Source organism: Pongo pygmaeus, chromosome 13 (assembly GCF_028885625.2).
Source record: "Pongo pygmaeus isolate AG05252 chromosome 13, NHGRI_mPonPyg2-v2.0_pri, whole genome shotgun sequence".
NCBI classification, from domain to species: domain Eukaryota; kingdom Metazoa; phylum Chordata; class Mammalia; order Primates; family Hominidae; genus Pongo; species Pongo pygmaeus.
The window spans coordinates 126,678,183-126,744,048 of NC_072386.2; the positions used below are offsets into that span (position 1 = coordinate 126,678,183).

Here is a 65,866-nt window from a genome sequence, read left to right on the forward strand (position 1 = left end):
GCGAAGGGCACAGGGGCAAACCCCACAGCTGGGCTGAGGCTGACCCAGGCAGGCCCCACCTGCCCCCTGGATGCACTGAGGCGCCCGATGGTGCTGTCCCCACACCCCCAGCAGGAATGTCCTCTGGGATTCGGGCTCCTGCGGTCTATGGCTCCCATGCTCCCCGTCCCGGCCCCACCTCCCACCTGCCTGTTCCAGCGAGTGTTTCCAAGTGCCTCCACAACCAGCCAGCCCTGAAACGGGACAGAGCAGGGCCCTGACCTCGAGAAGGATGTGGGCTGGTGGACCCCCAGCCTCTCCCACATCCAGTACTTCCTGGAGCCCCCCAGTCTCCACCAGCTGACAGTGAGCCCCACCCCACTCTTCAGACTCCTCACCCGAGGTCCCACCGCCATGCCATCTTGCTGTAGTGGCCCAAGAGGCTGGGCCACCTGTCTCTGTGCCTGGGGGGAGGAATCCCCTGCTTGTGTGGACGGTGCCTACAGTCGGCGCAGCAATGTCCTGAGCACATGATCTCAGGGGAAGTCACCCCTCCAGCGGCTGACCCACACTGTCCTGGAATCTCAGCGTGATCCCACTCCACAAGGAAACACGTGTGTCATCGCCAAGCTCGGACACCAGAGCAGGAGGGAATGCTGGCCAAGTGAGCGATCTAACTCCCTCCACCTTCCCTGGCACACACGTGACCTGCCTCAGCGTCACACCCTGGTCTAGAGCCCTGAGCATGGCCACGGGGGCCTGCCCAGGGGTCCTGCTCCACAGGACCCCAAAAGAAGAAAAACGGCTTAGCAGAAGCTCAAAATGACACAGATGGCCCTTATCTCAACAGAATGATGTGCATCGGCACATCTGTGTGGGAGCCAGGGTCCCCGACCCAGCACCCACGCCCCCCAGAGCCGGGCAGCCTGGCCCAATGGGCTGAGAAGCCACTTGGCCCTCAGCAGCTGGAACACAACTGCGCTCAGAGCCAGGCTTGGGCAGCTGCCTGCCCCTAGTTCATGTACCACTGTGGCAAAGGCACACATGGACAGCAGTGTTACTGGTCATGGAACTGAAGTCTACGTAAAGGAAGAATTTCTAGAGTTTGCCGGCCATTTCATTTCACCTTGTAAGATACAACCTCAGCCCTAAAATACGCGTGCCAGACACAGGCTGTGTTCACAGGGATGGTGCCTCACCTATGTGTGCGCTGATGCCCTGGCCCAGAGAAGCGGCAGGACCGCAACCAGGCCCAGAGCACTCCCCACCCCCCAGCAGCCGCTGCAGGAGCAGAAACCACATTCCCCAGGGCAGCTGCGACCTGCTCCAGAACCCATCTACGCACGGCCCGCAGCCCCTGGGAAGGCCTCGGCAGCACGTGGTGTTTACTCACCCAGAACTCCACAACTGCATGCAAACCGCGACCAGGTTAAAATGTGGATCCACGCTCACCAGAGGACAGGGCTGAGTGAGAACGTGCATCCCCGACCCCAGGGCCTCTGGGGGCTGGAAGACGGGCGCGGCAGAACACGGGGCTAGCGGAGGAGGCGCACCTGGAGAAGCTGCATGTGCAGGAGCAGCCAACGGGAGCGAACTCAGCATCTCCGAGGAAAGGCACCGGCACACGCTTCCCTCCTCGGCCACATCAGGCAGGTGTCGGTGTGGCCCCTCGCCCACCTCGTGGACGCTGAGGCCACAGCAAGATGAGCCGGGCAGCCAGCGAACCCGTGGAAAGCACGGCAGCCCGCAGTACCGGGAGCCGTCCTGAGGACCCACCTGTCCAGAGGTTCCTCGGAAGGAATTTCCCAACCTTGACTCTTAAACCCGCTGAGGAGAACATTCTCTTCCGACTCGCAAGTTTGCCAAAAGAGGATGGCAGGTAAGGGGGGCGCTGTGGCTGGCTAGACCCTGCTGGCATGGGGCGGGCCAAGGGCCTGTGGCCTGGAGGCAGGGTAGGGGACAGGCATCTTTTTCTTTCGAGACTCCATCTCAAAAATAAGTGAGATTCGCTCCTTTTTTTTTCTGAGACGGAGTCTGTCTCTGTCGCCCAGGCTGGAGTGCAGTGGCACGATCTCGGCTCACTGCCAGCTCCACCTCCCGGGTTCACGCTATTCTCCTGCCTCAGCCTCCCGAGCAGCCGGGACTACAGGCGCCTGCCACCGCACCCGGCTAATTTTTTTGTATTTTTAGTAGAGACGGGGTTTCACTAAACCCCTGTTAGCCAGGATGGTCTCGATCTCCTGACCTCGTGATCCGCCCGCCTCAGCCTCCCAAAGTGCTGGGATTACAGGTGTGAGCCACCGCGCCCAGCTGAGATTCACTGCTTTTAAAAAGCATTTTTAATATTTCTGCCCAAAGAGTTTAAATTAACTTTAGTTTTAAATCTAAACCTCAGAAGCAATGAAAAGACCTAGATTTGTGGAGAGAAACACTTTCCTAAAACATTCTTACTCAGCTAAAATGCAACCAGAGTTCAGCTAAGGTTCCCACACCAGTGGGCAGGGAAGGCAAGGGGAGGGGGCTGGTTCAGCAGAGAAGTTCAAAACAAACGGCTCGGAACTGACTGCTCCCAACAACAATAATGAGCAGAGTTCACAAAAAACAAAACTCATTTTCTCATTTTAAGACACAGGTCATGTTTTTTAAAACGAAAAAAAAGGAGGAAGAGGCCAGAGGTAGGAGGGGGCTGCCGTGCTTGGGCTCGGGACCTGTGTCCCGGGAATACGGGCTCAGCTCCAGTCCCTTAAACCCAATACAACACGAGGCTTTGCCAAACAAACATGGCCACAAGGCCTCCCACGTGCTGCAGTGGCCCCGGCGCCCGCCCCAGGTCAGAGCAGCCAGCACGGAGCTGCAGGGATGCAGCCTCTCAGGGACGCACGGGTTTCTTGTGCGGCACCAAGAAAAGACCAAGACAGGAAATAGGAAAAGGGACTTTATTAAAGAAAAGTCATCTGTGAGTGACTAGTTAAATTAGCATGCTTGACATTAACACTCTGGGTTGAAACCTACCTCCGTCAAATAACAAGTGGACTCTCCAAGCAAATGTCTACGGGGCAATTCAAGCAGCAACTCAAGAGCCCAGAGGAGCACTGGAGAGGAGGCCATCACTCCACTTTCCAGTGCGACAACCACTTTTTTGTAAACACCTGTCAGATGCTAAAAATATAGCCTTACACACTACCGTCACCGAAGTTTATAAGCAATAAGATCAGAGAGCGGGAGCAGCTGTGGCACCTCTAACAGTCCAGGGCTGAGGCGCTGAAGGTGAGTTTCCAGGTGAGGTCCACTCTGCCTGGTCTCGGGCTGCACCAGGGGGCTGCTGTGGCCTGACAGCTGAGTGGAACGGCGCCACCTACGTGCGATTTAGTGTCTGGAAGATTCTAGAGATCTGCAGCATGACAGGCCCTGTTTCTGGATCATTCATCCACTGGGTGCTGTTCAGCGGGTTCTCCAGCATGTCTTCAAATGCTGCAGGGAAAACAGAGCCAGCCTGAGTGCCCACGCCCCCACTGAGCCCACAGGCACAGGCGTGACTTTCCTCTTCGGCAGCTTCCTAATGAAGAGGGTGCGTCTCCAATACAAAGGCCACACAGAGCTCACTGCTAAGTGTGCACTCTCAGGCTGAAACCCACCCAACTCCATCGGATGCGCCCATCAAATCAGATCTGATCACAGAGAATCATGCACTCAATTCTGGCAGGTGGGCAGTGTGCCTGTGCGTGCTCATGGCACCCCCACTCTGGGCAGCTGTCTAGCAGCCGCCAGGGCTCAAAAATCATCTTCCCCAACAACTCCACTTCCAATCCCACCCTGAGAAGGTCAGCAGATGCAGAAAGGACACACACAGACGCTGTTGCAAAGTTAACAACAAACTGGAAAAACGTAATGCTCAGCCTTCAGAAAATTACTTCTTTAAAAAACCAGCACATTAAAAATGCAACACAGCACTTCTTCAAAATGAAAACTTGGGTTTTAACAGCTTTACAAAACTGTTTCCCCTAAACAGGTGGCTTTTAGCAAAAAGCTCTCCATTCCACCCACTGTGAAGGAGCACACGTTCTGCCAGCTGCCGGCCCCTCTGCCAGGATCGATGGCTCCATGCTGACCTGACACACATGGATGCACTTCAGCATAAGTGGCCCCTGGTCTACAGGCTCCAGGGACAGTGCCCACTACAGAGTTCATAGCCATTCACGGCCCAGTAGCCCAAGGCTGAGCACAGAGCTCAGAGTGAACCCAGCTTGGCTCTGTTCATGATTGGACAATCCCCAGGCCCTAAAACAATCCTCTGGTGTTCTGATTCAAAGTCTCCAAAAACCACTTTAAAATCTCAGAAAAAGCCGGGCGCGGTGGCTCATGCCTGTAATCCCAGCACTTTGGGAGGCCGAGGCAGGCGGATCATGAGGTCAGGAGATCGAGACCATCCTGGCTAATACGGTGAAACCCTGTCTCTACTAAAAATATAAAAAATTAGCTGGGCGTGGTGGCAGGCGCCTATAGTCCCAGCTACTCGGGAGGCTGAGGCAGGAGAATAGCGTGAACCTGGGAGGCGGAGCTGGCAGTGAGCCGAGATCGCACCACTGCACTCCAGCCTGGGCGACAGAGCGAGACTCCGTCTCAAAAAATAAAAATAAAAATAAAAATCCCAGAAAAAGACTCAGAAAGAACAAACTATAAGGTACGAAACAGCTGTTTCACACACAGGGCGGGGAACTTAATTTCCCATTTCCTCTCAATAAACAGCAAAATAAATTCTGGAAGGATGAAAGAGTTGAACAAAAAGATAAAAAGAGTTAAATATGAAAAACCACACAGATGATTATTTATCTGAGGAAGGACTTTCCTTTTTGAATTTAATTTTTTTTTGAGACAGCGACTTGCTTTGTTGCCCAGGCTGGAGTGCCGTGGAGTGATCACGGCTCACTGCAGCCTTGAACTCCCGGACTCAATGATCCTCCCACCTCAGTCCCCTGAGTAGCAGGGACTACAGGTACGTGTGCCACACTCCTAGCTGATTTTTGTTTGTTTGTTTGCTTTTTTTAGTAGAGAGGAGGTCCTGCTATGTTACCCAGGCTGGTCTTCAACTCCTGGGCTCAAGTGATCCCCTTGCCTCAACCTCCCAAAGTGCTGCAATTACAGGCACGAGCCACCATGCCCAACCTGAGGAAGGACTGTCTTCTGTATATCATAACTTCTGTATGTCAGAAAATGCCACACAAAATTAGAGAGCAAAAACCATTTACAACATGCAACAAAGGCAGATGTGCCTAATATCCAAGAAGCTATTAAGAAAGCTCTAGGATTAATATTGCAATTGAAAAACAGATGTGCTGGGCACAATGGCTCTCGCCTGTAATCCTAGCACTCTAGAAGGCAGAGGTGGGAGGCTCGCTTGAAGCCAAGAGTTCAAGACTAGCCTGAGCAAAAAAAACGAGACCCCATCTCAACAACAAAAAAATTAGCTGGGCATGGTCATGTGTGCCTGTAGTCATAACTACCCATGAGGATGACTTGAGCCCAAGAGGTCAAGGCTGCAGTGAGCTGTGATTGCACCACTGCACTCCAGCCTGGGTGACACAGCAAGACCCTGTCTCCATAAAAAGAAAGAAAACAAATAGATGACATGCATAGACAATATGTAAAAGAAGAAATGCAATGGCCAACAGAAAAGTATTCAACATTGCTAATAACCAAAAGGAATACAAGTTAAAACAATGGAGGTCTTGTCTATGATATGGAGGTGGGCAAGTGTGTGTGCTGGGGGCAGATCTTGCATGGACAGTGGCACCATCACTGCACTCTAGCCTGGGTGACAGAGAAAAAGCCTATTTCTATTAGGAAAAAAAAGAAGAAAAAGTTACTGGACAGACTCCAAGGCAGCACAAACTAATATACCAAGGTATACAAACAGCTGGAGAGCTAGGAGGAATATGCTTTCAGTGTGAAAGGAATCACTAAGAATAAAAATAAACTCACAAAAGACCATTCTCAAGTTTTAGAATTTGGGTACAAAGAAGATCCCTACCTCATACCACACACATACTTCTAGGTAGATTACGGACTTAAATAAGAGAAACTTTTAACATTTTTGGAAAAAAAATAAAAAAAGGAAAACGTGTTTCTGACTTTGGGATAGGAGTGTTTTCTTTTACTTTTTTTTTTTTTTTTTTTTGAGGTGGAGTCTTGCTCTGCTGCCCAGGCTGGAGTGCAGTGGCACGATCTCAGCTCACTGCAACCTCCGCCCCCTAGGTTTAAGCAATTCTCTGCCTCAGCTCTGGAGTAGCTGGGATTACAGGTGCATACCACCACACCCAACTAATTTTTTGTATTTTTAGTAGAAACAGGGTTTCACCATCTTGGCCAGGCTGGTCTTGAACTCCTGACCTCATGATCCACCTGCCTCGGCCTCCCAAAGTGCTGGGATTACAGGCGTGAGCCACCACGCCCAGCCATGGAGGGTTTTCTTTAAAGGTTCACATCCTAAAAGAAAACAGACACACTGAAGGACATCAAAACATGGGATTCTGCCCATCAGTGTGAGGAAATAAGCCAGAAACTGAACAACAGCATCTGCAACACAAATAACGGGAAAAGGGTCAGCATCCAGGAGGTGAGGACCTTTCTCAATGAATAAGAAAACAATCCAAGAGAAAAGCAGGCCAAACGCTGAGCGGAAGGTCTCTCACAGCCAAGGTTCTACAGGCGGCCAATACGCTTCTGAAAGAAGGCCAGCCTTCAAGATCAGGGCACGGCCATCACAGCTCCAGAGACACTTCCAGCCTGCTCGGGTGGCAAAGGCCCTCCCAATATCCAGGAACTCAGCTCCTGGGACCAACAGGTCTGTAATCCCAGCACTTTGGGAGGCTGAGGCGGGTGAATCACGAGGTCAGGAGTTCAAGACCAGCCTGGCCAACATGGTGAAAGCCGTCTCTACTAAAATACGAAAAATTAGCCAGGCGTGGTAGTGCATGCCTGTAATCCCAGGTACTCAGGAGGCTGAGGCAGGAGAATTGCTTGAACCTGGGAAGCGGAGGTTGCAGTGAGCCAAGATCGTGCCATTGCACTCCAGCCTGGGTGACAAGGTGAGACTCTGTCCCAAAAAAAAAGAAAAGAAAAAAAAAAAAAAAGAACATCAGGAGTGGCACCACATGCAGACAACCCAACGAGCCCTGGGTTCCCAGTGCCTTCCGTCAACAAAATACTCCACAACCCCCACAAAGAATGCAGTCAGTCACAGAGGCCTGCTTAAAACGTGATTCTACTTACACAAAGGCAGCAACAAATGAGATTGTTTGAGGAGACACAAATACGGCAAAACTCTACAGGGAAGCAGAGAGGTAAGCCACGGCCAGGGCGACAGCCACACTGGAGGGAGGGATGAGGTGCATAGGGGAGGGGCACCCCAGGCCCAGAGCTGAATGGTAGATACATGACTATTAGTTTTATTCTTCTTTAAAGTTACATCATCATATACACTTTTGTATGTAGGTATCTCACAATAAAAATAAACAATTGCCATCGAAGACCCTGATGAGTAGTAAGAGCAAAAGCCCAAACCACACCTTGTCCTCCCGTGAGTTCCTAAGCTGCTGGCGCAGCCTCCACCCCGCTGGCCCTTGGAAAGCCACTGGCACTGGTTTTCTGAAGCCTGTGTCAGTCACTGCGCAGGAGACAGTCACACCACGATCAGAACCTGACCTGCAGGCCCCACGGTGACGTAGCGGGGCTACACCCACAGGATGCCAACCTGCATGGCAGGACGTGCTGCCAGCGCACGGCGATCCTCAGCGCTGGATCCTCCGTGTCGCCTCCACAGCACCTACATGTCCTGCAAGGGAACCAGCCAGCCTCCCCGATCTGCAACTTAGCATAAAGAAGGCGCACATACCTAGCAATGTTTTCGGGTTGGTCAGGCCCAGTTGCACCACCGGGTTATCCAGGATGGCCTGAAAGAGAGGACTGTCGGGGTCGATGCCCTTGTCCAGCTCCTCCGGAGAGGGCTTCCGGTCCCCCAGCAGCCACTCACACTGCAAAGCCAAGAGCACCAATGCCATTGTTAGCGCCTTCAGTGCCTCTGCAAGACGCCACCAGCAACAGGCACGACGGCTCCTGCACCTTTTTTTTTTTTTTTTTTTTTTTGAGGTGGAGTCTCGCTCTGTCGCCCAGGCTGGAGTGCAGTGGCGCAATCTCGGCTCACTGCAAACTCCGCCTCCCGGGTTCGTGCCATTCTCCTGCCTCAGCCTCCCGAGTAGCTGGGACCACAGGCGCCCGCCACCACGCCCAGCTAATTTTTTGTGTTTTTACTAGAGACGGGGTTTCACCGTGTTAGCCAGGATAGTCTCAATCTCCTGACCCCGTGATCCGCCCGCCTCAGCCTCCCAAAGTGCTGGGATTACAGGCGTGAGCCACCGTGCCCAGCCAGCTCCTGCACTTTTCTGTGAGTTCCTGTTGAGTCCCCAAGGCTGATCTCACTGGAAGGGACCCTACCATGAAGACAAACCCAGTCTGGATTCACTGCTGTGCATGTCAGACCAGGCCAGAGAAGGAAGAGCTAGTCTGCTTTTCTCTGCAGACCCTGGCGTTGCAGAGATCACTGACTGCTGCCACTTCCCCGGTTACCTGGGCTAGCATGGCCCACCCAGGAGTGTTGCGAAGGTGATTAACAAATGTACCAAGCGCCCAGCTTGCCTGTGGTCCTGTTATGGGCAGTCAGTAGTGCTGCAGCCATGAGGACACAGGCTCCTCATCTCTGTCTTGGAGGTGTGAGCCACGAACTCCACTGGCATGGGGGATGGTGGGGGGGTGTGTCGGCCACCACAGGGCCCTCCCCAGGCACAGCTCCATCAGCCCAGCTGGCACACAGGCATAGGACGGGAATCATTCTTAGAGTCAGTTTAATCAGATAAATGGGCTGGGTGTGGTGGCTCATGCATGTAATCCCAGCACTTTGGAAGCCAAAGCAGGAGGACTGATTGAAGCCAGAAGTTCAAGATCGGCCTGGGCAACAAAGGGAGATCTCGTCTCTAAAAAACTAAAATCACTAGCCGGGCATGGGGGTGCATGCCTGTAGTCCCAGCTACTCAGGAGGCTGAGGCGGGAGGATCGCTTGGACCCAGGAGGTTGAGGCTGCAGTGAGTGTGATCACACCGCCGCACTCCAGTCTGGCAGACAGAGTGAGACCCTGACTCCAAAAAAATTTAAAAAAAAAAGATAAATGAACGAATTACCCATCCATAAAACAGGTACATATAAGGCACCCTTTTAAAAAGACAAAGCCTAGAACTCTGTATTTTTAAATTGTTATACTGTTTGAGCCATCTATCCTACCGTCTCACTTTAAGAGCCACACAGCCAGCTGCATGTGAAAGCAGACAGACACACGGCCTCCACCATGCCCGGGCACTCGTGAGTGAGGCTCCCTGCACTCGCTCAGCCTCACACTCACTCACCATAGGCGACACTCACCCACTGCAGCCGACACTCACTCACTCACCTCAGCCCACACTCACTCACCTCAGCCCACACTCACCACAGCCCACACTCACCACAGCCCACACTCACCTCAGCCCACACTCACCACAGCCCACACTCACTCACCACAGCCCACACTCACCTCAGCCCACACTCACTCACCACAGCCCACACTCACCACAGCCCACACTCACTCACCACAGCCCACACTCACCTCAGCCCACACTCACCTCAGCCCACACTCACCACAGCCCACACTCACTCACCTCAGCCCACACTCACTCACCTCAGCCCACACTCACTCACCACAGCCCACACTCACTCACCTCAGCCCACACTCACCTCAGCCCACACTCACCTCAGCCCACACTCACCTCAGCCCACACTCACCACAGCCCACACTCACCTCAGCCCACACTCACCACAGCCCACACTCACTCACCACAGCCCACACTCACTCACCTCAGCCCACACTCACCTCAGCCCACACTCACCTCAGCCCACACTCACCTCAGCCCACACTCACCACAGCCCACACTCACCTCAGCCCACACTCACCACAGCCCACACTCACCTCAGCCCACACTCACCACAGCCCACACTCACCTCAGCCCACACTCACCACAGCCCACACTCACCTCAGCCCACACTCACTCACCTCAGCCCACACTCACCTCAGCCCACACTCACCACAGCCCACACTCACTCACCTCAGCCCACACTCACTCACCTCAGCCCACACTCACTCACCACAGCCCACACTCACCACAGCCCACACTCACCACAGCCCACACTCACCACAGCCCACACTCACTCACCACAGCCCACACTCACTCACCACAGCCCACACTAACTCACCTCAGCCCACACTCACCTCAGCCCACACTCACCACAGCCCACACTCACCTCAGCCCACACTCACCACAGCCCACACTCACTCACCACAGCCCACACTCACTCACCTCAGCCCACACTCACCTCAGCCCACACTCACTCCCCACAGCCCACACTCACTCACCTCAGCCCACACTCACCACAGCCCACACTCACTCACCACAGCCCACACTCACTCACCTCAGCCCACACTCACTCACCACAGCCCACACTCACTCACCACAGCCCACACTCACCTCAGCCCACACTCACTCACCTCAGCCCACACTCACCACAGCCCACACTCACCACAGCCCACACTCACTCACCTCAGCCCACACTCACCACAGCCCACACTCACTCACCACAGCCCACACTCACCTCAGCCCACACTCACCACAGCCCACACTCACTCACCACAGCCCACACTCACTCACCTCAGCCCACACTCACTCACCTCAGCCCACACTCACCACAGCCCACACTCACCACAGCCCACACTCACTCACCTCAGCCCACACTCACTCACCACAGCCCACACTCACTCACCTCAGCCCACACTCACCTCAGCCCACACTCACCTCAGCCCACACTCACTCACCACAGCCCACACTCACTCACCACAGCCCACACTAACTCACCTCAGCCCACACTCACCTCAGCCCACACTCACCACAGCCCACACTCACCTCAGCCCACACTCACCACAGCCCACACTCACTCACCACAGCCCACACTCACTCACCTCAGCCCACACTCACCTCAGCCCACACTCACTCCCCACAGCCCACACTCACTCACCTCAGCCCACACTCACCACAGCCCACACTCACTCACCACAGCCCACACTCACTCACCTCAGCCCACACTCACTCACCACAGCCCACACTCACTCACCTCAGCCCACACTCACCTCAGCCCACACCACAGCCCACACTCACCTCAGCCCACACTCACTCACCTCAGCCCACACTCACCTCAGCCCACACTCACCACAGCCCACACTCACTCACCTCAGCCCACACTCACTCACCACAGCCCACACTCACCTCAGCCCACACTCACTCACCTCAGCCCACACTCACTCACCACAGCCCACACTCACCACAGCCCACACTCACTCACCACAGCCCACACTCACTCACCACAGCCCACACTAACTCACCTCAGCCCACACTCACCTCAGCCCACACTCACCACAGCCCACACTCACCTCAGCCCACACTCACCACAGCCCACACTCACTCACCACAGCCCACACTCACTCACCTCAGCCCACACTCACCTCAGCCCACACTCACTCCCCACAGCCCACACTCACTCACCTCAGCCCACACTCACCACAGCCCACACTCACTCACCACAGCCCACACTCACTCACCTCAGCCCACACTCACTCACCACAGCCCACACTCACTCACCTCAGCCCACACTCACCTCAGCCCACACCACAGCCCACACTCACCTCAGCCCACACTCACTCACCTCAGCCCACACTCACCTCAGCCCACACTCACCACAGCCCACACTCACTCACCTCAGCCCACACTCACTCACCACAGCCCACACTCACCTCAGCCCACACTCACTCACCTCAGCCCACACTCACTCACCACAGCCCACACTCACCTCAGCCCACACTCACCTCAGCCCACACTCACCACAGCCCACACTCACCTCAGCCCACACTCACCACAGCCCACACTCACCTCAGCCCACACTCACCACAGCCCACACTCACCACAGCCCACACTCACCACAGCCCACACTCACTCACCTCAGCCCACACTCACCTCAGCCCACACTCACTCACCTCAGCCCACACTCACCTCAGCCCACACTCACCTCAGCCCACACTCACTCACCACAGCCCACACTCACCTCAGCCCACACTCACCTCAGCCCACACTCACCTCACCACAGCCCACACTCACCTCAGCCCACACTCACCACAGCCCACACTCACTCACCACAGCCCACACTCACCTCACCTCAGCCCACACTCACCACAGCCCACACTCACCTCAGCCCACACTCACCTCAGCCCACACTCACTCACCTCAGCCCACACTCACTCACCTCAGCCCACACTCACCACAGCCCACACTCACTCACCTCAGCCCACACTCACCTCACCACAGCCCACACTCACCACAGCCCACACTCACTCACCACAGCCCACACTCACTCACCTCAGCCCACACTCACCTCAGCCCACACTCACCACAGCCCACACTCACTCACCTCAGCCCACACTCACCGCGGCATTCTGCTGGTTGTTGTTCACTCTGAGGGCGTCTATCACCTCCTTCTCGTCGAACCCCATCTCCATCAGGGAAATGACGGCCTAGAGGACAGCACAGCCGTTAGCTCGCTGGGGGCGGCAGGAGGCCGAGGAACCAGTGCCCTGCGTGCAGAGGGGCCCGCTCCCCGCACCCTAGTGGAGGGTGCTCCCAACAGCACTGCGGACGCTCTCCGTCCACCTTCTTTCCTCACAGCTCTACGGAAACAGATCTTGGTTTTCAGCATCCTAAAGCCGAGGAAGTGCAGGGATGACTGTAGTTAGCAGAGCCGGGGGGCAGTGCAGCTCCCAGGCTTGTCTTCAGGGAGCCACAGGTTGTGACAGATAGAAACTTTTCTTTTTATCCCAGAACTTTACATTAAATTACATTTTAAAAGAAATAAAGAAAAGCATTTGTCTCCACGGAACCCTGGGCAGGGAAGACCTGAGCTGTGAAGCCGGGGGTTACACTGCAGGACATGGGGGGGCAGGACCCCACTCATCACCGGCAGAAGCAAACTCAGAATCACCCCAGGTGGATGTCTACAGCCTGGCCACATGGAACTCCATGGAAAACACGAGCTCCGCAGGTGAGGCCACAGCACAATGTCACACACCCCAAGGAAACGATCAGTGCCACATGTGAGACGACAGCGTGCACATGGAGCAGATCTGCCATCTGAGCATGTCGGAGACAGACAGAAACCTCCAAGGAGGAAGTAAAACCCGAATCAAAGAACACGAGAGAAGGAAGAACGGGGAGACGAGGCGCAGGCGAGGAAGGTCCACACACACAGGCGCAGGGACCCTTCAGCCATGCAGACTGTGCCATGGAGGCGGCTAGCAGCCTGAGCAGCCCCTCGCTCACGGACACCCCCCACGGCAAATGACCCTCCCGATCTCTGGGCAGGGCCCCCACCCCGCAGAGAGGCTGCTGAACAGGGGCGGCTTGTGGATGAGTGGTCAGCAGGAACTGTAAAATATCAAGTTTTTCAAAAGGTGACGAATGTGGCAACACAGGAAACTGGGGCGCCTGGATTCAAGCCAGGATAACTTACAGGTGTGCTCAGAAAATCGGGCCACGGTCCCCAGGCCCACCGCCCCCAGGCTCGCCATTTCCCAGGCCCGCCTGTAAACCCCTGCCCCAGCTTCTCTCTCCTGGGACAGGAGCCAGCTCAGCCCAAAGTCAGCCACGCAGCCCCAGCTTCCTTGCCATGGCGTCACCTCAAGGGAAGACATGGAGACTCTGCCTGGCGACAGGTCTAGTAACACATACCCGAGCATCAGCCCGAAACTCCCTTTTCCTCCGGATCTTCTTGAAGATTTCCGTTAGCTCATCTCTGGCCTCCTCATCGGTGGTGCTGGCTCCTGCGGCAGCCTCGGAGGCGGCTGCTGTGGCCCCCTCGGCCCCTGGGGGAGCTTGGCCTGGAAGAGGCGTGTCTATGGTCGGGTCTTCTGCGTGTTCAATTAGCCACTCCATGGCCTGGGGCACCGACATGCTGCAAGGCAAGAGACTCTTTCCAACACCCCCAGACTAACAGACCGGGGCCTTCGCCTCCTGTCTATTCCCAAGAAGAGCCTCTGCTACGGTAGTGGCTTCTCCAGCATCAGCTGGTGACCCTTATAACGAGAACCTGAATGAACACAGGTGCGACTGAAGCTCTGGTCCTTGCCTCAGACTACCTTGAGACCCTGGGCAGAAACAGAAGCCCATGTCTAAGGAGAGGCAAGCGGACCCAGAGGTCTCTGCTGAGGGCTTAGATAGGGAGCACAGGGGGAACTGCCCCCGGCTGCCCCTGGATCTCGGATTATTCATTTTAGATCTGAACACAAGCAGGGCAAGTAACTCACACGGGAATCCTGAGAAGACTGTTAGAGGCCGTGTCCCTGCTATGAACGGGATTCACCTTGAGTTCTCATACAATGGCCCAAAGAGAATTTACACAACGACTGTTCTGTCACATTCACCCCAAAAACACTTTGGAGGCATGTATTTAAGGTACCTCTTCAAAACCCCACACGTTAGAAATTATTCAGTCAAAGAGTTTAGGGTAGGAGGACGTCACCCACGGTGGGAGCCCCACAAGACCAGGCCCCACGTGTCTCCAGCAAGGGAAGGAGGTGGCCCCCACGCACTGGTTCAGCTGAAGGGCCTTGGTGGCTCTGTTCTCCGGAAAGCCCATCTCCGTGAGCTGCCGCAGGGCGGCCTCGTCCACACGCTCATCCTCGTCCTCGTCCAGCATTGCTGCAGGGAGACGACACGGCCATGAGGGCTCCAGCCTCAGGCTCAGGGGCCTTATCTGAGCACAAACATTTGCAGCAATTATCTGTCTGAGCTCCGCCTGCCCGCCCTCAGGCATATCAACAGGAGTTGCCGGTGAGGCAGGCCCCAGGCCCTCATCAGCGCTTCCATAAAGCACTGAGGTTCCGGTCAGTGCGTGGAGCTGCAGATGCTCCCCAAGGCCGGCAGTGAACCGCACCTGGAATGCAGCATCGGGGTTGACTCATACCATTCGCCTTCTTAAACAATTCCACCGCATCTGGGTTCAGCGCTAACAGCTTCTGCGCCACCTCGATGAGAGACACCAGTATCTTCCGGAGTTCTGTCTGGAACTGTGGTGAAAAAAAGGAGATCAATTCTCTAAATGTCTAGCAAACCTCCTTGGATCTACGACTTGCTCCCCTGTCCTAGAATCTTGATTCTGAGAGTCGAGATGACACTGCTTTCTTGCAAGACAGGCAGGGGATTGGCAGGGCCAAGAGCCTCCCTGCAGGTGGGACTGAAGCCAGTGGAAAGGGACAGGAACGCCTGGTGATGGTCGCCCAGTGCTGGCCTGATACTCAGCCTGTGCCCAGTGAGGAAACCGTCGGCCCAACTGGCGCAGGTGCAGGGCAAGCTGAAGACCCTCTCTGGCGTCACTGAAGAGAACAGAATCATCTGAGGCTCCAGGCCCACGAGTCTGCCAGCCCCCAGTGGAGGCATGGCTGCCACACAGCGTCGGCAGCGGCCATCACTGTCCTCCCCAGGCAGGAGGAGCCGTGGGATGGACCGGAGATGCCCTCCAGAACAGCTCCTGGCTACAGGGCCTAGAGGTCAGGTGTCAGCTGTCCCTACTCTCACACAAGTGTGAGCCTTGGTGAGGACACCACACTAGAGAAATACCTCTGAGCTGGACACACACAGGATGGGAGACACACATGCTGGCTGCTAGGGAAAAGCCACCATGCCCTGGTCAGCACAGAACTCTCTGGAAGACACCCCAAGAGGTTCATTCCTAAAATGAAACAGGGCTTATGGCAGTGTCCTTAGGTTGGACTGGCATCAGATGAAGTTGGAAGCCAGCCGTCCTCCCACCCGGCACAGCACCTGCCTGCCCTGCCTGCAGCGGCGTCCACATGAGCACTGCAAACACTTTTCTTTTTTAACTTAGAATGTTCTGACCCAAAATAACTCACGGGTTCAGATTTGCGGTTTTTTTTTTTTCTTGAAACAGAGTTTCGCTCTTGCTGCCCAGGCTGGAGTACAATGATGCGATCTCGGCTCACTGCAACCTCCGCCTCCCAGGTTCAAGTGATTCTCATGTCTCAGCCTCCTGAATAGCTGGGATTACAAGTGCCTGCCACTACGCCCGGCTAATTTTTGGTATTTTAATAGAGACAGAGTTTCATCATGTTGGCCAGGCTGGTCTCGAACTTCTGACCTCAGATGATCCACCCACTTCGGGTTCAGAATTCTATCTAAACATTTTTGCCAAACTCAGGGCCGGACTGACGTTTTCCCAGGGGTATCTATCTTTTCAGTCCTGCCTTCAGATGGCTTTCCAACTCTTACTTGAAAATAATTTTTGATTTACAGAAAAAATGCAAAATAGTGCAGTCCTATAGACCCGCTCACTGGCTTCCCCAAATCGTTCCAGAGAATCTCCTCCTGCTCCCCCGCCCCGCGGAACCCCCCCACAGCAATCCCCCACACGGGGACCCTATGCGCCTGCCACCGCTCTGGGCTGACACTCACGTCTCTCATGTTGGTCTGGACTGCGGCCCGGTCCATGTTGTAGGAGGGCAGGTTGGCAGTGGCCCGGAGTATGGCCTCTTTATCTGGAGCTTTCTGGTCTTGTTTTTTCTACACAGAAAAGTAATCAGAAAGTCTGAGATGAACGTAAGAGCAGCAAAAAGATGATGAAAACTGAATCAGCAGAGCTCTGCCCAGGAAAGACTCCGTCTCCTTTAGAAGCCAGAGGTGTAAACTCCTTGATGAGCTGGGGGAGCCTGGAGAGTTCTGCGCAAGGCCCAGGGACAGCAGACGTGTCCTCAGCGTCTGCTCTGATGTAAATAAGATTGAAGCGGTAGGTGAGGGACAGAGCAGGAGCAAGGGTCACAGAGCGACAACCACACAGGGACTGTGGCAGGGCTGGGGCAAGGGAGGCGACTCCAGAAGAACCACCCAGGCTGTAGCTGAGCCCTGAGGCCAAAACCACAAACTCATTTCTGCTCCTTCTGGAAGCTCCTGACAGGCAGTTATGGTGGTAGAAACTCACGAGAACAAAAGTGATGGGAGAGGAACAGAACCGGAAGAGTGACAGCACATTCTCAGAAGACAGCAGAGGATGAGGATGGAGGGATCAGCGGAGCTACAAAGGCTCAGGTCAAGAGCAGAGCATGGACGCAAGACCATTCCAGCCTCCTAGAACCGCATCGGTGGCAGGGCACAGGGAGCGAGCCTCAGGAGCTAGCGCTCCATCCCCCGCCGCCCTGCCCTGTGCTCCCCTGCCATCCAGTCCTACTGGCAACTCCCAGAGAGCTGGGCTTGAGACCCCGGGCCAGGAGCCCTAGGCTCATGAGAGGGAAAGAGGCACCCCAGCACCCTCAACAGGGAGACCCAGCAGCAGCGGAGCAGGGCAGACACAGCCAAGAGGTGGCGGGGGGGCAAAATGGCAGGGTCTGCACTCAAAGGGCAGTGCCCCAGCCAGACAGCCAGTCCCAAAGCACTGCTAACCAGATCCAGGGCCTCTGGAAGGTGGCGCATGCCTGTAATCCCAGCACTTTGGGAGGCTGAGGTGGGTGAATTACTTGAGGTCAGGAGTTCGAGACCAGCATGGCCAACATGGTGAAACCCATCTCTACTAAAAATACAAAAATAAGCCCAGTGTCCTGGTGCACACCTGTAATCCCAGCTACCCAGGAGGCTGAGACAGGAGAATCGCTTGAAACTGGGAGGTGAGCTGAGATCACACCACTGCATTCAAGCCTGGGTGAGTGACAGTGAGACTCCATCTCAAAAAAAAAGAAGAGGAACAACAGAAAACAGCACAAAGTGAGGAGCCAGGACGGAAGAGGATAGTGTTTATAAGCCAGGACACACGGCCCACAGAGGAACACACCAGAATGCTAGAAGACATCATCCGAGGAGGAGAACTGGCTTAGGAATTTAAACATGTTACAGTCAGATCAAAAAGGCTACAGAATGCTTAGAAGATAAAATCAAGGAATCCCTCAGAAAACAGGCTTACCAGCCAACTCATGAGAGTTACAGAAAGAGAAAACAAGGAGATCAAAAAACCAATTCAGAACATTTTCCAGGACTAAATTTCCCAGAACTCAAACACCTGAATCTCCAGAGTCAATGTGCCGGGCATAGCAAAGAGAAAAAGACCTGCAGCAGAGACACCATGGAATATTCCAGAACACTAAAGCACACCAGATGGCAGAAGGTTCTACAAGGAGCAGAGGAAGAGGAGGCAGCTGGTGCAGGGAGGAGCGGCTCAGAGCTGCTTCACGTACTGCATACGGCTGGCGCCCCCTCCACAGCTCCTGCGCTGGAATACAAGGCCTCAAGACGGTTTCCCCTCCCAGGCACTAGAGGAAGTCAGGCTCCACCAGACCAAGGGACAGATCGAGAAGCAAGACACCTGGTCCTGAGGCAGGCAGAACTCAAGGACGGCTGCACGCTCCCCGGGCCTGGCAGTTGCCCGTGCGTGGCTGCAGAGCATGAGCAGGACACATTCCACTCTGGGGTCAGGTTACATCACGCAGCACAGCCGACTCTGGGGAAAGAGCATGATCCTTGGTGGGCCTCACCTAATCAGGCAGGTCCTTAAAAGGGATGAGTCTCTTTCTGGAAAGAGAGATTCAACACTTCAGAAATGCTGTTGCTGGCTCTGAAGGAGGAGGAGGCTGTGTGGGTAGGAATGCAGGCTGCGCCCAGGCCCTGAGAGCAGCCCCTAGCTGGCCGCCAGCAAGAAAATGGGTCGGAACTGGACTCTGCCAACCGCCGGAAGACCTCAGAAGCAGAATCTCCCCCAGCCTCGGAAACGAAGGCAGCCCTTCGGCACCCTGAACACAGCCCTTCAGCACCCTGATTTCAGCTCGAGACCCTGAGCACAGAAACCAGCTGAGCTCACCCAGCCAGACTTCTGCCCTACAGAACTGCAAGCTACAAGCCGAGTGCTGTTTTAAGCGGCTACGTGTGTGGCGATTTGTTAGGTGGCAATGGAAAACTTGCATAGACTTAGCAAACTCTAACACAGGAGAGAGGCAGGAAAGCCAGGCTGTGCAGCAGGCCTGGAAGGCAGCGACTCAGACAGATGCGCAGGCCAGAGGGATCTGGAGGGAGGGAACGCCCCAGTGACCTAACATCTGTGACTACGTTTCCAGAAGCTTTATCAGCTCTGTGGAAGAGCATGAAAAAATCAGCGATAAGCCTATAAGAAACTCAACAAGCAAACAAAAGGAAGAGGCAAATATTAATTCCAGGAAAAATACAGTTGTGTAAGAAGGATGGATAATCTTAATTTATTTTGCTCACAGCTGAAAACTACACTTCAATTATACTAGTAATGAAAACCCGGAGATCTTCAACATTATGATCTAACTCTCAAGGGAAGAGAGAGGGAGGTACTATAGCCTCTTCATTAAGAAGTCAATAGAAACTAAAGTTGGTCATTCAAGAAATAATAATATACACATATGATTTATAAATCAGTAAGAGAATTGTTAAAGATAACAAGAGTTATGAGTGGTTGGGCCGGGCATGGTGGTTCACGCCTGTAATCCCAACACTTGGGGAGACCAACGTGAACAGACCACCTGAGCCCAGGAGTTCAAGACCAGCCTGGGCAACATGGTGAGACCCCACGTCTTCAAAAAATACAAAAATTAGTCAGGTGTGGTGGCACACACCTATAGTCCCAGCTGCTTTACTCCTGGGGCTGAGGGAGAAGGATCGCTTAAGCCCAGGAGACAGAGGTTGCAGTGAGGTGAGATAGCACCACACACTCCAGCCTGGTGTGCACTGCGTGGCTTGTGCCAACAGGCCCAACTAATGTTTTATATTTTTTGTAGAGATAGGGATTCCATCATGCTGCCCAGGCTGGTCTCAAATTCCTGGGCTCAAGTGATCCTCCCACCTCAGCCTCCCGAAGTTCTGGGACTACAGGCGTGGGCCACCGCACCCAGCAAAGACTACTAATTTCTATTAAAAGATTTGTAGTACTATTTGACCTTTTAAAAACATACGTCGCTTTGACTTAAAAAGTAATTCATAAATACAAAAATTAGCTGGGTGTGGTGGCACACACCTGTGGTCCCAGGTACGCGGGAGGCTGAGGCAGGAGGACTGCTTGAGCCCAGGAGGCCAAGGTTGCAGTGAGTTATGATTGTACCACTGCACTGCGGCCTGGGCAACAGAGTGAGATCCTGTCTCTAAAACAAAAACAAAAACTAAATTAAAAATTAATTTAGGCCAAGCACAATGGCTCATGCCTGTAATCCTAGCACTTTGGGAGGCCGAGGCAGGTAGATCACCTGAGGTCAGGAGTTCGAGACCAGCCTGGCCAACATGGTGAAACCCTGTCTCTACTAAAAATACAAAAAATTACCCAGGCGTGGTGGCACCACCTGTAATCCCAACTACTTGGGAGGCTAAGGCAGGAGAATCGTTTGAACCCGGAAGGCGGAGGTTGCAGTGAGCCAAGATCACGCCACTGCACTCTAGCTTGGGTAACAAGAGCAAAACTCTGTCTCAATAATAATAATAATTAATTAATTCATAAAAATATGAATTGACATCTTACAAGGTTTCAGTTTGCAAATATTTGAAGAGAAAAGGTAAGCTCCTCAGGTTAGCTCCAAGCTACTCACCCAAGAGGCTGTGGGGCAATGGCTGTATGGTCAGACCCCGCTGTTTATATTAGTCACGGGCCTGTGAGTCTGAACAACAACAGTCAAACTGTAATCTGAGAACTGTGAATGCTGCCTGCAGCAGTTCCCAGAAACAGGCCTGACTCGGGGACAGGCGGAGGCAGGCCCGGATCTGTCCACTGCAGATGGGTGGGGCGGCAGCCTGTGTGTCACTCATGCATGGCCAGGTGTGGCTGAAGATAAGGAGGGGACCCAAGCCCAGGGCGCTCTTCCTGGGGACCCATGGTCCCAGATGAAACCCAAAAATAGCTTATGCACTACCAGGCATGGGCCTAGTCCAAAAGAGTTTGACCCGCTCTTTCTCTGGGGTGAACACTCTCTTTAGCCTCTCAAAGCATGAGTAAGAAACTCTACCCTTGAGATGAGTAATGCAAAGACAGCAGAGGAAAGTGGCTGCCCTTCTAGCTGGCAGGCTCCACGCTCGGCGCGGGCTTGGACCCCACTGTGGGGTAGGACACGCCACTTGCAGAACGCATCTTCCTCTGCTCAGTGAGTTTCTCACAGCATGAGCTTCTGGAGCAGCCAGTAAACACACTGCACGGTGTTCCTAAGGTACACGCCCAAGTGGACGTCGCAGACCATGAATCAATAACATGTGAGTGAATGTAAACACCAACGATATCCAGTTCTGTTTTACAAGAAATAGACAAGGCAGGCAGAACTCAGCCTCTCTCAGCATTTAACAGTGCAGGCTGAGTATCCCTCATCTGAAATGCCTGGGGCCAGAACTGTTTCAGATTTCGGGTTTTTTCAGATTTGGGAATATTTGCATTCCAAATAATAAACTCAAAAAGCACCAACGAGCACTTCCATTAAGTGTCATTTCGGCACTCAAAAAGTTTCAGACTGCAGTGCATTTCCGCGTTTGGATTTTTGGATGGGGATGCTGACCCTGTGCAGTATGAGGCGGAGCTTGTTGCGAGTGCTCCCTCACTGGCCGCTCTCTGCATACGCAGCCCTTATTCTGTGTGGTGGTTGGTTACCCACTTTCCTCCATTTTTCTGTCAGGACTGACTTGGCTGCTTGAGAAGAGGAGGGAACAGGAGCACAAGCAGGTGAAGGCAGACAGCAGCACGGGAGTGAAAAGTCACGCAGGACGTGTCCCTACTCTTCTCTCCGTCTCAGAAAACTCAGAGGCAGGTTTTCTGTGCTGGTCCCATGAGCAGGGACCAGGACTGACATGGATTAAACAGGCTCTGCCAGGAGAGAGAACCCCTTATAACCACATCTACTGCAAATGGTGAAAGTGTGGGTTGGTGAACAACTAGTATAGAGAACTTCTTCATAATTCTTTTTTTTTAAGTTTTTATTTATTTATTTAATTTTGAGATGGGGTCTTACTCTGTCGCCAGGCTGGAGTGCAGTGGCACGATCTCGGCTCATTGCAACCTCTGCCTCCCATGTTCAAGAGATTCTCCTGCCTCAGCCTCCTGAGTAGCTGGGACTACAGGCATGAGCCACCATGCCCAGCTAATTTTTTTTGTATTTTTAGTAGAGACGGGGTTTCACCATATTGGCCAGGATGGTCTTGATCTCTTGACCTTGTGATCCACCCGCCTGGCCTCCCAAAGTGCTGGGATTACAGGCGTGAGCCACAGTACCCAGCCTATAATTCTTAAATGTAGACTTCTACCAATCAAGGTCCCCAATTGCAAACTTTGAAATTTACCTTTTCTTCTGCTGAGACATCAGCCATCTTGGGAAGTGGTGATGGAGCACGCTTTTTTATCAATAATAGGACATCTAGAAAAAATAACACGTATATCCATCACACTGGTTATCGTTTCATACCCACAGAATGGCATAAAGGGTGCTGGATGCCCTGAGAACAGAACAGCAGGGGTTCGGCTGGGCGCAGTAGCTTCCATCTGTAATCCTAGCACTTTGGGAGGCTGAGGCAGGCGAATTACCTGAGGTCAGGCGTTCAAGACCAGCCTGGCCAACACGGGGAAACCCCGTCTCTACTAAAAATACAAAAATTAGCCGGGCATGATGGCGGGCGCCTGTAATCCCAGCTACTCGGGAGGCTGAGGCAGGAGAATCACTTGAACCTGGGAGGTAGAGGTTGCAGTGAGCCAAGATTGCACCACTGCATTCCAGCCTGGGCAACAGAGCAAGACTTCATCTTAAAAAAAAAAAAAAGAAGAGCAGGGCTTCAGCTGGGTGCAGTGGCTCACTCCTGCAATCCCAGCATGAGGCAGGCGGATCACTTGAGGCCAGGAGTTCAAGACCAGCCTGGACAACATAGCGAGACCCCATCTCTATGACAATATAAAAAATAGTTGCGCATGGTTGCACATGCCCGTAGTCCCAGCTACTTGGGAGACTGAGGTGGGAGGATTGCTTGAGCCCAGGAGGTCAAGGCAACAGTGAGCCTGACTGTGCCTCTGCACTCCAGCCTGGGTGACTGAGTGACACACTGTCTCAAAAGAGCAGGGGTTCCTTTGGTCCCCTCTAAACCAAGCATCTACACCAGCCTTCCCTCACTTTTGCATGATGTCTGCATGGCCCTAGCTGAGGTACAAGCTCCCAGGCCTGGCACGAACCCCCAGGTGACCCGTGGCCCAGGAGGCGTGCACAGCACGGCCCCAATAATTGTGCAAAGAATTGGTGACGATCCTGCAACAGGCATTTTAACCGGCTCAGTTCTGAAAAAGTCTGTGAGGGTGGAGAGTCGAGTCTTAACCCTCAGAGGTCAAAACCTGAGATGTGGCTCATCCTCAGCCCGCGACGGTGGCCATTCCCCACTGGCTTGGAGCTTGATGGTCATCTCAGTGGATATCCGTTAGCAATACTTCCAGGATTTTCAAAACAGCTTACTTCAAGTAATTCCATAATTAAAGGCATTATTTGAATGACACAGACAAAACTGATGTCTGCTCTTCAAGTGCCTCCAGACACAAAACCATAAGCAATTAAATGGATGTGTGTGTCTAACACTGCACTGGGATGCCAACATCACCACAACGAAGGTGAAACCTGCAGAACCCCTGGAGTCTCTGGCTTTGCCCTGAAACAGAACTAAAAGCGAAATTCACATTTGGCTTCTCAAATGTCTGCTGCTTGTTCAGTTTCAATTTCTGCTGTTTTTCACAAATATTCTATAACGGAACTCTTTTTAATAAAGGAAAAACAGAATGCTTTTAGTCGATCTTGTTTTTGTGCTCGTGTCCAGCTCAGAACACTGATTCTGGTGGGTGGACCACCCCCTCCTGGCTCCAGCACCCCCAGCAGCGCACAATGCCTGATGCCAACCCGCCCACCCACAGTAGCCTTACCTTGGTCCTGGATGTTCTCTTCCAAGATGGTCCTGGCATCACTCAGCACCCTTTCTGAGGCAGCGTGGATTAATTTATGATGGGTTATACTTTTGGGATCTTCTAAGCTACCATGAGCACACTGGGGAAAAATAGATATTTCAAGGTAGAAAATAAGTAAATCGTAATTCTAATAACATAGGACCTGGCATCCCAAGCCACACCAGGAATTTACTGGGTTTTCTTATGAGCTAAGAAATTACACCATTGATGAAATTAAAGAATTCCCACTAATGGTAGATGCCAAATGAAGCATCATAGCGCCAGATCCCCTCGGCCAGGGAGCTGATCCCCAGCCCATGGAGTACTCCTGAAGCAAGCTCCCAGCTCTGATATACCACACCCTACTAACAATTCGCGGCCACCAGAATTGCTTCTTTGGTCTAGAAAGATCTGGAAAATAATTTTAAATGAAAATAGCAGATCCATTGTTTCCTGATGACCTAAAGATCTACCTAAGTTTTGGGCAGTTGTTTTTCTTTTTTCCACAGACGCATGAAAGGGGCCAGAAAGGCTGCCCAGAAAGAAGACTGGCTCACAGAGAGCCTGAGATGGGGAGAAGACGAGTGCTTGGCATGATTGCTCTCAGCTTGGCTCAGCTCACTAAGCAACAGCCATGCTACATCCCGAGATTGGGATAAAAGGGGCACTTAGCATGACTGCTCTCGGCATGGCCCAGCTCACGAAGCAACAGCCATGCTGCACCCCTGGGCGGCTTGAAGGTGGACTGATGGGCACGCAGTCACCAGGGCCCTGGAAACCCTGCAACACCCGGGCAGGGAACAGGAGGCAACACACGGGCAGCAGTGAGGGGATCCCCCTCACACACACCACAGCCACCTCCGAGCAGCGCTCACGGGGGACCTGGGAAGCCATCTTGACAGCTACTGACTGCAAACTCCAGGAGGAAGTTGGAGCAGATGGCCATGACCCCTTCCAACCCTGCCATTACAAAGATCTCACAGCCAACTGCTGGCAGGGGTAGATCCTGCTCCTCAATTCAGCCAGCATCCTCTCTGCAAAACAGCGCACAGCTGTCCCTGACTCATGCACATGGCACTGGCTTGCGGGAGTCCTGCTTTCCTTTGGACACGGGGGCTAGGCGTGTCGGCTCACCATTTTGTGAAGAATGGCAAACACTGATGGTGCCGTCTGATGAAGACTGAGGTTGGCACATGTGCCTGCGTGTTCATGCCCAAGTCGGTCCAGAGCTCCACAACTCCACTCTATTATCTACCTCAGCACCACACGGCCCGACACACCACAGCACAGCACACCACCGCACAGCACACCACACCACCGCACACCACCGCACAGCACACCACACCAAACAGTGCCCACCTAACCAAATATGGTGCCTCCCCAGCCGGAATCGTGGGGTGAGAGGAGAGGGGCTGCGCTTCTGTGTTTCACAAAATACCCACAGTTTCCATAGCCTGGCCTGAAAACCCTTCAGAACTCAGAGCTTGGACGGAGAGAAGGCTGACTATTTTCTTGCTCTTACAGATCCCCTGAGGTTAGATGGTAGAACTACCTGACTATCAGAAAAGGATGAAACCCTCACTGGGCACTTTCTAAACCTGGTAGCGGGCTCAGCCTGTGGGTCAAGAGCATGGCCCAGCCTGGAGCGGGGCCGGGGCACCACCCCAGGACAGGCCGTCCTCGGACGTCTCAGGTGGCCAGGCAGACACCCTGCTGGCAGCTCACTTTCCACCTCCCTTTGCTGCCACAGAGGCTCTGAAACACCCAGCACACACAACCGCTTGCTGGGAAAGAAAATCTAAGCACACACTTCACCTCTCAACACTGGCATTTTAAGAGTAACTGGAATTTTCTGTTACTCTCGAGACTGAAAACGGTTTTGAAAAAGGGATTGACGGCCTCAGGGGCTGTCACTCCTTCAGACAAAACTGGCCAGGCTGAGGGGATGTTGGGGGGACGCAGCTACTAGGAAGACACACTCCTGCCAGACACGCTCAAGTGCCTCTGGATTTGACAATGGCTCTGCTCCCTGAAATACCGGGGGTGCTTCTTCATGATCCTAAAGTTTGCAGGCTAGTTCATTTGTCAAGTTCAGAATACGGACTACGAAATGCAATTTTCCAAAATAATTCTCATACTAATTCCCAAAAAACCCATAGTCCACGTGTCACCAGCACACCAGGAACAACACGGAACCACTAGGACGACCGTGTCACTCTGCTTCTTTGTTCTCAGCAGAGGCTGGGGTACGGCAGCAAAAAAGCCCCAACCAAGGCTGCTGGAGTAGGGAGGCCCTCACACCCCCACCCAACTACATCCTGCTCCTCCCCAGAAGAGTAGTGACTTCGTTTCTGCTTGTACCTGATGCAATCTGTCATCTGAGGACCCATCTGCATGCGATCTAGGAAGTGGAAAGTTTAACAGCTATACTAGCAGGTACTGTGTTCTATTCTGGCAATTTCATGAACTTTTTTTTTTTTTTTAAAAGACAGGGTCTCATTCTGTCACACACGCTGGAGTGCAGTGGTGCGATCTCCGCTTATTGCAACCTCCGCTTCCCAGTTTCAAGTGATTCTTGTGCCTCAGCCTCCTGAGTAGATGGGATTACAGGAGTCCGCGACCATGCCAGGCTATTTTTTACATTTTTAGTAGAGAAGGGGTATTGCCATGTTGGCCAGGCTGGAATTTCATGAATGTTTACGACACACCAAAAACTCTACTGCACCACAGGTATAGTTTTCTTTTTTTTTTTTTTTTTTGAGACGGAGTCTCTCTCTGTCGCCCAGGCTGGAGTGCAGTGGCTTGATCTCGGCTCACTGCAAGCCCCACCTCCCAGGTTCACACCATTCTCCTGTCTCAGCCTCCCGAGGAGCTGGGACTACAGGCGCCCGCCACCATGGTCGGCTAATTTTTTTGTATTTTTAGTAGAGATGGGGTTTCACTGTGTTAGCCAGAATGGTCTCGATCTCCTGACCTTGTGATCTGCCCGTCTTGGCCTCCCAAAGTGCTGGGATTACAGGCATGAGCCACCGTGCCCGGCCAGGTATAATTTTCTTAAACTCATTAACTACCTGTTGTACAAGACGAGTTCCTCTGCCCCCTTCTCCACTCCAGGCAATGGAAGCTAGAGGCCACCACGGTGATCCCAATTTGCACAAAACAGAAAAGGGAAAGGCAACAGCAAGAGCTGTGATCATAAAACCCCCCCTCGATTCAGGAGTGCACACCCAGGAGCACAGCGGGGAGAAGCCGACATCATTCCCCTCCAGGCAGATGGAAGAGAGGAAGGAAAAAATCATGCCGGTGTCAGCAGGCACTGGGGACCTGGCGAGGAGGAACAAAGCTAAAACGGACACCAGACCTCACTGCCTACAGCAGGATGACATCCAGGGACCGGCTTCCAGAGAGACATTCAAATACACAACTTGAGGATTCTCTTTTCTGACTAATGCATTCTGGCCCTGCCTGCAGAACCACGCTGGGATGTGGTGGTGGGGAGCCTTTCTGACGCTCAGCTCTGGAGTCCTGAAATTTATGTCGGCTCTTGTGGTGTGAAAATCCCCTGCTAGTCAGATCCTCCACACCTGTGGAAACCGCAGAGTGGGATACAATTTCAATTTAAAGTAGAATAATGACAAAAAACTCCCAAATGATACATCTTAACACCAAATGGAATAATATATATCAGGAATATAATAATTAGCATCATATCGGAACTGGCTGCCTAACTGACCCCCAGTGCTCCTGAAATTCATGAGTAGGTGTGGATCAAGCAGTTCTCATTTCCTATTTCCTTTCATAAAAGAATGTCATGATGGCCATGTCCATCGCACCCTGAGTGAGTTAAACTAAATGCCGTGCCAACGCAGGGGACATCCCACGTCGATGCAGTGTGGGGTCCACAGGATATTTTTGTCTATTCCATTAACCCTCAAGTTTGTTTTGGTGCCACTCTAAGCCTGGCCCTGGACTTGTGGATATAAACCAAACCCCTGAGGAGCTTCTGTACTGGCTCAGGGAGGACACAGCACCTCAGAGAAGTTTGTGGGTTTTTTTGTCTGTTTTTTTTTTTTTTTTTTTGAGACGGAGTCTTGCTCTGTCGCCAGGCTGGAGTGCAGTGGCGCGATCTCATCTCACTGCAACCTCCGCCTCCCGGGTTCAAGCGATTACCCTGCCTCAGCCTCCCAAGTAGCTGGGATTACAGGCACACACCATCACGCCCGGCTAATTTTTCGTATTTTAGTTGAGATGGGGTTTCACCATGTTGGCCGAGATGGTCTCAATCTCCTGACCTCATGATCCGCCCACCTCGGCCTCCCAAAGTGCTGGGATTACAGGTGTGAGCCACCGTGCCCGGCCCAGAGAAGTTTTTTAAAACACGCACAACTAGACAAGCAACAACACCTGGCTCAAACAGCCTGGATGCCCATGGAGTTACCGGCGCTGGAGCTTAGTGCTGCCCCAGTGGTTGTTCAGATGGCAAAATCATGCAGACCGGGGCAGAAAAAAAGCAAGAAAGCAGCCAAAACATACCGGCCCTTGAACGCAGGAGGCTCAGCCCCCTCCTTGGTGTGAATCCTGAGGCCAGCACCTCCCAGTTATTCACAGCCAGTGCGTTCCAGAAGGGGGCTTGCCAAGCTTGCCTCTGACAGTTCCAGAACTCCACAGAACCATGCTCACAAAAGCAACTCGAAAGTACTCTATGCGAGCAGCTGCTATGGTTAAGAATTGAAGTTTATCCTTAGAGACCACACTTAGCTCAAGTCTAACGCACTCAACCTGTCAACACAGATATGTAACTTATCACACGGAGTCGCCACTAGAAAGCTGCAGCCTCCTTCAACCTAAATTCTGCCAAGCCCTCAGCTCATGTCAAGTATAGACAGGAGGTCAGTCTGACACACAGGCTTCTTAGCTGACCTTACTGAGTCCTTCAGAGACTCGAGAACTAGTTCCAAAAATCAGCAACCTAAGGAACTAAATACATAGGAGTATTTCAGGTGAATAAACTTTAAAAAGCGTCTCAGAGAGGAGATCCTACTCCTGGGCCTTCCCTCTTGACCAATTTTATCTCTGCAGAAAAGCAGCGGCGCAGGGCCTTGTCCCGCAGCGGCACTAATTTCAGGGACTCCAGCTAAAAGGCACAGTGGCCTGGGGCCAACCAGGAAAAGAGCTCCAAGCAGCCGGCTCTGCGGGAAAGGGGAAGAGGAAGGAGAAGGGGCCTCTTAATGAAGGAGCCTACGTTAATTCTCAGCTCTCAGAGATGCTGCTGAAAAAAACCTCACCCCAACAGCAAAAAGGTACAACTGCCGGAAAGTCATGACGCCCTGCTCCGTCGGCGACTTCACGCTCCAGGCCTCAGTTTCCCGATCTGCCCCTACCTCCCTGCGTGGCTGCAGAGTTAACTGAGAGGCTGGCGTGTACAGGGCTCGGCCGGGCGGCTGGCACGGGGCGAGTGCTTAGTGACCGGTGTCCGCCGGCCGGCCGGCCAGGCCCGGGACGAGCGTCCAGAGGTGTGGGATCCGAAAGGGGGAGAGTCAGGCAAACGAGCAGGAGGCGCTGCCTCCACCCCCGGAGGAGAGGGCCTGGGAGCTGCGGACTGGGCGGCGGACCCCAGGTCGGGGCGATTCGGGGACTGAGGCGGGGTCCGCAGTCGGAGGGGTCCGGGGAGGGTGTTGGGGGCAGGGGAGGGGGCCCGGCCTTACGTGCTTGAGGCAGCGCTCCTTGAGCTTCTCCACCGAGGTGTCCTCGGAGGCCTCCTCCAGCCACTCGGCGCCGTCGGACGCGCAGATGTGCAGCCGCAGCACCTTGCCCGCGAAGATCTTGTCCTCCTGCACGAACATCCCGCCGCCGCCGCCGCAGGGGCCTGCGCCCGCCGCCCGGGCCCCTGAAGGTCACCGGGCAGGCGGGCGGGGCGGGGGCGGGGCCAGACCGCCCGCGCGCTCCTTCGCTGGGCCGCCGCCGCCCCGCCCCGGCTCCCGTCGGCCGGGCCGCCGTCACTCGCCGCGGCCTCAGCGGTCGCCTCGCTCCCGCCGCCGCAGCCGCCGGGTGCGCGCTGTCGCCGCCGCACAGGAAATGCGTCACGGGCGCGTCTGGCGCATGCCGGGAGATGTGGTTCTCGGACAGGCGCCTCGCTCCCGCCGCCGGGGGCGCGCTGTGGCCACCGCAAAGGAAATGCGTCACGGGGCGCGCCCGGAGCGTGCCGGGAGCTGTAGTTCTCTGGCCGCTTCGTTCTTCCCTGACCTGCAGGCGGTTCCCACCCGGGGCACTCACCACGTGGGACCGCATGGGCTCTAAAGGTAAAATACACGCTGGATCCCAAAGAAGTAACGGGAAAAAGGAATGTAAGGCATCTCGATAATGTTTTCATATTGATTACATGTTGAAATAATATTTTGTATCTACTGGGTTAAGAAAAATATGTCATTAAAATTAATTTCACCTGTTTCTTTTAACCTTTTTAAGATAGAATTTTAAATTGCCTACATGCTGCTGTGATATTTCTTTTGCACTGCACTGCTGTAGAACGGAGGCTCTCCAAAGAACTTGGCTTTAACAAGCCTAGGTCTCTCTGATTCCCACGCAGGTCAGAGAGTCACTGTTCCCGCGAAGCCTAGGTTTGCGGGGCACCCAGAGGGGAGGGAAGCCGCCCTTGGTGCAGGTGGTGCCAGGCGGACTCATTTTCTGTGGGGTGTGACAAAGAGTCTTTGCTTGGCCAAACTTAAGCAGGCTTCTGAACCTTCTACGCCACCTGTACACTTCTTTGTAAAATCCAGTTTTAGCGAAGAGCCTTGATAAGTGAGTTTAGCAAGAACTCCCAGCCTCAATATCAGATCACCCTCGATGTCTGGTAAGGTTCCTCGTCCCCCAGGTGCTGTCTGATAGCTCCAGCCTCTCTTCAGCAAGAACCCTGCCAAGTCGGTTTAGCCAGAACCGCCCTCATCCCTGATGTTTTCTCCTATTAATTTTCCATTCAGTGACCCCACCCTGCTCCTTGGCGATTCACTTCCACTTGCCCTTGCTGTATTGGGAGTTGAGCCTGACCTCTACCCACTGCAAGCCCCCATGGCAGTGGTCCCTGTACCTAGCTCAACAGTCCTAAATAACGTCTTACTTACCATGCTCCTGAATATGCATTTTGTAGTTCAGGTTAGACCTGAAGCATTGACTGATCTGTACTCATTCATCCCATTCATTTAAAAAACCTTTACTGCGCAGAAATGAATAAGGCATAGTTCTCGTTCTCAGAGGTTAGCAGTCTAACCGGGGAGGCTGTCTCTGCCTCTTGCCTGCAGGCTTTTATGCTGTCCACACCATTTTGCACACACATCCTTATTTTTCTCCTGTGATAATTCCAACCTCGTCCAGATTCCATGTGTCCAGTTCAGCACTTACTAATTGCCTCTCACAAGTGGGAGCCTCTGCTACTCAATGAAAATATGGTAGTGATTAAGACCAGACACCAGGATACAGTCCTGGAATGGGGCATTTTTAACACAGGAAGCAGAAGTACCGACTGTTAGAGGCCGTAGTGGAGGTGGTGGTAGCATCGTGGAAGCTGGTGGAGGAGGAAGGGGAGGAGCACCAAGGTGGTGAGTGGAGAGTGGGGGAAGCCAGAGGGCTTGGAGGAGCCAGGTCAGAGCATTCAGACGTTGCTGTGAGAGCCACTAAAGCCACTAAAGCCACTAAAGCCACTAAAGCCACTAAAGGTGTGACCAGGTGGTAGAATGAATGGCTGTGACTGTGGAGGGGACAGGAAAGAGGGCAGGGCATCCTTGCAGGGGAGCAATGGGGAGGGAGAGGAAGAGGAGAAGGGGGCTTCCAGTGGTCTGTGGGAGGGGAGGCCAGCAGGATTGGAGGGTGTGGGCCCAAGAGTGAAATCAGGGATGACTTGAAGACTTCCAGTGTGGGTGGCAGAGTGCAGGGCAGTGCCACCTTTTGAAGTAGGAGGCAGGAGGAGGAGCCATGGCCAGGAAGGTGTTGGGTAGTTTTGGACACGGGGACCTGGATGTGCTGGGGGCATTCACAAGGAGGTGGCCTGGAGGCAGCTGGACCTACAGGACTGAAGTTGAGGAGAGAGGCCTGGGCTGGAGACAAACACTGGGCAGTCAGCCTGGGCCACGTACAAAAAATAAAAAAATTAATGAGCTGGGCGTGGTGGTGCACACTTGTGGTCCCAGCTACTCAGAAGGCTGAGGTGGGAGGATCACCTGAGCCCAGGAGGTCCAGGCTGCAGTGAGCCATGATGGCACCACCGCACTCCAGCCTGGGCAACACAGCAAGACCCTGTCTCAGAAAAACAAAACAAAACAAAAAAGACAGGCCAGTCATGAGCACATCAGCGGCAGCTGGAACTAAGAGGATGCCCACCCCCCTTCACTGTAGAGGAGCCCATGAAGAAAACAGAAAAGTATGGTACTAGGAAAGTTCCAAGAGTGTGGCTCCATGAAACACAGGGGGGAGAAGATATTGAGAAGAAAATGGGGCCCGTAAGAGAAGAACCAGAAATATCGCGTCATCTCAGGGAGCGTCTCCAGGGACCGCAAGGGGACTGAGGCCCAAGCCTGCCTGGCGGCGGATCTGGTATCTGCAGCCACGGTGATGCTGCATAACAAAACCATCCTAAAACTCAGTGGTTAAAACAACCAACAACTCTCCGTCACTTCTGACAGGTCCACGGCTGGCTGGGTGCTGCTGCTGACCAGGCCAGGCTGGGCCACGCTCATGGGGCGCCCACCGTCAGCTGGCAGGTGGGCTGGGCGGGATCCCTAGGCCCTCAGCCTCGGTCTCATGTTCCCCAGTGAGTTCCCACGGGAGTGTCTAGGATCCACCGCAGCAGGTTTTCAGCCTTTGCTTGAGCCATGTTTGTTGATGTCCTCTGGACCAAAGTCAAAGAGGGAGGGGACAAAGTGACAGGGAAAGGATGGGGCCATGGGAAAGCCATCAAGAGGCCACAGATGCACCTGTTCCACCTTCCAAGAAGGCTGGGGGAACAGAGAGTGGAGGGCACCAGCCACGGGGTGCCCAGCAGCATGTTTAGATTAGAGAGGCTGGGCGTGTTTCTGGGCTAAGCATGAGAGCGGGCAGAGGGGAGGCTGGGGCTGGAGGAAGGAGGAGGGATGGGGTGGCTGGGGAGGGGGCTGAGGCTGCGGCCTCAGGGGCATCCCGCTTGCTTCTGACAGGAAACATCTGAAACCCCCATCCTGGCATCAAACCTTCCCAGTCTCCCTGCTTCCTCCTGGCCATGGGCTTTACAGCGGGGGGACAGTGCCATAACCAGGACCCTGCAAGGGTCCGCAGAGGCCATGCTGGCAAAGACTCAAGCCAAAGCTGACCCGAGTCCTGGAGGAACGCCTGCGCCCTCCCGTGGAAGGATAGGAGGTTCGTGGTACTCTGAGACCACTCCAGCCCCCACCCCGCTTCACCCACGAGGCTGTCAACTGACGGGTTCTCATTGTCTCCCCTCCTCTCATGTGTCTGAGGCTGTTTCCTATAACAAATTGCCACAAACTGGGGCCGGGGGGTGGTGCTTAAAACAATAGAAATGTATTTTCACCCAGTTCTGAAGGCCGGAAGTCTGAAATCCAGGTGTTCACAGGCCATGCTCCCTCTGGAGCCACAGGGGAGGGTCCTTCCTGCCTCCTCCAGCTGGGGACTCCGGGGTTCCTTGGCCTGTGGCCGCATGGCTGCAGCCTCTGCCTCTGTCTTCATGCAGCCTCTCCTCTTCCTATGGCTGTCCTCCGTGTGCCTCCCGTAAGGACACTTGTCATTGGATTTGGGGCCACCCTAATCTAGGATGATCTTACCTGGAGATCCTGAACTTAATGACATCTGCAAAAACCCTTCTCCCCAAATAAGTTCCCACTACAGTTCCAGCGTTGGGACACAGATGTGTGTTTATCAGGGCCACCAACCAGCCACCAGAGAGGCTTCGGGCCCGACCCCGGGTACAGCTGGAGCCCAGCAGTGGTTCCTCAGTGGCAGGCAGTTCCCACCCTGCCGGAGTCATCGGCCTCTGCCGTTCTGATGCTGTCCTTTTTGGACAAGGGCTTATGCTCCTCCTCCCTCATTGTCTGTGTCAGAAGTGGCTTCTTGTGTCTCGTGCAGCCAAAGCACTCAGGCTGACCTGGCCTGGCCTGGCCCCTCACCCTGCATCCTAAGTCTCCCTCCCTCACCCCTGGGTTGCTCACAGCCACACCAGCACTCCTGCTTCTCTCCCTACCTCGAAGCCTGTGCGAACCCAGCCCATTCTTCAGGCTCAGGGCCTCCTCCTCCAGGAAGCCCGCCCTGGCTGCACCTCCTCTGGGACACTACTCGGCACACCAAGTGTGTCAGCAAGGAGCCTGGAAGTTGCTGGAAGCCACCTCCCTGTTGGTGGCAGCTCTGCCCCAGGCTGAGGTCAGCTGGCAGTACCTCCCCCCAGCCCCTGAACGTAGGAGAGGAACAGCAAAGACCAGAGAGGTCCGGGGGGAGTCCTTCTCCAGTGGCCAGGCTGTCCTGAGGCCTCCCAGGCCCCAGTCTCTGGGACTCCCTGGGGTGAGGGGCTGGCATGAAGGGAAGATCCCAGAGTCAAATGGCCTAGTCTGGCATCCACACTGTCTCTTCCCAGTCAAGAGGCCTGTGCAGGTTCTTTTCTTTCTTCCTTTCTTTCTTTTTTTTTTTTTTTTTTTTGGACAGAGTTTTGATCTGTCACCAAGGCTGGAGTGCAGTGGCGAAATCTCAGCTCATTACAACCTCTGCCTCCTGGGTTCAAGTGATTCTCACGTCTAGGCCTCCTGAGTAGCTGCGATTACAGGCGCCACCCCCACACCCTGCTAGTTTTTGTATTTTTAGCAGAGACGGGTTTTCGCCATGTTGGCCAGGTTGGTCTCGAACTCCTGACCTCAGGTGATCCACTCGCCTTGGCCTCCCAAAGTGCTGGGATTACAGGCATGAGCCACTGCGCCTGGCCGGTTCTTTTCTTTCTGACCCTCCGTTTCCCTTTCTAGGAGGGTTAGGCTTTGGTGTGGACATGGAGACACGACCCAGAGCCCCCTCTGAAAGAGGACCTGCTGCCCCCATCCCTCAGCCTCAGCCTCAGCCTCGGAGGCCACCTTTGAGGTCACATCCCTCCCTGCTGAGTGGGGTGGCAAGACCCAGCCATTTCAGAGGGTCTCCCGGCAGGGAGCCCGCCCCCGAGGCCCCTGCCACCTGCCCCCCACCCCCCGGCTGGCCAAGGCCTGCATGAAGGTTCAGCTTCTCCCTCTGCCCGAAGCTGCCTCCCTGGGCTGACCCAGCAGGTGTGGTCCCCAGTGCACCCCAAACTCCATCTCAGCCTCTGCTTCCAGGGAACCCTCCAGGCAGGCCCCCCTTGGTGCATTGGTTCATTATGTGTTTAGTGCCTACTGTGCGCTGGGTGCTGCTTTAGGCCCGGGGGTGCAGCAGGAAGAAGATAGAGGAGGCTTCCCGTCTGGTGGAGAGTGAGCCCCGTGCTCCCAGGGTGGGGGAGGGGCCGCTTCGGGGGCCTCTTAGTTGCAGCAACAGACCCCAGCTCTGACCAGTTCAGGCAGAAAAGGAATTCACAGAGGGGTTTCTGGGGCGCTCTCAGAACCTCCTGTGGCCAGGAGGAGCAGGCTGGGCCCCAAGACCATGCTGCAGAGGGGTCTCCAGGAGAGCCCACTGCCACGGCCACGCCGGGCACCCTACCCCAGCCCCAACCACAGCTACAGGAGCAGGCTCCGCAGCAGCGGTGTCAGCCCTCGGAACTCCCTGCAGTTCTCAGGAAGGGGCAGGCCAGATGCGTTCTCCTGGAGCTGCCTGCCAGCTCCCCCTGCCTCGTTTGGTCTGGGCGTAGCTGCCCAAGGCCCTGCAGGGAATCAGCGAGGGCCCAGGTGACAGATTTCCTGCGTCTGCAGGGACAGAGCCAGTCCTGGCCTGAGGCCTGGAGTGAGGCCACCCCAGCCTGCCCTGGCTCTTGCCGTGGCCCTGAGAGTTCCCTGGAGGAGCCCCAGCTGCCCTGGGTGGTGGCAGCTAAGGACAAGGCCGTCCTGCCCACGGTCTCCCCGACCCCTGCCTCGACTTCGCTCCCTGGGCAGATGTGGCCAGAGCCCCCAGCCCCCGTATGGTGTCAGCACCTGGCTGGGCAGGCCAAGCAGGGTCTCCTGGCAAAGGGGGCTCCAAGTGTGACTGAGGTGGGGTGTGCCACTCTCATCCACCGCACCCCCGGGTGGCCTAGACCCAAACCCGAAACTCAACAAGCAGCGGCCTGGTCGTGGTGCCTCAAGCCAGCCACTAGAGGGTGCAGGTGAGCTGTCAGCCTGCCTGGAGGGGCGAGGTGGTGGGGGTGAGTGTGCAGGCGTGTGTGTGTGTGTGTGCGCGCGCGCCTGTGTGTGGGCATGTTGTGTGCATGTGTGCATATGTGTGCACTGTGTATATGTGCCATGTGTATGTGTGCATGTGTCCGTCTGTGCATGCATGTGCGTGTGCGTGCGTGCCATGTATGCATATGTGTGCGTGTTCATGTGTGCGGGGGGTGTGTGCGCCTGTGTGTGGGCGTGTTATGTGCATGTGTGCGCTGTGCATATGTGCCGTGTGTGTGCATGCATGTGTCCGTGTGTGCATGCATGTGTGTGTGCCATGTATGCATATGTGTGCATGTTTATGTGGGGGTGTGTGCGTGTTGCTGCGCATGTATGTATGGGTGCATGTGTGCCCGTGTGTGTGAATGACTCAGGGCCTCAGGGCCTGGGATTGCCACTTCTGATCCACAAACCCTGCAGGGGGCCATGCCAGAGCCTGGGCTGGGAGCAGGAGCTGGCCTACAGGGATGGGGGATGCGTGGAACTCTGAGGACCCAGATAGCTCAGGCCAGCATCCCCAGAGAGGGGCATTGGAAATGGGCCGTAAAGGATGACTAAGAGTTCTCTAGGCAGCAGGAGGGAGGAGGTTGGAGGGCGGCGCTGAGGCGTTCTGGCTCCCAGGCCCCTATGGGTGTGCTGGGAAACCCAGCTTGAAAAGCACAGCTCTGGTTCAACCCCCTGCAGCGGGAGACGCTCAGGTGCAGAGAGAGGAGTGGATGAGCATCTAGTCACTGGTCCTGCTCACTGAAAAAGCAGCATCAGGCCCCACACAGTCAGTCCCTGGGGACTCCAGGGTTCTCGGGACATGGTCCCTCACCCTGCCCACAAGGCCTCCCTCCGTTGCTCTCCAGCAGCCCCCGAAAGGGACAGCCGCTGTAGGAGGGTCCTGGGGCTGCCGGAACAAGGCCCTGCAAACCAGGGTTCTTAAAACAATAGAAACGCATCCTCCCCTGTCTGGAGGCCAGAAGTCCTAAGCCAAGGCCCTGGCTGGCTTGGCTCCTTTTGAGGCTCCAAAGCGGGGGGTCTGTCCCAGCTTTCATGGCACTCCCTGGCCTGTGGTCGCATCACTCCAATCCCTGCCTCTGTCCTACGTGGCCTCTTCTCTTCTTATACAGATACCAGTCACTGAATTCAGGGGCCACTCTAAATTCAGGATGATCTCATCGTGAGATTCTTAACTAATGATATTTGCAAAGACTCTGCTTCCAAATAAAGCCACATTCAGAGGCTACAGGTAGACATGAGTTTTGGGGCCCCCTACTCAACTCACTGCACCAACGAAGAGGTTATAGGCATTCGCTAGGGCAGGGCATGTCCTGGTCACCCTGCCCGGCCTCAACAGCCCCGCCCTGTCCTTGCCCAGGGCAGGCCAAACCCATCTTCACCAAACAAGTCTCCCATGAGCTTTGGCCTCGGCCTCTCAGCCAAGGTCTCAGCCCTCGTGACCTCAGAGGGGGGTCAGTTCCGAGTGTCCCGGCATGCAGAATGGGAATGGGATCGGGGGCTGGGGGACAGGAAGGTGGCTACACCCCCACCCTCTAGGAGCCAAGGCATTGGGAGCTTGTGAAATGCGAGTGATCCCAAGGTTAATTAATTATTACATTAAAAATGCGCCCGTTAAGGGGCCCCGCAAACAGGAAAGTATTAATCACCCATTTCCTCAGACTGACAAGTGCATTTCCCTAAATTCCTTGGCTGCTGACTTAACCAAATGATAATCTCCCTGCTGCTGCCATTTCCCATGAAGTCACAGCTCATGAATATTCTAGCATCACAATTTGCTTTTTAAAAGGACGGACTTATTATTTCATTTTTAAGTTTGCTGTCATGAATAGTAATTTTCCAGCCCCTAAATAATGAAATGGCGGTGACCACTCTGGCCAGCCGGGACCCAGGAACTCAATGACACAATGGGGCTAGTCCCTGCCATGTGGGGGACAGGGGATGCCAGGTCACCCTGCACCAGTTCCCAACTGCAGTCAGCCCATGGAAACAGCAGTTAATGGGTGGCCCTCTGCTTGGCACTTAACAGTTTATAAGCTGGTCCCCCTCCAGTTCCTATGTCTTTGCAGCCACTCTGTTCATTGGGCAACAGCAGTTTTGCCATAGGTAACTGAGGTTGGGAAGCGTAGCCATGGAGTCAGACAGATGCCAAGTTCAAATCCTGACACTGCTGTTTGCCTGCTGTGTGACCTTGAGCAAATCACTTAACTTCTCTGGGCCTTGATGTCCTCATCTGTACAATGGAATTGCAAACCAGGATCGGACGCCACGCTCACCCAGTGCCAGGGCTGGTGTTTCTTCACCCTCTCTGCTGCCTCGGATCTAGAGAGACCAAGGACCAGGCCCCACTGGCCTGAAGTTTAGATCTTCTATTTTGATGGAGCAGAAATGATGGCACCGAGGGCTGGACTGAGGAACAGCCACTATGGCTTCCCCTGGGAGCAGCTTCCCAGGGTGGTTTCTGTTACTTAATGCAATTCCAGGCTCTCCCAAGTGCCCAGGAAGCCATGGCAGCTCACTGCACACATGTTTAAGTGGAAAATCCGATTTCACAACTCCTTTCCATAATTGCTCGTGTTAGGAGAAGCTCCTCCTGACGCCCCCTTTCCAGAGATGGGTGGTGGCAAGTGGGAAGGGCCCTCCTCATGCCGTCCCTCCTCTGGGACGTGGTACCATCGCCATGGCTGGCCTCCCTGTGCCATGGCTGTTGCCAGAGGGAGCTTCCCTCCTGAAACCCCAAAGGGTCCCACCATGTCATCCCCTCAGGATGGGAGCACCTTCCCAGCTGGTCCCCAAGAAGACCGGCTCCGGGCCGCTCTGGGCTTCCATGCTTTTTGCACCCACAAAGCTTCTCCCCAGGCATCTACAGCCCAGCCCCTTCAGCCTGGCCCTCTCCCCTTCCCCCATCACCTGGCAGGAAGCCCCCACCAGGCTGGAGTTAGGACCCCCGTGTCGTGGTTCCCCACATGCAGATCCTCTGGGATCAGTGCATTGAGCACCCCAGATCCCCTTGTCTACCTCTGCCCCTTCTTGCCCTTGACAGAACAAGTCCAGGTCTTACCATTTCCCGCACTGCGCTTGCCTGGGTGCAGGTAACAGCTCTGCCTGCGTTTGTGCTGGATTGCTCTGAGTGAGTGAATGAATGAATGAACTCCTATTGGAGGGGCCAGCGATGCGTGTTTCCCCTGAAAATGATACGTGTTTATGGAGTGTGAGCCACTCACAGATGGCTCTGTGAATTATGTTTTAATTTGCACGGCCTCCGTCACAGCTCACTTTTCAGAGCAAAGGTAAGAAATGTGACTTTGACCGGTAGGGATCCACAGGGCCGCTCCCAGCAACCAGGGTACTGTCCTGCAGGTCCCGGGGTTGGGGTAAGCCTTCAGCATGCAATTAGTTGATAGCACTGTGTCAACGTAAAGCATCGGCAACCCTTGGGTGAACGCTGTTGACTCAGGACCAGGGTTTTACTGTAACTGGATGTCTTTACCATCCCCGGGAATCGTGTCACAGAGCCTGAGCGGGCCTACTTTCCGGAAGGCTGTATGCTCTGGGCTGAAATGGCATTCGTAGAACTTGCAGTAATTTGTCACAGGGGCCTGGTGGGTGGAGGATGCTGGGGGGCAGGGCTGTCTCACACGAGTGATGTTTGGCGTCCTAGTTCCCGGGCACTAAACGCCAATAGCGCAACTCCTTGCCTCCCTGTGACAAGAACAACAACAGACTCTCCTAGAGGGGAGGGGATGACATCACCCCAGCTGAGAATTTGGTACCAGGAGGTCGCAGGCCAGAGGCACTGAAGAAAAGAAGAGAAACCGGAGCTTCTGTCCTCCCTGTGCTGGCTTCGCCTGGGCCCTTCCTGCTCTGGCTGGGCTGGGAAAGGGCCCCAGAAAGCCCTCGTGGGGTGGGGTTAAGAGGTCCAGAAAGGGCAGGAGCTTTCTCAAGGGCATCGGGGTGGGCAGTGCAAAGCAGGGTGGGACTCGGGCCTCCGAAGCCCCTTCTGGGGCACTGTCGCCTGCTGGGACCTTTCACTGTATCCCTCCCTCTCTTCTGGGCCGGGGCACCCCTCAAGTGCACAGCCTCCAGGAGGAACGTCCGCCTGGCCAGGGGAGTGCTACGAGCATCAGGCCAGAGGGGCAGGGTTCTGGGAAGTCTCCCCAAGCACCTTCCCTGCTTCAGCCAGAGTAAAAGAGCAGGCAGAGAGCCCACAGAGGCCCTAGGACCTCCTGCTCCTGCACCCAGGTCCAGAGGCGCCGCCCAGGCAATCCAGGTGTGGCGGTGTCTCTCTCCAAGGTGCTGAAACGTCCCTAGCCTGGCCACGCTCCTGGCTGGAGTCCTTTCAGCCACAGGCCGCTGTGAATTCCTGTCTTACCAACACTCCCCGGACACGCCAGGGCCGTTCACCAACAATCCTCACCATCCACATCTTTTTATTTAAAAATTCTAGTAAAATACGCATAACATGAAATTTACCATTTTAACCAGTTTTTAAGTGTGTAGTTCATTTATTTATTTACCTACTTTTTTTTAGCTGGAGTCTCACTCTGTCGCCCAGGCTGGAGTGCAGTGGCGGGATCTCGGCTCACTGCAACCTCCGCCTCCCGGGTTCAAGCAAAATTCTGTCCTCATTAACACTGACTCTCCATTCCTCCCAGCCCCTGGCACCTACCTTTCTACTTTCTGTCTGTATGCAATTGACTACTCTAGGGACCTTATATAAATGGAAGCATATAGTGTTTGTTCTTTTGCAACTGGTTCATGTCATTTAGCACAATGTCCCCAAGGTTCATCATCCACATTGTAGCCTGTGTCAGAATTTCCTTCTTTTTTTTTTTTTTTTTTCTGGTGGAGTCTCACTTTGTTGCCCAGGCTGGAGTGCAATGGCGCGATCTCGGCTCACTGTAACCTCCGCCTCCTGGGTTCAAGTGATTCTCCTGCCTCGGCCTCCTGAGTGCCTGGGATTACAGGCACGCGCCACCATGCCCGGCTAATTTTTGTATTTTTAGTAGAGATGGGGTTTCACCATGTTGGTCAGGCTGGTCTCGAACTCCTGACCTCGTGATCCGCCCACCTCGGCCTCCCAAAGTGCTGGGATTACAGGCATGAGCCACCACGCCCGGCCAATTTCCTTCCTTTTTAAGGCTGAGTAATATTCCATTGTATGAGTGGGCCACGCTGGCTTATCCACTTATTTATTGATGGACACCTGGGTTGCTTCCAGCTCTTGGCTATTGTGGCTGCTGCTATGAACATGAGTGTGCAAATATTTCTTGCTGTCCCTGGTTTCAATTCTTGTAGCTGTAGACCCAGCAGTGGAACTGCTGGACCATACGGTAATTCTATCTTGAATTCTGCTGTTGTTGTTGTTGTTGTTACTTTCTGGTTTGGGTCGTGCACCGTCTTAACTGGTGCGTCATCACCTTCTTTTCTGACTGCATTTTGCTTTGCTTCGCTTTGTGTTTTTGCAGTGGGAGCTGCTAGAGGCAGGCAAGATGGTGGTGGAGAGCACAGTTTTGGAGCCAAACAGAGCTGGACCCAAAGCGTTGCCTCACTGCTCAGCCGCACGTGACCTGAGACCGTCCTCAGAGGGAAGGAGGAAATGCATGTGGGGCACAGAGCAGAGCGCAGAAGGAAACACAGGGCAGCTGTTTTCATCATCCTCGTGGCAGGCAAGACTTTGTGTTGACAGGAGGACTTTAACGCGGAGGGCTGTGCACACAGGTGACTGTCCCACCTGGCTCACTCAGGGAAGGCGGTGGCTACTGCCTGCAGAGGCTTCTCTTTTCCTCGCCTGCTTGTCAGCTAAGCCGCAGGAGGCCCACCGTCTGCGGTGATGATCTAATGCTTCCAGTTCTGTGATAATGGCCTCTGAAGATGCACAAAATAGCTGATGTTTGGGCGCCCCCGATGCAGGAAGCATTCGGCACCGTTTCTGGGAACACGAGACATTTAAGTGACTTCCTTGCTGAATATTTCATGATTTACATTAATGGCTTTCTGGTGTTTTTCATAACAAAACTGTCCACATGATGATGGGTTAAAGTGTGGTTATTCCACCCACTCTCGCTGTAAAACACCATCCCCCAGCGCCAGTCCCTGCGGCTCCCCTGCTGGCCCTGTCTCCCCAAGGGCCTACCTCCTCCTAAACGAGGCTCCCTTCCTCTGGGACAGGTATTACCTGTGCATCCAGCAGGCACCTGCATGCAGTAGGGGCTCCAACACGGGGATGGAGGCATTTGTGACAGCTCCATGCCACAAGGGAGGGCCAAGGCCCAGGACCTGCCACACCAGCCAGCCTGCAAAGTGGCCTGGGGTCTGGGGCTGGAGGGACCCTCCCAAGCCCTGGTCCAGACATCCTGGTTTTTGAAGCACATGACTTGCACATATCATGACCTTGACGGGTTTGTTTGTGTTTGTTTGCTTGTTTGTTTGTTTGCTTTTTGAGACAGAGTCTCGCTCTGTCGCCAGGCTGGAGTGCAATGGCGCCATCTTGGCTCACTGCAACCTCTGCCTCCCAAGTTAAAGCAATTCTCCTGCCTCAGCCTCCCAAGTAGCTGGGATTACAGGCGCACATCACCATGCCTGGCTAATTTTTGTATTTTTGGTAGAGACAAGGTTTCATCATGTTGGCCATGCTGGTCTTGAACTCCTGACTTCAGGTGATCTGCCCTCCTCTCCTTTGCCTCCCAAAGTGCTGGGATTACAAGCGTGAGCCTGGCCTAATGTTTGTATTTTTAGTAGAGACGGGGTCTCACCATGTTGGCCAGGCTGGTCTCAAACTCCTGACCTCAGGTGATCCACCCACTTTGGCCTCCCAAAGTGCTGGGATTATAGGCGTGAGCCACCTTGCCCGGCCGACCGTGACGATTTTGAGAATTGCTGCTCGGGTGTTTGTCAGGCGTCCCTCAGTTGGGCTCTGTCTTTGGTGTTCCTCATGGTTGGACTGGGTGATGGGTTTGGCAGGAAGAGCATGGAGGTGACACACCCTCCCACCACACCACATCAGGGGACGCCGCCAGCACAGCCTTCACTGCCAGTGTTGACCTCGGTCACCTGGCCGAGGAAGGTTTGCTGGTATTTTCTCTGTCATCGGTGACCGACCCCGCCCCCCCTCCCCGGCAATACTGTCGTCTCTGGAAGATGGCACTAAGAACAGGCCACACTTCAGGGGTGGGGGCTCAGGTCCACCTCCTTGGGGGGTATCTACATACATTATTTGGAATTCTGCATGAGAGACGCGTCCATTATCTCCCACTACTTGCTTATTTAATCCTCAATTTACAGCAGAACAGACGCATGTGTCTTTATGTTACACTGTGGGTTGTGACCTGGGGTTGTGCTTTTTTGTCACTCAAGTTGTCCCAGCATTGGCCACTGGGAGCTCTTTCAGGTTGGGTCCTGGGTCCCGTTGACATATCCCCATCTGTTTTTCCCTCCAAGAAATTTTTAAATACATATTTCTAAAATTTTTAATTGTGGTAAAGACCACATAACATGAAATTTACCATTTTTTTTTTGAGGTGCAGTCTCACTCTGTTGCTCATGCTGGAGTGCAGTGGTGGGATCTCGGCTCACCGCAACCTCCGCCTCCCGGGTTCAAGCGATTCTCCTGCCTCAGCCTCCTGAGTAGCTGGGATTACAGGTGCCTGCCACCATGCCTGGCTAATTTTTGTATTCCTAGTAGAGATGGGGTTTCACCAGGTTTGCCAGGCTGGTCTCAAACTCCTGACCTCAGGTGTTCTGCCCTCCTCAGCCTCCCAAAGCGCTGGGTTTACAGGCGTGAGCCACCGCACTCAGCCCATCTTCACCATTCTCAGGCACACACTTCAGCGGCATTAAGCACACTGACACTGCTGTGTAAGCATCCCCATCGTCCATCTCCAGAACTTCCTATCTTGTAAAACGAAAACTCTGTCCCCATTAAACACTAACTCCCTGTTCCTGCTTCCTGGCCCCTGGCACCCAGCATTCTACTTTCTGTCACTAGGGACTTGATGACCCTAGGGACCTCAAATACAGTATTTGTCCTCTTGACAGGCTCCTTTCCCTTAGCATAACGTCTTCCAGGTTCATCCCTGGACCTTGGGGTATTGTGTAGGCTGGAGTGTGTGCCAGAATTTCCTACTTTTTTAAGGCTGAATGCCCCCACGAATTCTTAAATAGTGTGATAATAAGAAATATCTATTCCATCTTTGTCCAGGATTCCTGGCACAGACTCCTAAAACCCTCGGAATCCCTGAGTGACAAGCTTGCCTTTGGGATGCTGATGAGATGGCTGGTGGCTGGGAGCCCCTAGACAGCTTCAGGGTGGGAGTGGTGCCTTGAAGGACCAACCGCTGGTTAGAGGGTTGGAATCTTCAACCCCACTCCCTGACCCTGGGGAGGGGGAAGGGGCTTGAGGTTGAGTCAGTGCCTGGTGGTTGATGGTTTGATCGGTCATGCCTATTTGATAGAACCTCCATAAAGGCCCCTAAATGATGGGGTCCATGGAGCTTCCGGACTGATGAGCACATCCAGGTGCTAGAAGCACATGCCCAGAGAGGACCCGGAGGCCCTGGCCACCCCACACCTCACCCTGGACATCTCTTCCCTCTGGCTGTTCTGGAGCTGATCCTTTGTAATAAACCGGTAGCAGTAAGTAAACTGTTTCCTGAGTTTTGTGAGTCATTCTAGCAAATGAGGAGGAGGTTGTGGGAACCCTCGATTTATAGCCGGTCGATCAGAAGCAGCGGTGACCCCGACGGGGGACTGGCAGCTGAGGTGGGGGCAGTCCTGTGGGACTGAGCCTGCCTTTGGGGTCTGCGCAGACTCTGGGTAGTTGGTGTCGGCATTGAACTGAGTTGTTGAACACCCCGTTTGTGTCTACAGAGGCCCGGAGAATTGGTTGGTGGGGAAAATCCACACATTTGGTGTCAGGGTGTGGTGGTGTACAAACTGAAGCCCTTTTATGGAGCACCCCAGAGCCTGCTAGTTCCCGGGAAGTCACCACTCGAGAGGCAGAGGGCGGCAGATGGTGGCAGATGCAGGCACAGGGGCTTCCTACCCAACCCCCACTCCCCTGTGCAGCCAGCTGGGCCGGAAGGGCGAGGTCCTCCTTGGCTGGAACATTTCTCTGCACACAGCTGTCGTCAGCTCAGTCTCAGTACGACATCACTGAGAGCTGGGAGAACCTGGGCCCCGGGATGAGGAGGGGTCGCAGAGAGATCTCGCACCTTCTCCCTGGTGCAGGGTGGGGGTGGTGGGTAAAGGTGGGACACGGTGGTGGAGAAACCACCCAGCCAGGGCCCACGTCACAGGCTCTGGGGCCTCCGTCCCAGCCTCGGGCCCCTCTCACTCTGCAGTGGGTTGGCGTCCAGCCCCCATGGTGCCTTAGAGCCTCTGAATATTCCATAAGTCAAGTTGTAAAATCATAAAAACCAGAACTATCCGTGCAGTGCAGGCTGGACTCGAAGAACACAAAATTCACCCTTTCATGGAATGCATAGCCTTTCTGGAGGGTCCTCACCTGTGCCAGCTGCTGGCCCTTCTCGGAAAGCATTTGCTGACTACCTGACAGCAGCCCTGGGACACCCCCATCCTCCTAGGGACACCCCCCTAGACCTCCACCCCCAGCAGCCCTAGGACACCCCCCTAGGCCTCCACCCCAGCAGCCCTGGGACACCCCCAGACCCCCCCCGCCAGCAGCCCTGGGACACCCTCATTCCCCCTCAGCAACCCTGGGATACCCCCCTAGACCTCCACCCCCAGCAGCCCTGGGACACCTCCCTAGACCTCCACCCCCAGAAGCTCTGGGACACCCCCTTAGACCTCCACCCCCAGCAGCCCTGGGACACCCCCAGATCCCCCCGCCAGCAGCCCTGGGACACCCCCATTCCCCCTCAGCAACCCTGGGACACCCCCTAGACCTCCACCCCCAGCAGCCCTGGGACACCCCCAGACCCCCCCACCAGCAGCCCTGGGGCACCCCCCATTCCCCCTCAGCAGCCCTGGGATGCCCCATTAGACCTCCACCCTCAGCAGCTCTGGGACACCCCCAGACCACCTCAACCAGCAGCCTTGGGACGCCCCCTTAGACCTCCACCCTCAGCAGCTCTGGGACACCCCCAGACCACCCCAACCAGCAGCCCTGGGACACCCCCCTAGACCTCAACCCTCAGCAGCTCTGGGACACCCTGCCTGGCACACCCCCCAGAATGCCTCAGCAGCCCTGGGACACCCCCCATCCCCCTCTCAGCAGCCCTAGGACATCCCCCATCCATCCACCCCCCTCAGCAGCCCTGGGACACCCTCCATCCCCCTCTCAGCAGTCCTGGACACCTTCCATCCCCCTCTCAGCAGCCCTGGGACACCCCCCATCCACCCCCCTCAGCAGCCCTGGACACCCCCATCCCCCGTCTCAGCAGCCTTGGACACCCTCCATCCCCTCTTCAGCAGCCCTGCCTGGCACACCCCCCAGAACCTTCAGCAGCCCTAGGACGCCCCCATCCACCCCCCTCAGCAGCCCTGGACACCCCCCATACCCCGCTCAGCAGCCCTGGGACACCCTCCAGCCCCCCCTTAGCAGCCTGGGACAGCCCGTATCCCCTCCTCAGCAGCCCTGAGGCAGCCTCCAATCCTCCGCTCAGTAGCCCTGGGACAGCCCCCATCCCCCACTCAGTAGCCCTGGACACCCTATTAGGGCCCCAGCTTCTCTACCTCCCCAGGAGCTCTCCTCTCAGACCCCAGCGACCCCAGGTGTGGGCCTGGGGGTAAATCCAGGTATTGGGCCTCCCCGGTGTCTACCTCACTCTCTGTGCTTCTCCAGACATCAGCCCCTCTGCAGGGACAGAGGACAGGAGCCAGCGGAGGCGGAACCCTGGGCCGGGAGTCAGTTCCCCATCCCAATGCGCTGGGCTCCAGGGGCAAACTGCTGTCTCCACCTGGATTCCATCTCCTGTCTGTCAACCAGGACTAGCCCTTTGCGGGCTTCCAGCTCCAGCCTGGCACCAGCTTGCAGTTGTCAGGACAGATACCTCTGAGCCTGAAGGCAGAGGCTCTGGGTGGCTCTGGGTCGGGGGTGACCAGCAGCTCTGACAGCAGAGGTGCATGGGGCAGGGTGTGGCAGCTGGGGGCCCTGCCACACGTCACCGAACTCTACCAGAGCGAGGCCAGGAAGCCCAGACACCAGAGCCACCCCAGAGCCCTTTGAAGGCATGACAATCGGGGAGGAAAATGAGTCCCCAGACACAGGGGGCAGAGCCAAGCTGCCGGGAACCAGCAACAGCAGCATGGCCAGGGAGGCTGCCAGCCAAGCCCAGGAAACAGGACTGGGTGGGGGCAGAAGCCAGGCAGAGAGCATGGGCCCCTCCCAGGGCCCTCACCCCACTGCCCCGGGGGACGCGGCTGCAGGGAGGAGGTGAGGGGGTGGCCTTCCTTCCTCAGCCAGACCCTGCCAGAGCCTCCCCCGCCCCCTTCCCCTGGACCCCGTCCCCTCCTCTCTCCCACCAGAAGGCTGGCCTGGCACAAGGACACCATTTAATTGTTGGAAACAGGAGCGTGGAATATGAACCACGAGGATACTGGGTTTCAATCTGGCTTCAGGATCCAGGCACACAGCGCTTCGAGCCCGGACCCCATCTGTGGCATGGGCCTCCTGCTGGGGCGTCTGGGAGAACCTAGACCCGGGGGGCCGGCAGGGACTCAGCTGCAGGCAGTGGTGGCCTGTCCCAACCTTGGGCCATGTGGAGGGCAGTCCTGGGTCCGCAGACCACCCCAGGCAGGGGTAGACATACATGCCCTTCCTCCAGGGACACCCAGGGAGGCCCAGCGCCCAGGGAACACCCATGGCTGAACCAGCTCAGCCGGACCCTCCCAGCAGGCAACGCAGGACCACGGCCCTCACTGCCTCCTCCGCCCACCCCAAAGCCCAGCTAGGGATGGGGGTCATCCCCATCTCCATCTCCACGGCCGGCCCCCATGCTGAGTTCACAGCCGGCCCCGGTGCTGAGGCCGCACAGGTCCCCGTGCTGAGTCCACGGCTGGCCCCCGTGCTGAGTTCACGGCTGGTCCCAGTGCTGAGGCCGCACAGGCCCCTGTGCTGAGTCCACGGCTGGCCCCCATGCTGAGGCCGCACAGGCCTGGCCCAGGAGGGTGGATGTTTCCTTTGTGTTTTTTTGAGACGGAGACTCGCTCTGTTGCCCAGGCCGGAGTGCAGTGGTGCAATCTCTTGCTGCAACCTCCGCCTCCCAGGTTCAAGCGATTCTCCTGCCTCAGCCTCCAGAGTAGCTGGGATTACAGGCGCCCGCCACCACGCCAGCTAATATTTTTTTGTATTTTTAGTAGAGATGGAGTTTCGCTGTTGGCCAGTCTGGCCTCCAACTACTGGCCTCAAGTGATCCGCCTGCCCAGTCTCCCAAAGTGCTGGGATTATAGGGGTGAGCCCCCGCATCAGGCCAGGGTGGGTGTTTCCATCCACGTTTGTGGGTGAGGACTGTCCTGGTCATGCAGTTTCCATGTCATAGAGGCAGGACATGCACCTGGGTCCCACACCCCTTTAGACAGCATATGGGGCAACCGAGCCAGGCTGGGAAGAGGCTGCAGACTCGGGGAGGGTGCTGGGGGGAGGTCCCTAGAGCTATGGGTGACCTCACTCCCATAGTGGCTGCAGCACCAGCCCACCTGGCTGTGCCGGCCACTGGGACCCCGCCTCTGGCTGGCAGCACAAGCTCTAGGTAGTCACCATTCCTGCTACTAAAAGATGGTGAAACCGAGGCACAGAGAAGGCTGGTGACTGGCTGCGCTGGGTGGTTCCTGGAAATTAATCGGCTCCCTCCTCCCACCTCTACCCCATCCCCATCCCTCCAGCAAGACCAGAACTTCCCGGAGGAGCAGGGTCTGAGAGGCGCCCCCTCAGTCAGCTGACTTTGCTGTGCACGGCCCCCCAGCACAGTTTTGGGGCTCAGGTTGGGGGTGGTCCCTGAGCCTAGTGCCTCACTCCCGCTCCTCCTCTGGCCTCTCCCCCCTGCCGTGGCCTGGCTGGCATCAGCGGCCTGGGCACCATGGCCGGGCCTGGACACACGAGCTGCATTCAGATCTGGTCCCTGACGAGGAGGCAGCGGGAACACAGCGTTCTCTTGGTGCCTGGCCAGACAGCCTGGCCCCTACCCTCCTCCGCTCAGGCACTTTCAGCAGTGGCAGCGGAGTCTCAGGCCCTGCCCACTCCCAGACACACACTGTCCGCAGCTCAGGGCCCGTGGCTGCCCCCTGCCAGCCTGAGGGACAGTGACACTGGTGAGGGAGGTAATGGGGGAGCCCTGCTGCCCTGGGTGAGGGGACGAGGACCCCACAGGGGCCAGGCCTGGCCACCACTCGCCCCAGGCTGGAAAACCAGGACATGACCCTCCCCCACCCTGCTCGCAGGTTGTCGCAGGACACGTGTCCATGCCCAGGTGCGCTGGGAAGGGTCCTGGCAGTGCTCCTCTCAGCACAGGTCCCAAGGAACTACAGGCACGACGCTGCCTTGAGAACTCCCCACAGCCTGCTTCTTCCCAGCCTTGGCTCTTGGCTCGTGAGGCTCCTCTGAGGACCACGGGCCTTCCATGGCGCAGCCCTGCCACGAAGCCTCCCCATGTCTTGCCTCCAGCATCACCTGGCCGAGATAGACCTGGGGCGTCCTTCTCCAGCATCACCTGGCCGAGATGGACATAGGGCGTCCTTCTAGGGCCGAGGTCATGGCCACATAGCCCCTAGCCAGGAGGAATGACGCCTCCTCCCAGAGGCCAGCAAGGTGGACATGGAGACCCCACTCTTTGGAGGAGAAACCAGTGTTGGATGAGGGGGCAGAGCTCGTCCAGGGTCACCAAACCTAGGACGCCAGAGTCAGGATCTGACCCAACTCTCCAGCGGGTGCCTGACCATGGGTTCAGCTGTCCCACCTCTGTGAGGATTCGGGGAGCAGGAGGAGAGAGCCCCGGAAGTGAGGAGACAGTGGGGCCTTGTCATGGAAAGGGCAGGTGGGTGGTGACAGCCAGCGATGGGAGCATGGCCTGGGCTGGCTAGGAAGCAACAGGCCAGGGGAGTGGAGGTAACGGGGCCCACGGATAACAGGGCGTCTTCTCCAGGGCCTCATTCAGTCTCAGACCAAGTTTATACGTCATTTCTCCTATTGACAATTGATCAGCCACCCAGGGATGCCTCAGGGCCACCAGCACGGATGGCCGCCAGCCGGGAGGAGCGGTCCCGGGCAGGCCCACCAGTACGGATGGCCGTCAGCTGGGAGGAGCGGTCCTGGGCAGGGCCACCAGCATGGATGGCCGTCAGCCGGGAGGAGCTGGGGGTCCTGGGGGTCCGCACTATTGTGCTGTCATCTCAGAGCCGGAGCAGCCAGGGAAAGGAAAGGAAAGATATTTGGGGGCACAGCTGGCTGCCACCGCCCGCTAAGGTGGGTCTACGGCCGGGGCAGGAAAGAGAACGTTCCAGCAAGAAGCAGGACCCCACTGATGGCCCCAGCCTGCCCCCTCACCCACCTGTACCCCATCTCGGTGAGGACAGCAGGCGTGTTCTGCCACCTTGTTCCTGCCTCTGTCCATGCTGGCCCTCCCCCCCGCTGTAGGCTGGCCCCACGTCACACCCGGTGGCCTCTTGCTGCTCCGTGGCCTCTGAGGTCCCAGGCACACGCTTGGTCCTATCCAGCCCTCCCCTCTCCTGCGCTCCAGGGGACCCCTCCTTGCCCAGCAGCCGAGGGGGCTGCGTTTCCCAGCTGGCGCCCAAGAGTGGCGCCCACATAGTAATTTCTAATTAAATAGAACACAAAACAGGGGATCGTCTAGCGATTAGCCAAACCTATTGGATTTTGAAGAACAAATACCCCGTTAGCACCACTTCTGCCAAGTCCACATGGCCGTGAAGCAGAGACATACGGGAGCTCGGTAATGAATATGGAAACCTTCTTTTCTGGTATTGCTCACTCATAAATGAAGCCGCTTTATGGAGCACGAGCAGAGGGAAAATGACTGCGCCCAGCCTGATTTATCTGCTCAGACGCTTTGTAGTGCTTCAGATTAATAAAAATATTTAATAAAGAATCAAGATGGTTTATCTGTAATGCAAAGAGACTCACATTGCCTATATTTTTATTACTGAAAAATTGGAAGCAGGAAGAAATAATGATATAAGCTACTGTATAAATGACAAAAATACCCATTCTGGTTATGTGCTTTGCGCTACAATCCCGCGCCGCCCTATAAACATAATCTATTCGCGTGCCTCTTTCAGCTGATTCCAGAGCCTGCTCTGCACTGTGGAGTTTAATATCACCCTGTTCTCAACTGCACAGGGAAGTGATTAAATAAGAAATAAATTCGGCTGTCATTGCATTTAAAATCAAATCAAGGATCATTTGTTACTCCAAATGAAGCAGTTCTCCTTCCCTGCCCGTAAGTAGGCTGCTGTTCGCTGAACCATTTAGGAATGTATATATAGTAAACTCGCCGCATAATGGCTTGTACTCTGATATGATCTTTATGGGGCTGCCGCTCTGAGCGCCGGGAGCGCCCATAAGCAGCACATGGCTTTTTTAATTTAAAGTTATAGGTACGAGACTTCGCAGTCCATCTGAGTCTTATTGGAGGAGGCCCATGTGAGATGTGGGGGCCACTGCCCGGGACCCCTCCCCCTGCACCCCTGCTCAGCTACAACCAGCCCTCCTGTCCTCGGAGGAGGACAGGGGAGGGGAAGGAGCCAAGTCAGGTCCTCAGTGATGCACCCCTAACCCCAACCCTACCCTAAAGGGCAGGAGGGGCTGGGAAGCTGCTCAGAGGCAGGAACTGGAGGAGAGGGCTCTCCTGGGCTCCGTGGTGGGTGGGGAGTGCCGGGAGATGGGATGCACAATGGGCCCCATCCTGTGCATCCTCCTCACTTAGAGCATCCTGTGCATCCTCCTCACTTACAGTTACCGTCTCCGGGCTCAAGCACCCCCCATGCCTGGCAGTGGCCGAGAAACAGAGAGGGACTGGAGGGGACAAGGAAGCGGAGCAGGTCGACTTGGGGAATCGCCTGGAGGACATCGTGGGCAGCTGTGTGAGGGGCCAGCTCAGTTGCTGGGCTAGCTTGAGGGCGGCAGGCAGCTGTCCCGTCATGCCCGTGTCCCCATCTACTTTTTGTTTTTTGTTTTTCGAAAAAAAAAAAAAAAAGGCTATTTTTTGTTGGAAAGTCTCCTAAAATTCACCTCCCAGTGCCCTGCCTTATCTGGGAGAGCCTGGGAGTTAGTCTGGGAGAGCTTCCTGGAGGTGGCATCAGCCTCCTCTCCCTGCCTTTTTCCCCCTTCTACCAGAAGGAAGGCCACAAGCTGCCATCCGCCACTGGCCCCTGGCCTGGCCCTTCTGGCCAGGGCTCCCATACCTGCCACTGTGTCCTGGGCGTGTGACCTTGCTGACGCTGTCCCCTCCCCCAGCTGCTAAACACGGGTGGGTCAGTCTCCAAGCTTCAAGCTTCTTGACCCCTGTGAAGTGCTCTGCTCACGTGTTGGTTGGGACTCGGGTGAACAGGAGGCAGCGGAGGCAATCAGAAAGGACGCGCTGAGGGCTGCGCTTACCCCCATCTCTCTTTCCCTGGGGCGGGCCCCTTCCTCCTGCTCCTCCTGGATGCTGGCACCTGCGCAGGCCTCTGCCATGACTCCAGAGCCAACCTATGCTCACAACCTCCACGTACTGCCCCCAGCTGGCCTGGGCACTGGGCCTCCCCCTCTCCCAGGTCCAGAGAACAGGTCTGAAAGCCTGTGGGGGCCAACAGCAGCAGCCTATCCCCCACCCCACACCTCCAGCCCAGGCTGTCCTCCTCATCCTGCATTCCCGGGCCTAATGTGGAGCTGGACACAGCCCGAATGTCCCTGTGTCTCTGTGCAGGCGTCGGGTCTGAAATGCCATCGGTGCTTCAGGCTCTCACGTCCGTGTGGCCTGCAGGACACTTCTTCTGAAGTGGACCAAGAGCCATTCACTCGTGCCAAGGGGTGTTTGAGAATGGAGCCAAGTGCAGAGCCTGCAGGGGCGGTGCTGGGGGGTGAGGGGCACCAAGGGCTGTGGCCAGGCCCTTGCAGCCTCCCTGTCTGCCCTGGGACCCCCTCAGCTTTGTCCCCTGCCACAGCCAGTGCCAGCAGCAGGCGAGACTGGAGGGGGCCGAGAGGACCCTGGCCTGCCCCACTCCCAAGTGGGGAGGTTGAGGCCCAGGGAGGGGAAGGAGCTCTGGCTTCAGGGTGAGATGGGCAGGGCAGGAATGCTGGCCCTGCCCGGCGTGAGCTTGAGCAAAACACCCCACCCTGAACCTTTGCTTCCTTCCACGGAAAATGAGGGTATCCACGGCACCCGCCTCGAGGGGTTCCTGGGAGGAAGCACCCAGGGCCACCCTGGGGCGCACGTGGTGGGGGGTTGGTGCACACGCAGGCCCTTGGCTCTGACAGGACTGGAACAGTGCAGGGGTGCCGTGCCGGGTCCTCAGCACCGGCTCCCAGGCAGCCAGGGACTTCCCAGAGCTCCCTGGTCACCAACCCAGGCTTGACGGAGGCCCCGGCCTCATCTCTGACCCCTGACCCTTTACCTCAGCCTGCATCAAGCCCCACATTTGACTGGAATTTCGCCTGCATATTTGGCCACGTACTCACAGGAGGGTCCAAGCAGCTCACCCTTTCGGACAACCTGGCCCGGGCCTCTGGTGGTCCCGCCCTCCACTGCCATTCCCGAGGGGCCTGGGCCCCTGCCCCTCCCCTTGCTGGATACCTGGGGGTGGAGCCCCTCTGTCCAGGCCCAGCAAGCTGGGATCCCATCCGGCCGGCGTCCACACTGCCTCTGCCAAGTACATTACGGTTAATGTCATCACCGTGTACACAGCCCGCTGTGTTACAGTGTGTAATATAAACTCAAAAATTAATTTTCTCACCTTCAAAGCGTCTTTAACTGCTCCTGAAAGGAAATATGGCTAAAACCATAATTTTAACGTTAATTCTTATTAGAAGGTCACGTTTGACCAAATTCTTTTGTTAGCTCATGACTTTGCATTTTCTCCTCCTTAGAAAAAAAATCTCCTTTATCTGCTTTAGCCCTGATTTTAAAAATGCCCAAAGGGGCTGGGTGCGGTGGCTCATGCCTGTAATCCCAGCACTTTGAGAGGCCGAGGTAGGTGGATCACCTGAGGTCAGGAGTTCAGGACCAGCCCGGCTAACATGACAAAACCCCATCTGTACTAAAAATACAAAAATTAGCTGGGTATGGTGGCATGCACCTGTAATCCCAGCTACTCGGGAAGCTGAGGCAGGAGAATCACTTGAACCTGGGAGATAGAGGTTACAGTGAGCTGATATTGTGCCACTGCACTCCACCATGAGCAACAGAGCGAGACTCCATCTCAAAAAATAATAATAATAAAATAAATAAAGAAACAAATAAATAAATAAATATGCCCAAAGGAAAATTAAACAGTCCTATCCCCACCCAGTCTTACGTCTGCAGGTGCCAAGCGTGGTTGCAGGATGACCTTGGGTCACTCTGGGATGTAAGGGTTTTCCAGACACCACGCCGGGTTCTGGCACTGGCCCCCATGAGCTCAGGCCCCTGTGGTCACAGACCAGTTGTCAGAGGATCCTTGATCCCAAGGGAAAGTGTGTGGCATTGCAGAAGGGGGTGCCCCTCTTTCTGCTGTTGGGGACCACAAGCCAGAGTGGATCCCCTCCTCCAGCGTAGGTCCCCCTTGGAGCCCACAGGATCCTGAGGCATGACCCCTAGGTGATCTCTGCCATGAGCAGCCCCCCCCCTTCGCCCCCACCCATCCTCTGGCCTCTGGGGCCGGGTGGAGCGCAGGGCCCTGGTGCAGGAGGGCTGGGGTTGCACATCCTCCAGGACCTGAGCATCTGCTGGATTTTTCTCAAATGATGAGCATGCCCCTTCCTGGGTGGGGAGTCTCCCTGGGTTGGGAGTGTGTGGCCAGCTTTGGGATTCCCAGAGTCCCTCGGAGCCTCCGGGGCTGCTCCCCAGGGACCCGACTCACAAACCAGGTGTCCCAGGAGGCGACTCCAGGGCACTGCTTGCTGGGAGCAGGTAGGGCCCAGACAGTCAAGAGGTGATGCAGGGACCAGCGAGGTGGCCCTGCCCTCACAGTGCCCGGCCTGGTGGGGCCTGCTTGGGCCGGGGGCTCCTGGAGACAGGCTGGCAGGCTGCTGGCTCTACCACTGTTCAGCAGAACCTCATGCGTAAGAAGTAGGGGAAAGCATGGGATCATCATCCCCTCCTGATAGAGAAGCTGAGCCGCAAGTGGGACTCCTAAGAGGAGATGCCTGGAGACGCCTTTAGTCTTAATATGCTCCCATGTGTGCATGTGTGCATGTGTGTGTGTGTCTGTGCGTGCAGGCGCATTGGGGTACAAGAGTGAACACGGCACCCGGGAGCCTTCCGCATCTGCTCACAGTCTCAGCCTGAGGCAGCCAGGCCAGGCTTGCTGGAAAACAAGCCCCGGGGTCGGACCAAGCAGCTGCCCCTCCTCGCACTCTGCCTGGCAGTCCCCAAGGCAGTGGGAGAGTCCCAGAGCCACCTCCAAGCCCCCAGAGTGTTTGGTAAGAAAGCGGAGGCCGAGGGTCCCCAGCCTGAGGCGTGGGAGCGGGACCCCTTCCTCTGGGCCCCTGGGGGAGATAGGCGTACCGTGTTCCCCAAACAGCTCTGTCCTGGCGGCTCGCAGGCCCCTCCCTTCAGCAGGCTGATTTTCAGCGCCCAGAGAACAACAAATCACTCTCTGACAATAACGGGGATGAACAGACACTTAATTATGAGGCCACGAGACAGCACGATTATTAATTTTAAATTGTGCAACCCAGTCCTGAAGGCTGAGCCTGGAGTGCTATCCCAGGGGCTCACGGGAGCCTGGGAGCCTCAGGGCTGGCCGGGGCTCAGAGACTCGGCTGGGCACTGGACTTCGGGGGGCACAGGGCCCTGAGGCTGGGGGACTCCTGGGTGGCCCCGGCCTCCCCCTCCCCACAGCAGAAGGCCCAGGGAGACGGCTCTGCAGAGCCTGGCGTGGTCCGGGCTGCATGCTACCTCCCACGGGCTGACGTGGGTGTGGGTGGGGCCAGGACTCTGGCCCCCCCTAGAGGCTGCTCTGCCAATGTGCTCCAGGGCTGATGAGGGTGTGACTGTGCCAGCTCCTCACATCCACTGGGGGCCAATTCTGGCAGAGTGGACCCACGCGGGGGTGGCCTAATCCTTCCCAAAGCAGTGGCGGGGGGCTTTACTCTCTGCCTGGCTGGGGCCTAGGCCTACGACTACTCTCCTAGCCAGAGTAGGTGTCGGTGGACAGTGTCTGCTGGGCAAGGAGGGCACCTCAGAGGAGCTGCAGGGACCCCTGGAGGGAATCCCAAAGGCAGATAAGATCCCAGGTCCCTGGAGAGCGACGATCAGACACGCAGCATCAGCTCCCGTATAGAAGCTCAAGGTGGAAACCTTGGGTGCCGGTGCAGGGCTGACCTTGAAAGGTGATAGGGTGGCCAGTCCCCAAGGCTCGGTGACACTCATGTTCCTTTCTAGGGCTCCTCAACTCTTCCCAAATTTGCCATCTCCTGAAGTTCTTTAACCTCTAGCCACGGGAGTTCCAGATTTCCTCCGGGTGTACAGGGACTCAGGGGCTGCAGAGGCAGCTGTGGGGGGTGGCATGGAGGACACAGCCCTGGACAGAATAGGGACACAACAGGGCCTGGCGCCCTGGGGGAGGCTGTGAGGTTGAGCGCATCCAGGGACAGACTCCCGGCTGGCTCCTGTGGGAGGCCAGCGAGCAGCCCGGTGCCAGGCCAGGCAGCTTGTGCGACCGACTGCGCGGCAAGCTGTCGGTGCTGGTGGCACTTGGCAGGCGGCGGCGGGAAGGGGATGTTTGCAGACTGCCGCCGACAGCTTCCCGGCTGAAACCTCCCCGGTTAGACTACGCAGAAGTGAGCAGTGCCCACGGGCGGGTCTTGGAGGAGCGAGAGGAGGCAGAGGGGCTGCTGGGGCTGTCGGGCCCTTCTGGGGCCTCCCACCGGGCCTGCCCCGCCCCCCCACCGCTGTGGGCCTAGCCTGGGGCCTGGATCCAAGCCAGCACCCCCACACCCTGCAGGCTCCTGGGTTCGATCTCTGGGGCAGTCGTGATGGGCACCGGGGAGAATTTGAGGGAGGGCTCTGTGGGGAGGGGGCCTCGGACCCCTGTGATGGGAAGCCCCTTCTCTGTCTGTTATCCCAGCTGGGCTGCAGGGCTGAGGTGGGTAGAACCCCCTGTCCGTTTTGGGTAAATTCCTTCCCCAGGAGCTGTGGGAGCATCTGCAGGCAAAGATGGGGCAGGCTTGCTGTGGTGGCATTGCCATTTGTCCCTGTTACTGTTTTTTAACTCAGGAAGCACATGCACAAAGCATGCATGGAGCTGTTTCGTGGAGCAGATGGCGTCCCCGGGCACCTCGGAGGGTCGCACAGGGAGCAGAGAGCCAGCCTTGCCACCTCTGGCCTCTGCAGGTGCAGCAGCTCCCCCACCTGCCCTCCCCACGCCCTCCCCTCTCCACGCCCCTCTTTAACCCCTCCCCTCCCGCCCTTTCCCTCCCCTCTCCATGCCCCTCTTTAACCCCTCCCCTCCCGCCCTTTCCCTCCCCTCTCCACGCCCCTCTTTAACCCCTCCCCTCCCGCCCTTTCCCTCCCCTCTCCATGCCCCTCTTTAACCCCTCCCCTCCCGCCCTTTCCCTCCCCTCTCCATGCCCCTCTTTAACCCCTCCCCTCCCGCCCTTTCCCTCCCCTCTCCACGCCCCTCTTTAACCCCTCCCCTCCCGCCCTTTCCCTCCCCTCTCCACGCCCCCTTTAACCCCTCCCCTCCCGCCCTTTCCCTCCCCTCTCCACGCCCTTCTTTAACCCCTCCCCTCCCGCCCTTTCCTTGTCCTCTCTCCCCATCTCTCCTCTCCTCTCCCCTGTCTTGAAGTCAGACAGTCACATCACAGCCCCATCCTGTTTGATATCCCCAAGAACCCAGAGATGCCATGTGCAGACCCCTGCCCTCCTCCCTCGTCCTGCCAGTTTCAGGGTGCCCCTATATGTGGGGCCCTCTCTGCCGTGTGCCTCTAGCTGGAGGCAGAGGCCCCAGCAGCTTCCCCAGGCTCCCCGTGGCAGGGCACAGACCTCAGCCCTGGGATCCACCTGGGGTAGAGGCAGGGCCACTGCTACCTCCCAGGGCTTGGGCCCAGCCTCCCTGGTGGCCTGCGCCCGTGAGTCTGGCGGGGTCTGGCCATGCAGGTCCCTCTGTTCTGGGTGTTCTGGGCCTCCTTCTCCTGTTTCTCCCGTGTCTCCGTGGGCTGCCCACCATTCCCTGAGAAAAGCAGGCAGAGGTGGCTCCTGCCACTGTCACCACAAGCCAAGCCAAGTTTTCAGGCCAGCACTGCCCTCCCCCTTTAGGAACCAGGAAATGGAGGTTCTGAGAGCCAGTGGCATCCAGCCCTTGGGCTGTGATGGGCAGGGGAGCAGGGGCAGCTTGATGCCCAACCCAGAGGGATGGCAGGGAAGACGCAGTCCTGAGCCCATGTGTGCAAAGCAAGTGGGGGACACCGATCTAAACACAGGAGTTCAGGCCATGGTGTCTCACGCCTGTAATCCCAGCACTTTGGGAGGCTGAGGTAGGCGGATCGCTTGAGCTCAGGAGTTCGAGACCAGCCCGGGAAACATAGTGAGACCCCCCATCTCTACCAAAAATTAAATAAAAAATGGGCCAGGTGTGGTGGTGCACACTTGTGGTCCCAACTACTTAGGAGGCTGAGGTGGGAGAATCGCTTGAGTCCCGGAGATGGAGGTTGCAGTGAGCTGGGAGATCAAGCCACTGCACTCCAGCCTGGGCGACAGAGTAAGACCAGTCTGGAAAAATAAAATACAAACATGAGTTCTTGGAAAACCAGGACGAGGGCTATGAACAAGGACGTCGTTGGAGTTGTGAGTGCGTTGTCACGTGAGCAAGAGGCACCACTTGCCCTGTCCGAAGAGGCTCCCTGCTGGGGTGGCCATGACGAAAGGGAAGGTGTTCTCAGCACAGGGGTCGGGGTGGCCAAGGCCACATGGCAGAGACTCGGCAGAGGACCAGACAGGATGGAGCGGGGTCTGGCGGGGAACAGAGCTGGGGATCTTGAGCAAGGGGAGACCCCATGGGGTAAGGGAAGCTCGCCAGAAAAGCACAGAACACCCACCTAAGTTTCTATTTTAAATAAACAATGAATTTTTTAAATAGAAATATGCCCCCAAATTGGATGGGTCATATACTAGAGATTGATTTGTTGTTAGTATGAAATGAGAATCTCACTGAGTGTTAAGTATTTTTATGTGTTCCCTCTGGCCACCCTACCCAGAGGGTGAGGGACAGACCCCTGGAGCTCAACTGGAAACAGGAGAGACCCCTGCCACTGCTCACCCCTGCCCTGGGGGTCCTGATGTTCTCACCTAGGGCAGCCACCTCCCTCTGGGATCTCCCGGTTCTTTCATCCCAAGGTCCTTTCTTGGAGGTGACAGAGGGGCAGAGGAAAGCGCTGAGCCTGGCCCCACGCCAGAACCCCCTTCCTGGAGGAAGTCAGAGCTTTACCTTGGTTGACCCGGCTCGCAGGTGGCAGGTGGCCCCTGGCTAGACGCTCTGCAGGCCCCTGACACTTCCAGCACCCCAGCCTCCTTCCCAGGCTAGGGGTGTTCCTGCCTTGCTGGGCACCTGCAGGGCCTTGGGCTAGGCACAGAGAGGCCATGTGGCTCCTGGGGCAGCCCAGCCCTCGACCAGGCCACCCGCCCGCACTGAGGCCACTCTGCTCCCCGGAGCGGATGATAAATGTCTGCCAAGCAGTGATTACAAACAGCGCAGCTGCCGGTTACAGGAACTGTGGCCGGGCGAGCGTGCCTCTGCCAGCGGTTTCGAGGGCTCAGGCTTTGTCCGGTCTGGAGACTTGACTGCCCCCCTTCTTTTTCTGGAGGGACAAAAAGACCAGATTTATCCTGGCCATAAGAAATCGTCCGAGCACTTAGCAGCTTCCAGCCCCTGCTTTGAGGGGAAGTTGGGGCGGTGGGGGCTGAGATGGGCTGGCCTGTGGGGAGTGGGGGTGGCCAGCTCCCGGAATCCCCCTTCCCGAGGCTGCTCCACCCACCAGGAGCACAGGGAGGCTGCTGCTGGGGGAGGGGCTGTGGCCGGGAAGTGCCCCCGCCCCCTTTCCCCACTGCCCTCGCTCAGCGAGGCTTTCCTCCTGGGAGAGTCGAAAGAAGCCCCGACCAGCCAGGACACGCTGGGGATTTAGGCCTCAAGGTTGTCCTTGAGGCCCGGGATGTCCAGTGGCAGCAGGCTCCCCTCCCGGGCCAGCCTCTGCCCTGCAGATGGGTGTCCCCTCTCCCAGCCCGGTCCTGTAAGAGTGGCCGGGGCCACGTGGCTTCTCCCCTCTGAGCCTTGGTTTCCTTTCCTGCAAAATGGACAAAACAGGCGACTTCCGGTGGATTCCAGGGCATCTGCCAGGCCGCCGAGGACAGCTCCGGGCCGTGGGGGGCTCACTCCGAAGGAGCCGCTGTGATGTTCTGCCCCTCACTGGCCTCCTGGGCCCTGAGGAAGGAACGGAGGGGCAGGCTCCGGAGCTTGAGGGTGTGGGCCTCAGGGGCTTTGGGTAGACAAGCTGCCACTTCTCCCCACGCCTGCAGTGGAAATCCCAGCCATTGGCGCTGTAGGTGATGAGACTCCAATATTCAAAATAATCGGTGGGCCTGAATTTCCATACAATAACTGTCTTATTAAATCTAAATTTAATGTGTATTTGGAATCCTTAATTTAAAGTGTTACTGTGCCCACCATCTGCTCCACTCTCTAAATACAAAAGCAGCCAGCACATAACTCAGTGTGGCAGCGGAAAAGCGTGGTCCCGGGAGCGGCGCGCGCCACTACTGCTGCTGCGGGTCTGCCTGGCCTGGCCGGCTCTCCGAGGGCAGCAGTGACCCAGGCACTGCAGAGCCAGGCGGGAGAGGTGTCTGCTGCTGACCCAGCCTTCAAGGCTGCAGGAGCTCCGTGGCTGCCTGGCCCTCCTCCCCTCCTGGTGGGGCTCTGGTAGGCCTGGGCTCTGAGCAGCCCACCTGGGTTCAGCCCATGCCGCTGCCTGCCTGCCCTTCCCTCCTGTGTCCTGGACACCCTGCAGAGCCTGCTCCTGGCCATCTCCAGCACGAAGACTTCCCTTGCCGCCCTGACCACTGCCCTCTGCCTCCTCCCTGATCTGACGTGAGCCGGGCCGCTAGGTGACCCCCTGGGGTTCCTTTCACTGGTACCTATGGCTGCCTCTGCAGAGGCCACCCACCCTGGACCCTGGACTCTAAGCCGCCAGCCCTGGGTGCTTAGAGAAATGCTGTGATCCAGAATTGCTTCCCCAAGTGTCGGTACGGCCTGGGACAGCTCCCTCGCCTTCTCTGTAAGGGGGCACCGGGCTGCAAGGGGCTGGGAGGGGTCAGCCCAGCATCTTTGGTAGCTTGAAAGGGCGGGGGTCTGTGGGCTCTGCAGCCCTCTCCTCCCTGCCTGCTGGGTGGCCTCCACCCCCCACCTTCTGTAGCCCCTCCTGGCCAAGACCATCCCTGGCTTGGAAGGGAGGGCAGGCGGCCCTGCCCGGGGCCAGAGTACCCAGGGACAGCCCCTCCTCCACCAGGGAGCCCTCGGCCTTGGGCCAGCCCTTGTCACCCTGGCTCCTCCCTGTGACCAATAACATCCCGTGGGTTGGACTCCCAGTCCAGGCCAGCCCCTCACCATGCCATCCTCTGCAGCATGAAGTCAGAGCCCTGGGAGGGGCCAGTGTTGCCCCCAGAGCCTCTTCACCACAGGGGCGAATGGAGTGGGGGCAGAGCCACGTCTCCCTGTCTCATCCCTGTGCCCGGGCCGCTGGGGACGCAACTGTGCAAGGAGCCACCACCCACCTGCCCATGAGCAAGCCCTGGGCATGCCAGACCCCACTCATGGCCAGCCCTGTGAGGGCACCCGGCCCTGCCGAGCCCCCCAGACCCCACTCACGGCCAGCCCTGTGAGGGCACCCGGCCCCGCTGAGCCCCCCAGACCCTACTCATGGCCAGCCCTGTGAGGGCACCCGGCCCCGCTGAGCCCCCCAGACCCTACTCATGGCCAGCCCTGTGAGGGCATCCAGCCCAGCTGAGCGCCCCCACAACACCAGGTCCTCACACAGGACAGTGGTGGGTGGAAGGCACAGCTGCACCGAACTGATTCAGATTCCCATCTCAGCTCCACCACTCACTAGCTGTGAAGTGGGTTTTTTTTTTTAGCTTTTTAAAAATTGTGGTAAAATACACAAAACACATGTTACCATTTTAACCAGTGCAAACTGCATAATTCAGTGGCATTAAGTACATTCATAATACTATTGTGCAACTAACACCATTATCTAGTTCCAGAACCTTCTCCCACAAAGGAAACCCCGACCCCATTCAGCAGCCACCTCCACACCTCCCTGGCCGCCACCCCCTCCACCGTCTGTCTCCACAGAGTTGCCTGCTTGGGGCCTTTCGTATCAATGGAGTCGGGTAACACGCGCCTTCCCTCAGAGTCTTTTTTCTTTTTCTTCTTTTCTTTTTTATTATTATTATACTTTAAGTTCTAGGGTACATGGGCACAACATGCAGGTTTGTTACGTATATATACATGTTCCATGTTGGTGTGCGGCACCCTTAGCAGAGTCTTTCCAAGGGTCATCCACGCTTGTGGCTGTGAACATTCATGCACACGTTGTACCAGGAGAGAGCGGCTGGGTCACGTGGTGATTCTGTGTTTAACTTTTTTTTTTTTTTTTTTTTTTTTTGAGATGGAGTCTCACTCTGTCGCCCAGGCTGGAGTTCAGCAGCACCATCTCCGCTCACTGCAAGCTCCGCCTTCCGGGTTCACGCCATTCTCCTGCCTCAGCCTCCCGAGTAGCTGGGACTACAGGCGCCCACCACCACGCCCAGCTAATTTTTTGTATTTTTAGTAGAGATGGGGTTTCGCCGTGTTAGTCAGGATGGTCTCGATCTCCTGACCTTGTGATCCGCCCGCCTCGGCCTCCCAAAGTGCTGGGATTACAGGCGTGAGCCACCGTGCCCTGTGTTTAACTTTTTAAGATCCGTTTCTGCTGGGTGTGAGTACGCCATTTGACATCCTCTCTGACCATAAGATTTTGAGCCTCTGGAAGCCACGATGTTCCTGTCTGCTAAATGGGAATCATCATCTCTCTGCAGCACATGAGGAAGCCAGAGGGAGAGGATGGGGTCTGCTTTGCCGAGGGTACGCACCACGGCTCTGTCGCCGTGGTGACCCACGAGCCTGGCCTTTGGAGGAAGCCCCATGCCTGTTCCACCATCTGTACATGCTGACGCCAGGTGAGCTGTGGAACTGAACGGAACCAAAGGGACTCCGATGGAACGGCTGAGGGCACTTCCGGCCCTGAGGCTCTGCTGAGCCGTCGCAAGCCCATGCTGAGCGGTCACGCCTGTCTCATCTTTGCAGCAGCTGGTCTGGCTTGATGCTCCAGGTGGACGCTTCGTTCTTGGCTCGGCCCATGGAAACCATGCAAATTGGAGGTATTGTGTGGGGCATCTGCAACGTACCAGCCGCGGAGCTCGGGGCACACAGTAGCTTCTCAGTAAATACTGAACGGACGCCTGGTTTCCAATTTCCGTGACACATCTGTAAGATGGCAATCGTTACTCTATTTTACAAAATCTAGACAAGTTAAGTGACTCTGAAAGTCCCCCGGCCAGGAGATGGAGCTGAGGCCTGGTCTCGGGCTCACCTGGCTCCCCACTGCTAGGCCACTGTGCACGTGTGTGCAGGTTGCTACTGCACGCGGGCACTCAGCTGAAGGGGAGGAAGGGGCGAATCTCCAGTCCCCATCCTTTCTCCCTCCCCGCCATCACGTGCCAGGCACTGCCTCTGCCCAGGGGCTCCTTGTCGCGATCGTAACAGAAGGCGGAGTGGCCTGGTGGGTCCCGGGCCCATTCTGTGCTGCTGGCGCACCCTCCACACAGCAACACCACGGGCGCCATTTCCACGGGCGCCATTTCCACACAGCAACACCACGGGCGCCATTTCCACGGGCGCCATTTCCACACAGCAACACCACGGGCGCCATTTCCACGGGCGCCATTTCCACACAGCAACACCACGGGCGCCATTTCCACGGGCGCCATTTCCACACAGCAACACCACGGGCGCCATTTCCACGGGCGCCATTTCCACACAGCAACACCACGGGCGCCATTTCCACGGGCGCCATTTCCACACAGCAACACCACGGGCGCCATTTCCACGGGCGCCATTTCCACACAGCAACACCACGGGCGCCATTTCCACGGGCGCCATTTCCACGGGCGCCATTTCCACACAGCAACACCACGGGCGCCATTTCCACGGGCGCCATTTCCACGGGCGCCATTTCCACACAGCAACACCACGGGCGCCATTTCCACACAGCAACACCACGGGCGCCATTTCCACGGGCGCCATTTCCACACAGCAACTCCACGGGCGCCATTTCCACGGGCGCCATTTCCACACAGCAACTCCACGGGCGCCATTTCCACGGGCGCCATTTCCACACAGCAACACCACGGGCGCCATTTCCACGGGCGCCATTTCCATGGGAGCCATTTCCACGGGAGCCATTTCCACACAGCAACACCACGGGCGCCATTTCCACGGGCGCCATTTCCACGGGCGCCATTTCCACGGGAGCCGTTTCCACACAGCAACACCACGGGCGCCATTTCCACGGGCACCATTTCCACGGGCGCCGTTTCCACGGGCGCCATTTCCACGGGCACCATTTCCAAGAGCGCCATTTCCACGGGAGCCATTTCCACACAGCAACACCACGGGCGCCATTTCCACGGGCACCATTTCCACGGGCGCCATTTCCACGGGAGCAATTTCCACACAGCAACTCCACGGGCGCCATTTCCACGGGCGCCATTTCCATGGGCACCATTTCCACGGGCGCCATTTCCACGGGAGCCATTTCCACGGGCGCCATTTCCACAGGCACCGTCTCCACGGGCACCATCTCCACGGGCACCATTTGCTTCTGTTGCGTGACAAGGGTCGGGCCGGAGAGAGGCCTGCGTCCCTGACCAGAGCCCATGAGGGAGGAAGCGGCACAGAGCAGCACCAGCCTCTGTGTGGGGCTCAGGCCCTCCGTGTTCTGGCTTCCAGCGCAGGAGGAACAGAAGGGGATCCTGCTGTGGTCAGTCCTCCCTTGCCAACCGGGGAGGTGCTCATTGTCCCATACAGAGAAGGAGACTGAGGCTCCGGGTGGCCAGGACGTAAGCCCAGGCCCCTTGCCCTTCACGGTCCTCTCCGCTCGACCCGCCCATCTTGGGTAATTGTGGTGTTTGGATCCAGCTCTTTCTCGGTTTTTGGCACAGAATCCCCCAGCGAAA

General features: G+C 56.2%; 1 protein-coding gene across 2 annotated transcripts; it reads right to left on the reverse strand.

Annotated features, from left to right (window-relative positions):
* Window positions 1-2,901: 2,901 nt before the first annotated feature.
* Window positions 2,902-30,172, reverse strand: UBAC1 (UBA domain containing 1). 2 transcript variants are annotated; one of them, XM_063650050.1, is made up of 10 exons: window positions 29,811-30,172; window positions 24,085-24,205; window positions 22,476-22,549; window positions 16,623-16,730; window positions 15,088-15,220; window positions 14,744-14,852; window positions 13,884-14,106; window positions 12,587-12,673; window positions 7,871-8,009; window positions 2,902-3,450 (listed from the first exon to the last, which is right to left on the reverse strand). In XM_063650050.1, exons 1-10 carry the CDS (start codon window positions 29,946-29,948, stop codon window positions 3,335-3,337), a joined length of 1,248 nt encoding a protein of 415 aa, XP_063506120.1. In that variant the 5' UTR covers window positions 29,949-30,172; the 3' UTR covers window positions 2,902-3,334. The 2 variants fall into 2 exon arrangements, with proteins under 2 accessions (XP_063506120.1, XP_054357658.2); XM_054501683.2 differs by having other exon boundaries at window positions 15,118-15,220; window positions 29,811-30,171.
* Window positions 30,173-65,866: the final 35,694 nt, after the last annotated feature.

Bases quoted from the DNA above. Each gene is read 5' to 3' on its own strand.
- UBAC1 (XM_063650050.1), bottom strand. From the start codon at position 29,948: ATGTTCGTGCAGGAGGACAAGATCTTCGCGGGCAAGGTGCTGCGGCTG. The intron at 24,206-29,810 runs GTAAGGCCGGGC...ATTTTTCCCCAG, and splicing joins AGGAGCGCTGCCTCAAGCAC to TGTGCTCATGGTAGCTTAGA. The intron at 8,010-12,586 runs GTGAGTGTGGGC...TTGGCTTTGCAG, and splicing joins ACAACCAGCAGAATGCCGCG to TGTGAGTGGCTGCTGGGGGA.